Source organism: Arvicanthis niloticus, chromosome 12 (assembly GCF_011762505.2).
Source record: "Arvicanthis niloticus isolate mArvNil1 chromosome 12, mArvNil1.pat.X, whole genome shotgun sequence".
In the NCBI taxonomy this organism is placed as follows: Eukaryota; Metazoa; Chordata; class Mammalia; order Rodentia; family Muridae; genus Arvicanthis; species Arvicanthis niloticus.
Genome location: NC_047669.1, coordinates 49080546 through 49152634, shown reverse-complemented (window position 1 = coordinate 49152634; position 72089 = coordinate 49080546). Strand labels below are relative to the sequence as shown.

General features: G+C 37.8%; 2 protein-coding genes across 3 annotated transcripts; one reads left to right on the top strand and one right to left on the bottom strand.

The window, feature by feature from the left end:
* Positions 1 to 23537: 23537 nt before the first annotated feature.
* Chmp2b (charged multivesicular body protein 2B) lies at positions 23538 to 47586 on the top strand. Its single transcript, XM_034515661.2, has 6 exons — positions 23538 to 23839; positions 34769 to 34860; positions 38772 to 38966; positions 40509 to 40611; positions 45677 to 45783; positions 45943 to 47586. Exons 1-6 carry the CDS (start codon positions 23806 to 23808, stop codon positions 46051 to 46053), a joined length of 642 nt encoding a protein of 213 aa, XP_034371552.1. The 5' UTR covers positions 23538 to 23805; the 3' UTR covers positions 46054 to 47586.
* A 4769-nt stretch (positions 47587 to 52355) lies between these two features.
* Pou1f1 (POU class 1 homeobox 1) lies at positions 52356 to 67279 on the bottom strand. 2 transcript variants are annotated; one of them, XM_034515521.2, is made up of 6 exons: positions 67085 to 67279; positions 64243 to 64392; positions 56335 to 56559; positions 54245 to 54409; positions 53525 to 53585; positions 52356 to 52593 (listed from the first exon to the last, which is right to left on the bottom strand). In XM_034515521.2, exons 1-6 carry the CDS (start codon positions 67218 to 67220, stop codon positions 52383 to 52385), a joined length of 948 nt encoding a protein of 315 aa, XP_034371412.1. In that variant the 5' UTR covers positions 67221 to 67279; the 3' UTR covers positions 52356 to 52382. The 2 variants fall into 2 exon arrangements, with proteins under 2 accessions (XP_034371412.1, XP_034371411.1); XM_034515520.2 differs by having other exon boundaries at positions 64243 to 64314.
* Positions 67280 to 72089: the final 4810 nt, after the last annotated feature.

Below are 72089 nucleotides of genomic sequence, written 5' to 3'. Positions count from 1 at the left end.
TCAGAGAAGATCAATAGTACACCTAACTATTCAAAGTTAATATAACTAGTCATTTTAATTTGCTTCATTTTTGAGGTCAATAGGCATTATGTTTCATTTTTATAAAATATTCCCATGTTAATGACTCTAAGATCTATGGTTTCGGGGATTGTCCTTAGGCACAAGAAGCTAAGGTTGAAAGCAGTTAAGGGTGCTTAAATTCCTTTACAAGCCTATTATAAGCCAATATTCAATCAAAACGATTATTGCTAGCCATTAAAAAATCCACTAAGTATCAAGGGTAATAACTCTTGCATGTTATTACTCGGAATTCCTACAAAAGCAAGAGGCTTTTGTGTAGCTGTTTGCAAGGACTGCTTAATTCATTTGACATCCTTGGGAAAGAAAAAAAAAATCTGCTGTTCAACCAGAAAAAAAAATGTAGTTTTTGTCCCCATTATCTCTGAACAAGAAGTGTCGGGGAGCTTCGGGCTAGAATTAGCATGAACTAGGCTATTATAGTTGTAAGAGCATTTAGGCAGCCTTCCCTCCTGACTTCAGGGCGATAATATATACAGCCCCGTGTAATCTGTCTCCTTAGCTGCTTTCTTTGCTGCTCCCCTCCCACTCCCCTTCTTTACTAATATCCATGCCTTATTGTAAATCATTTTATGTAAACAGCAGTATTTTTCTACCAAAGTGACATCATCGGTTAAAGTTTTACCTTTGGCAAAGTCAAAATTAAAAAAAAAAAAAAAATCACTATGTAGATGGAACCTTTTAAAGAAATCCAAACATGGCATTCAAACCTAAGAAGGCTCCATGATTTCTGCCCTAAAAGGTAAGCTAGCTGACGTCCTTTACACTAACAAAGGTGTTTTCACATATTGTTAATCTGCATAGATAAGGAATGCAAATATAATTTCCATCTTGGTTCATCTGTGAGGTCTTTGTTAAGCAGTGTTAATCAGAGGTGAAAAGTCTATCTGATAATTCCAAAATTCAGTTAATATCTTCCTACTATTAAATGGTAATATTTTATTCTTTAAAATTTCCATACATTTATGCAATGTATATTGATCAAATCTATCCATGAATAGCTTTCCTTAACTCCTCTAGTTGCCCCTATCCTGTTTCTCCCCATCAGTAGGTTTTCCTTTTTGGTTTTTTGTTGTTGTTGTTGGGGTTTTTTTGTTTGGTTGGTTTTGTTTTTGTTTTTCAACACAGGGTTTCTCTGTGTAGCCCTGGCTTCCCTGGAACTCACTCTGTAGACCAGGCTGGCCTCGAACTCAGAAATCTGCCTGCCTCTGCCTCCCAAATTCTGGAATTGAAGGCTTGCGCCACCACTGCCCAGCTCTCTTTTTGTTTTGTTGGGTTTTATTTTGCATTTTGTTAATACTAATTCCTAAATCCAGTTACTTTGATCCATATGCATATAGGTTTGTAGTTATCCACTAGGACATGAGCTACCTACAAGTGGCCACACCTCAAAGGAGAGAGACCTTTCCTCCCTCAGTAACCACCAACTGCCATTACCTCCTCAGATGGGGATTCTTCCCCTTCTGTAATTGATGTGATCTTGTGCAAATCTTAAACAGAGAAACATAAGGCAGTGAGTTCATGTATGCAATCCACATGGTGTATCCAGAAGTCGCCATTTCATAGCTCTGTTCCCCATCAGCCTTCTCATGTGTTTTTCTTCACACTGTTCTTAAAAGTTCCCTGAACTTTGCTTGATAGAATGTTTATATAGACTACATATGCATAGCTGAGCACTCAGTGTTTTCAATTCTCAGCACTTGATTGGTTATGGGTCTTTGTATTAACTACAACCCACTACAAAAACAAGTTTTCCTCACCCGAGTTAAAAGCAACAAAACACTATAGATATAAACATTTATAATTCCGTTTGACAACAGCATCATTTAACAAAATAACAATAATTGTTTTCCTGCCTTACACCTGTAATTTTCCTTGTCATGGGCTTTTGACCAGGTTTATACCATGAGGTATGAAATCCTTTCTGTGGAGCAGACTTCATATCCTATTACAAAGACCTAGATTACCCTGAAAATGGCCACGCCATTCTACCAATGGGCACATCTTATCAGCAAGTTAGTATTGACTTCAGTGCTGGGTAAGACCATTGATGCCTTTTACCCTCTATCTGACTCCATATCTCCTTCAGGCAGTATGTAATATAGTCAGCAGGAATAGAGTTCCCTGGTCAGTTTGAGATTGATTTCTCTATGTCTTTCATCCAACATAAATTGTATCTTCAGCAACAGTATCTTCCCTGACTAATTATGATGACCAACCAAGTGTAGGGTCAAAAGGCACATTTAAACCTTAAAACCTAAAATGCAGAGTTTGTGTGAAAAAAAAAAGTTTGTTGGGGTTTTGTTCTTAAGCTTCCCTACGTTTTCAATATTTTTTCCTCAAATTGATATCCCCTTAAGGTTAAAAATGCAAAGCAATGCAAAAATGCAATGTATTCAAGTTACTCAATATTCACTCAACATTGTTTTCAAATGTAGGCATCCCAAAATAAAAAAAAAAATCATCGTGAAGTATGAAACAGTGTGACTAAAACTTTTTGATGGCAACTCCTTTATGTTAGGATTTTTCAATGTCAGCTCTGTTAGATTTTAGACTGGTGGAGTTTTATTTTTGGAGAAAGTATGGGCTCATGAATTGGAAGACGTTTGTCACCGTTCTTGATGTGATGTCTACTCATTAGATTTTATTAGTCTATCTACCCTACACTACGCACACACACATACACACACATGAAAGAGAGAGAGAGAGAGAGAGAGAGAGAGAGAGAGAGAGAGAGAGAACAACCAAAAGGGCATGAGGATAAGCAAACATAACCTTCTACTAATCTATAACAGTTAATGAAATTGTCAGTGAATCTTTAACATTTAAAAAGAAAAATCTCACTGAAATCTCAGTAGTAAATTTTGGTTTATGTCAACTAGTTGTGATGAGGCTCCCACGTTTCTCCTATATTTCCCTATACATTCTGGAAAACAAAATGCTAAGAAAAATACATGACAACCTAGAGTCCAGTTATATTACAAATTTCTAAGTACTGCTGTCATTGTTTGCTTTCTCAGCTGCATCAGGATACCAAGCTTCACAAGAAAAACTAACTTTTCATAAATCTGGAGACAGAAGTTCAAGATGGGGTGTCAGTCAGGTCAGACATGATGAGGGCACTTTATCCAGCCTTGCTTTTCCCTCACATGACCACTTCTTCATTAGTAAACAGAGTGTGCTCTCTAATGTCTCCCCTAAATAGTACTGATCCCATAATGAGGGCCATGACCTGATCACCCCATCTATCTCAGAAAAGGTCCTTTACACTGCTTTTGGAGCCAGAACATAGAATGTTGAAGAAAACAAAGTAATAGCAAGGATGAAAGAGAGAAGCCACTCCTTTCAGTCCCTGTCAATGCCAACAGTGCTGATGAGGCATTGTATAAACCAAGGTAGACTCATTTTGGTGATTCATCAAGTAGTACACTAGAATTCGTGTATTTAAAAGACATTATTATTGGTTTTGCTAATTTTATGTATATGGGTGTGTGGTGGTTTGAATATGCTTGGCTCAGGGAGTAGCACTATTAGGAGGTATGGCCTTTGTTGGAGGAAGTGTGTCATTGTGGGAACGGGCAATGGGACCTTCCTTCTAACCATATGGGAGCCAGTCTTCTAACATCCTTCAGATGAAGATGTAGAACTCTCAGCTCCTCCTGTACAATGCCTGCCTGCTGCCATGTTCCTGCCTTGATAATAATTGACTGAACCTCTGAACACGTAAAGCCACCCCGATTAAATATTGACCTTATGGGAGTTGCCTTGGTCATGGTGTCTCTTCACATCAGTAAAACCCTAACTAAGACAGTGTGTTTTGCCTGCATGCATATCTGTGAATGCAATGGTGCCTGCAGATTCCAGAAGATGGTAGTAAATCCCCTGGAACATGATTTAGAATTTTTAGCTGGCATATGCATGCTAGAAATGGAATCTAGATCCTCTGGAAGAGCAGCCAATGCACTGAGCTACTGAGCCATCTCTCCATTCTGGATGTGTTCCTTTTTATGTATCTTATAATGTTATAGAAATGCATGGAAAGTTGTTTTGAATTACATAAATATCATACAAACATATACTCCCCTTGTAATAAAGGTGTATAAGACAGCCTCACCCCTCAAACAAGTCAAAGTCTAAAGAGTCTGAGCAGTAAACAGATTGTGTAATGCGATGTGATTAAGTGATAGATTTTATACATGAGCAGAGTCTTCCATGAACACAGATAAGGAAGTAATTAACTGTATCTGAAGAAATCAGGATTGACTTATGACAAGCAGCATATGAACTATGTTTAAAAGAATGGAAAGGCCTGTCCTTTTTAAAGCTAGGCTGGGTCCAGAAGGGACACATAATTTACACAATTATTTTTAAAAAATAGTTCTATATTTCCTTGATTTGATAAAAAAAAAAAGTGGGATCTAGGATCCTATTAAATAAGAAAGTTCTTGCCATATTACCCAGAACTTTTGTTTCTATGAACACATAGATCTATGTCTAGACACCAACCCTTGGTGCCTTTGTTACTGTTGGGTCTGAACTTTTTTTTTTTCTTTAACCCATATGCTAGCTAAAGATTAAGAACAAGAAGACTTCAGAAGATGTGAAATAAACTGCCATATGACTACTAATATAGATTAAATCTTCCTAAACATTTTCCACTCTCAATCCCATTCAACTAGATCCAAGAATACAATTGTATGAAACAGGTATAAAAATTGAACATTTACTGATAATAAATCATAAAATAATTTCATTTAGAGCAACTCTTTGGTACCATTTATTTAAAAACTTGTATAGCAAATATAGATCTTATTTCTTTTGTTTTAATCTTGCCTCTTCCTTTTCTTACTTAACTCATGACCCAACTTTTTGAAAGAATACTTCTATTAATATTCCGAATTTTTACTTATTCCTTTTTGCTAGTATATTCAGTACTAGAATCCTGGTATGCACACTTATATACTACATAATATAGAAGGCCATGTCTCTAAACAGGTATGTCACTTTTTGGTCTGAACTTCTTATTCTTCAAATTGTGAGTATTACACAATAAATGCTATAAAATTAAAAAATGCTCGACAAGGCCTGACAGCTTAGAGCTCCTAAATAATGCTTGCCATGATTCTTACTCCAGTGTATAATATTCTTATGTGTTTTTTACCATTGTTCAAACCACTATAATCTGCTTCTGCTCAGAACTTCTTCTCCACAGTCCTCATCGTTCTTATTAAGACTGCCAGTGCTCTAACTGTCAAATCCAGTAAGATACATTTAAAGCATCAAACCTATTTTAATAGTAGTATTTGATGATGTCAGACACTTTTGCCACTGGTAAAACTTCTTTATTTTTCAACATGTACCTCTCAGATCTTCTCTCGGTTTCCTCTTGAAGTGTGTTCTTTGTTGAATTCTTCTTGCTGGGTCTTATCAAGGCTTCCACTTGATTCCAGGATTTGCTCCTCTGGCATGTTTCTTATGACACTTTACTTCAACAAAGCTAATGACTCATGCTCCATGTCTTCCCTGAGCCCAGACTATATTTTCTATTGCATACCTGGAGGGATTCACAGGTGTCTCATATACATATCAAAGATAAAATGTCTACAGCAGGACTCATTTGTATTCTTCCCAAATAATCTTCTTCCTACAAATTTTACCCCAATCATCTCTATCTATGATAATCTGCAATGCTAATGTTAACCTGCCCTAACTCAATTCAGATATCCAATATTCATCTCTTATTTACTAGTAGTTTATTTTCCAAAATGATGACTTTTAAAAAAATATGAAGTTACCACAAAACGAGTGTGCTTTATGTTCATTGCATTGTACATTTGCCAAAGACAAATACTACGTATGTTTTCCCATACTTATAAATGTGCTTCAAATGCTTGAGAAAACTCTTTAGTTATTGTTACTAGAACATCTTCCTCTTCATTGCCAACAAGATCCTTAGGATCTGGTTCCACCTGATCACTCAGCTTGCCTTTGTTTCTTGCTCTCTGGCTCTCTCGATTTCACAGTTTGCTGTACGTGCCAGGTCAATTCATTGCCACATTGTATGCATTTCTCTTGATGGACAAACTTTGCTCTTTTCTTTATCTGCTGAACTCATATTCATGGGCAATCCCATCCCTCCCTCTCAGTTTTAACTATTATGCAATTTGTACAATACATTCTTTTTCACACCCCTAGTGTTTGGAATATATTTCATTTACTCCATGTATGACTTGATATTGATCATCAATATGACTTTCTAGAATCATTAAGAATAAATTTGTTGGCATGCCAGTAAGGTGGGTTTCAGTTATATTAATAGAGGTGGCAAGATAATCCTAAAAATGGGCAATGCCACGCAATGTTCAGGACTGGATAAAAAGAAGAAACCAACCCAAGAGCCAACCAGCGTTCATGTTTTTCAGATTCCTGAAAGGAGATGTGATCGGCTGCCTCAGATTCACACAGCCATGAATTCCCTGAATGATGGTGCATGATGCCCTGAACTGTGAGTCAAAATAAACCGTCCTTCTTTAAATGCTTTTGTGGGGTATTCTCTTACAAGCACAAGAAAAGTAACCAATATGCTCAAAATGACTGTTTCCTTACCCATCAGTGTCCTTTGTGCTACTGTGTCTTGTGCTATTGATGTCAAATTATTTCTTGTGCACTCCTTATGTTCTCCACATTCTTTAAATAGTTGAAATTAAATTTTGGAACAATTTTAGACTCATAAAAAAAGTTTCAAAATTGTTATAAATAATTCCTTTATACCCTCATTCAATTTCACTTCTAAACCCTGACTTCCATTCTGCAGGTTTTAATACCTAACACCTCTTTGGTCTCATCAGATGGTTATTTGATCAATTATCATATCAAGTGATGGTGTTCCTTTAACAATGTCTCATCTCATGCTTGCCCGTCTTTGAGTGGTCTTAAAAGGTGACTTGGTTGAAAGTTCTGAGATTAATTGTGTTCACTTATATTGGCAGGAACAACTGCCCAGATTTTTAAAAGCTATTTTTTATAAGTAGCCAATGGATAGTCACTAAGTGAAATAGAAATTTCAAATATAGAACATTATACTAAGGAAGACCGCTTCAATATCTACTAGAGGGAATATATGGTAACTGGGTTGTCAGCTCAGCCATTATCTGTGTGACTGTGTGTGTGTGTGTGTGTGTGTGTGTGTGTGTGTGTACATGCTTTCATGTGTTTTTAATGTATGCACATGCACTCACACAAATAGAGAGTAATACTTTAGAGAAAAAGTCAGTGTAAATTTTTCAGCCTAAGAGTTATGTTTACCCATTGTAGTCATGGACAAACTTAGAATTGCCATTCCTCATCAATGTTCATGATAATCATCTTTATATTGTGTATGTTTTTGGCAGAATAATTGGTAAGTAGTCCAATAATTCTACGATTAATAAGCACAATCTATTTTGGGGGCTGGTAGGTCTTTTTTTCCTCAGTTGAACTGTATGTTGCCAAATGTACAAATGCTATGGGGAAACATATCAGCATGGCTTCCAATTGCTTTGAAGATAATATTGTATTATAATTCAACTAGTTATAGCAGTTTATCATTGTTCTTAAATCTCACTAGTCTCTCCTGAGCTAGATTCTAATATTCATCTCCTGAAGCATTCCTTTGTTTATGATACCCACATTTTAACCAGCAGCTCACTAGTAAATACATGAGTATCGTATATGTGTATTGTTATCACTGAAGCTTTGTTTGTTGTATAAATTATTGACTCATGCTTTATTCCTCCTCTGATGAGTATTTTATTTATTAATATCAAATTCATCCCCCACTGCTGTTTATATGGTTTTTTGAGTGCAAAATAACTTACTCTATCAATGCTGAACCACAAGTAATCTTTTAGATGACATTTTCAGAAGTGCATATAACTCGTGACAATATGAATACACATGACAGGAATAGCAATTACATCAAGATTTAGGTAGTGGTGTTTGTGCGTTGCCATCAACTAATGAAATGTTAGAAAGAACTGCAGCACATAGGCAGCAAAATGTTGTTACTTCCTCGGGAATTCAACATCATAACCATTCTAAACTTATCTGTTTTTATTATGAGTTGCAATTTCACCTCTTCCTTTCCAGTGGGTGACTTTACTTTATCTAATATTCACAGAATTAAAGAGGTACAGCTTAGCAACAGAACTGCTAGCCTACCTAGTTTTCTTTTAATATAAGACTGGATGTTTATGAAAGAATGGTTTCCTTTGTTTGCCTCTCCAAGGCAAAGATAGTCCTTTTCCTTTCAAAGGATGTACCTCATTTTCTTGCTAGTTGACTGACAAATGTGTATGTATAAAAAAATATCACCCAGGTAACTGTGGTATAGGGAAGCTTCAGATCAGTTTGATAAATGGTGCTGCTACTGTCTCTCACTGCTACATATCCACAGAGAGGTTTCATGTTGCTATAAATATATCTATTGTAATACATACAGTTCCTGTTCCTTTTATTCATTTCCTTTAAAGGAACCCATAATAATAAATTGTTTGACTTTTAGATTTGCACTAAACAGATATTGCCAACTGTAATGGGTAAGTTGAAATCTGAAATCAACAGTGTCAATTTGCTTGAATGTAAGTTATATGGTTGACCATGATCTCTCATGGTCAGAAGAATGAGAGAGATGGAAAAATCAAGGGAGAAGGGTTAGAATAAAATGAAGATAGGGAAGAAAGAAGAGAAACAAGATGCATGAATGATAAAAACAAAAAGAGTAAGCACATTTCTGAACTCCCATTCAAAGCTAACAGGATTTAGATTAGATTGAACCCTAAATAAAGCCGGACACAATTCTCCTTTTCTCTGTAAACTATGCATGTTTGTATCCTCTAAATAAGGGAGTATTTTTGCAGCTAGGCACCCTAAAGTTGTGAGACGTGATAGAAATGTCGGATTTCAAATGTCTCCTATTTTAGCTCCTTTCAGTTTCTTGTCAGTTTGGAGGTGTATTCTGCCCCTTGCTGCCGGCCCATCTTTCTGAGCCTCACTCGCTCTTGAACTCAACTTCTTCTGACCTTATGCCCCCACATGAATGAAACTGCATTTCTGAATGTCACAAATGATAATCACAGGATAGAATGGCTTTCTCTGCTCTGTACTTTTCACCCACTGTGCACGATTTTAACAGTTTTGACTACTCATCCTTGAAATTCTCTTTCCTCTTGACTTTCTTACCATTAAATGAATGCGTTTAAACCAATGGCTTGTGTTGTTTGTTTTATCTTTCCTCTAAGGAGCTCAAACTTTATGAAAGGAAGAGGCTAAAGGGTATTGTTTTATTTTTAAGTGGTCATTTCATGAGCAAAAGCATTGTGGGAGTGTGAAAAATAACTTTCAGCTCTGCATTTTCAAACTCCAATTTTCTTCACGAAATGAAAAGGGTTAAGACAAAAAGATGTGTATAAGCCAGTAGATGACAAGAAATACTTCTTCTAGCATAAAAGAAGAAAGTGAGTGTGTATTTTTCTTTGCTTTTTTAAGTCAGGTGGTTACTAGCCTCTAGTAATACTATGTAAGAGTCACCAACTTGATTGATTTTTTGTCTCACTATGATATTTTTCTCATGTCAATTACTAATCAAAAGTACTTAAGCTCCATGTGTCGTCTGAACTCATTTGGTCCCACTAAACAATATCCATGTGCACACATTGACATACATTGAACAAATGAATTTGATTTCCTTAGAAATTGAATTTATAAGGTACAAGGCTTCTTGTGCTAGTTAACAAATGTAAACACCAAGAGAGAGAAAGAAATTCCTTGAGCTCTCTATTCTCAACTCTTTGAGTAAAGTGTGTCCTTCAGTCAGTCCTTCACTTAAAATTCTCAGTCACCATTAAATACCACATAAACATAAAGCAAAAATCAACCGTAGCTGGGCCCTGCAGAAGTCACACATCATAGCATCAGGGCACACTTTTCTTTTTTGTTGCCCCTCACAGATACAGGAATATAGCTACATTAAGTCACCTGAATGTGTAGTAATGTAAATATTGTTATAAAATATTTCTTTTTGCAGTTTCAAAAGGATCCTCATCAAATTTCAATCCATGTGTGGTGTGTCTTTTAACCCTTTGTTGTCTTAGCTCTGAGAATATTTATACATTCCGAGTTACTTTTTATTACCTACTATTTATAACTCACCTGTGAGTTAGCAAAATATGATTATTCATACTGTACAGATGGTGAGACTAAGGTATAATGCCATCTAAAAGCTAATAGCAGAGCCAGAAACAGAATTTACAATTCCCCAAACCTCACGTTGAGCAGTGCTTTCTGATATCTCTGTCCTCTCCTTAATGTTTGTAAGCAAAAATGCTTGAATATAATTTTAATATCAACTCAAAATGCTAGCTACTTTTTTGGGGGTAGTTCTAAGTCTTTGACACTAATGTAAATATATGACGAATTTTAAAAATTAAATAATTACTATCCATAGTATTCATTGTCTCTACCTTGGAAAGATGTTTCAGGTTTTCAAGATTGGATGCAGATAAAATGTAAATTAATTTTATGCCAGCTGCATTTAGAAGAAATTGTTATTGTCATTTCTGTAGAGTGGGTCAGAAATACAAAATTTGGTTGATTTTAGAACGTGTTGTCATCTAAGTTTGCATTCATTTTAGTCTTTCTTTGTTTGATTTTTAAATTTTGGTCATGCTTATTAAAACAAACAGTTATCTATGGAAGAAAAATGCCTTTGGAAATGGACATAGGCTGAAGCATCTCATTCTGTGTGCTGTGTTTGGAAACTTCCCAGCTTAGTCAACCAGAGTAAATGACTTTTTATGCTAAGAAAGATGATAATTCAAATTAAACTTACAAATGGCATGACAGATGCAAGAAATGTATTTGGATTGGTACACTCTCATTGATGCTCATGGAACAGTTTATACTTCACTGTTCATAAGGAGGTGTTGTCTTTACAAACTAGGTACAGAAGGAAACATACTGACCCAATCAGGTATGCATTTTCCTCATTATTCTTCACTCCGGGCCAACCCTGGAGTAGTTAGATAGTTGAACACAAAGGACAAACTGCAGACGTCTTTCCACAATAGAGAAATCACAATAAGTTATTGCTATATATAATGTATAGAATATGCAAAGTGTCGATTTCCCTAAAGAGGTTTCAAAGTTTAGTTTAGCATCCATGTCACTCTGGCATCTTTTTCTTGTTGGTTAATGAAGCGCAGGGACAAACGGAATTCATATGATTCCCATCTGTCATCGCCACGGCAGTGATGAAGCCCAAAATGAAATTCTACCCTCCATTCAATTCCTGTAGTTTCATATTAGTTAGGTGATCAAGCAAAACCAGGGGACTCTTCTGTTTTCACACGGGGAAACTAGGGTCAAGTGACTTGCCCTGAGTCATACAGCGAAACATCACAAGAACAGGCAATAGAAGCAGAGCCCTGGACTGCCCAGCTACCACCAGGACCTCTGAGCCACTCACCTTCCAGGCAATTGCCTTCTCCTATCTTACACCTCCCCACTCTCCTTTTTGTAAAATCATTCTTACTTTTTTTTTCTTTTCAGGCAGAACCTCCCTATACCTTTTTTTCTTCTTTTATTCCTATTAGACGCTCATGCAGAGATTCTATTCTCCACTCCGTGTTCCTCATAATTATCTTACAAGGAAACCAGAATTTAGATTTAAAGCACTCATTAACATGCTGATTAGAAATTTCTCTCAAAGATTCAGAAGGATGGCAGGGACCCCCCAGAGATCATCTGATGCTGCCCCTGACTTCAAGCATGTCTCACCTAAGCAGTTTCACACAGATGGAACACTGTATTTATGACCCCAGATGAAAGAGTTCCTAACATCCCTTGATAACACAACCCTGGGCTTAGTCTGCTTTTCTACGTAATGGATCATGTACAAGACACAGAAAAAGAACGCACTGCCCTTTTTAAAGTCAGCTACTACTACACAGCTAAAGTTAACCTTATTGTGTAAGTCAGTTGTAAAACTTGGTTTTAGGCTAACAGTTTAGCTCTTTAAAAAGACCGAGCCCCCCCCCCCCCGTTGTTAAGCATTCTTTTGAAATAATAATTGTAATTTTTTTATTTTGAAACCATATATTAGGCTATACAAAATCTTCTCAAACTTTTCATTGATAAACTTCATTAACTTTTTATTTACTTTTTTTCTTCTTCAATGAGGGATAGGTCCAATAGAAATATAAGTCCTTTCTCCCAATCCCTACCATACTATTTGAATAAGATTATCTCACAAAGAGTTTGAGGAGCTATGACAATTAAGGCATCTGAGAATATGTGTTATATAGACAATTAGATCAATGTTGCAGATAGAACTAGGTTTGTTGATAGATATATGTTAAAATCGGGAGGTTAATCCTTAAGGACATGCCTCATGGCTAGCAGTAGATGGTGAGGACAAAATGAACTCAATGCATTTCGGAGGGTTCATTGTCTCATAATGCTTTGTCTGGACATTACCTACTTTCCTCCTTCTTCCTCCCTTTTCTTTTTACCTGTAGACCTCTTGCATATATACTACGTCTTCTGATGTTTTGTTTTAGAGGATTTCTATGTGCGTGAATGTGTGTATTTCTACATCTATGTATTTCGGGGTATTGTTGTTGTTTGTTTGTTTCCCTTTGGGCTCTTTTCTCCTTGTAGTTTGCTCTATTCTATTTTGGTTCGTTTTTATTTTATATGACTTAATTATTATTTGAATTGTAATGAGAGAGAGAGACAGAGAGAGAGAGAGAGAGAGAGAGAGAGACAGAGACAGAGAGAGAGACAGAGAGAGAGACAGAGAGAGAGAGAGAATGAATACCAGTGTGGATTTGGATGGGTAGGGAGTGGGGGAGAATCTGGGAGAAGTTGGAGGAGGTAAGAGAATAATCAGAATACACTGTATTAAAAAAAAAGTCTATTTTCATTAAAACAACATATCCTGACCATCTGAGTCTTCCTGGTGCAATCTATAGAGTGCTTAAACATAGAAGTATAGAAGTTTCAAAGTCAGAGAGGCATTTGACGATGCTTCCCTTCTGGCCTTGGAGCTAAAGATCTGAAAAGCCAAAGAATGCAGGTAACTTTGTAACTGGGAGATTTTTTTCACAGTTCTAACTTGTCAGACTCCCTAAGAACGAGACTGAAGCCCAGTGACTGGAACCACACATTGATAGACACTGCCTAGATCTGCATATCCTTGGCCATCTGTTTAAATTTTAGGGCCCCAAAGACCAACTTGGGTTCACTGGATCTTTTACTTCATCTCCCTGATAAATTTTTGCTCTCCCGTTTTAGCTTGTCTCTTTTAATTGTCTGATTGAGAAAGGGTGGCCAGATTTGATTATGGTCACAGACTTGTGAGTATCAAGTTTGACAACTGCTTCTCAATGTTAGAAAAATCAAGTAATGATTTACACCGGAACTTCTATAAGGAGTATTCCCGAATGGAACCTTGCTTTTTACCTCAATATGCCCCATTTCATACTTCTGACCTCTCTTCCTACAAAATAATTAGATCTGGAGTCACTAAGTCACAGATTTTGTGGAAATTTTGGAGATTCTTGTGTTCTTGACAAAAAAAAATCTGAAATTTCTCAAGCAGCTTTAAATGGAAGAATAATTAACATGAACTCCTAGTTTCAGAGACTGTAGCACACAGCTGCCTGGTCGCATGGCTCTGGGCCTGTGGTATAACAAAAAACATCAGGGTAGGCCAGTATGATAGTGTGAACAGCCACTTATCTCACAGGATCAGTGAGTGCCGAGACAAAAAATGGCCCAGGACATGATGTAAACTCCAGTTGTTGCCCTGTGTCATGGAGATTGTGAAGCTTTGGATCTGTGGTACTGGTCCCTTCATGCACTCCAGCAGTTCTAGATGGGGTAGATATTAGGATGGACTAAGCCCTGGGGCTGGACTTGATGGTTGATGAGCTGCTCAGCCTGCTACAGCTCCTGCATCCACACCACCAGGGCAGGTTCTGGCTGGTTCACCTAATGCCACAGATGGCAAGGGGCAGAGCCAGCTTTCCAGTTCTCGTGCCCTTTGAGCTGGTTCACCGGTGCCCATGGCAGCAGGGCCAGCTCTACCGTTCTGTTCAGGCAAAGTGAAAGAAGGCCCCACTGTCCTGAGTCACAGTTCTCTAGCTCTTGTGGCCTCTGGGCCAGTTCTCCTACGTGCCACAAGTGGCAAGGGGCAGGGTGCGGGGAAGAGGGCTTGTCTACCATGAGTAGGCATAGAGGAGCAAGAAGTCCTCTTCCCTGAACTCTGCCCCTTGCCATCAGGGTTAGCTCTACACTGTTGCCCAGACGAGGTGTAGGGCCAGTTCTCCTGAGTGCTGCAGCAGATGAGGTACACAGATAGCTGTCTCTTTTGCTGCAGGTGGCCAGGGTCAGGGAGCCGAAGGTTGCATCTTTCCCTCACCCACGTACTCACTGTACAACAGACAAGAGTCAGGACCAGCTCTCACACTCATGCTTTTGGGGTTAGCTTACTTGCAGCTCCTGCTATGAGGGCTAGCTCTACTGTGCTTCCTGGGGGGACTAGAGGGGTTCTGTCACCCAAATACTTCAGCTGGTAAGAGGCGGGGCCAGTTCTCCAGGTGATGCACAAAGCGGGCCAGAGTTGCACAGCCCTCATAGAGACAGAACTCCAGGCAGCAGCCCAGACCAGGGATGTCTCTTTGTCCTTTGGCTGAGACAGATCTCCATTGTTTCAGGGCCAAGGACACAGACATGGCCCTATGTGGCAGCACAGGCTGGGACCTCACCATTGTATTATGTGGCATTTCTGGCTACTCACATCAGGCTGGTCCTCACTGCCCTCCAGTCTCTAGTTCTGCCTTTCTTCATCATGCATGAAATCTTCTGCTTTTCTTTTTCTTCCATATCTCCACCACTTACTTCCTCATCTTAGTTGCTCCCTGGGCCTCTGAGTGTCTGAGGTTATTCAGGAGAGCTATGACTCACTCGTGCCATGTGGCACTAGCCAGGAATCGTCTTGGGCATGGTCTTCCTGCCTGGGACTACCAGAGATGATCTCAGGGTGCTCTGCCCATCCAAGACCTGTGTTAGTGGACTAGGGGTCATCTCAGGCTTGCTCCCTGAGATGGGATCATAGGATCACATCGCACGGGATTGCTAGGTGTCAGGCTGGGGATCCAGGAGGACCCTTTTCAAAGGTAGACTCAGATAGAAAGTAATCCACAAAGTATTACCACTAAATTTCTAGAAAATTGAATGATCAGGTCGTTATTAACAGATGATAAGCTTAAATTTTGAATTTAGAAATCATGTCCAGATGTTCGTTTTTGTACTGTGAACATGATAAATCTGTCTTCCAAAGTTATTTGAAATATTTACATTAAGCACCTTTGAACTTTTGAAACGTGTTCCTGTACATAAAAGAAGGAAACTTAAGGGAAGGTATTTTAGATATTGAGAAATATTTAGATATGCAATAAATTGATTATATTTTCAGTTTTGGAAAGATACCCAAATAAAACTTATACTGATAAATTCACTTATATGTCATATTTTATAATTCAATTCTGGATGCATCTCCCAATGATTTAACTGGCCTTTAAACTAACACCTTTTTGAACAGAATTCTTGTCTACTTTATTTTCAAGTCCCTCGGAATGCATAACTAGTTCAACACAGTTCATATCATAGTTTATCCATAAAGATATATTACAAGACTTGATAAAACAATGAAGAGAGAAATGATTTATATGTAATTTGAGTAAAAAAAATTAAAACAGCATTTATTTGTGCAGGAAATGTACTGCCTTTGGTTTAGTAAATTATTCAGCAAGCTCTAACACAGAGATTGTCTCTTAATTCCTCCTCATTGAAAACAGAAAGTGAGATAGCAATTACACTTTTATTTTATTGAAGAACTAGCCCCATTACCCCCATGTTTATGTGCGTTTCTATTTCACGTGGTTGCAATTCTGTATTCTAGAGCCTTTCCTGAACTGAAGAGCAACGACATACATATGCTGCTGTGCCGGGGGGCACAAATTCTGTTTTGATTTACTCATGTGCAACTCCTATTAACACCAGGATATTCAGGGCAAAGTTTAGTGTATTTTTCAGGAAGGATCATGTTGTTACATATACCAAGTAACACATGAATTCTTTTAGACTATAAAACCAATGATGTGCAGCCACACACATTTAGGGTGCTCATTTAGCTAGCTTCTCATTGACTAAGCGTCTCAATAGCCTGACTCATTCTTTATGGTATATAATATTTTTAGAGGAAGGATGCAACAAAGAGAGAAGTGAACGTAAATTTCTGGAGCTATTGAAAGTGTGGGCACAGAACTTATGGGATGAAATCATCTAAATTTAAAAATACTAAGACCACGCATCCTTTCACTTGTAACGTGTGAGAACACTAGATATGTTTAAGATTGTCTTATTTATGTGTTGTTCTAACGCCTCACTTTGTATTTGGAGAAGCAGAGAGGAAACCATACTAAGAAGAGGTGGGGAAAGTGAAGCACACTGTAGTTTTGTGTTTCTTTTCTTTCTTCTTCCTGTCTCTGTCTCTCCCCTATCTCTCCCTCTCTCCCTCTCTCCCCCACCTCCCTCTCTTCTCTCTCTCTCTCTCTCTCTCTCTCTCTCTCTCTCTCTCTCTCTCTCTCTCTCTCTCTCTCTCTCTGTTTATGTCCCTTAGCAATTCCTGGGTCTGATAAGACTTTTTCTTTGAACCCAACAAAACTAAAATTCAGAACTAAAAAGACCTATAATTCTTGCAAAATTAACAGTGTCAAAAACAATAAAAACAATAGGAATAGATTTTTTTTTATTATTTACAAAAAAAAAAAAAAAGACTTGGGAAGGAAGAAGCTGGCAGTAGTTTGGTGGTTTGAATGAGAATCCTAGCCTATTGGCTCACATATTTGATCACTTGTTCCCTGGTTGGTGGTGCTGTTTAGGGGGTGTGTAGCCTTGGCGGAGAATGTCTGTATGTCATAGAGGAAGAAAGTTTAAAGACTCAGCAATTCTAGTGTTTCCTCTTTGCTTCATTCTTGTCGTTTGAAAATGTGACCTCTCAGTTTCCTGCTCTTATCCCTCTGGAATCACAAGTGAAATTAAACTATTTCTTCTGTAAGTTGCCTTTGTCATGGTGTCTCACAGAGCAATAGGAAAGCATATCACAAGCCTTCGACTTATGCTTTCGGTTACAGACCAGTGAATTTTCAGAGAACAGAGATTACTCTTGAGGAAACATGAAAAAGTTAGGGATTAAACTCAACTCACTCTTCATGGCTACTAGAACTGATAGAACTTGAATATCTCATAATTGTAGTGTACCTTATAGCAGTGGAACTGTATGTTTCACTGAAGATTGTAATAAATAAGTACACTGAAAAGCAAAAAGTAAATTAAAATCACATTCAGCATGAATGAATATATAATATCTAAAATCATTTATAAATGTTTATAAGTTAATCAACAAAAATGAATGTATGTCTCTAAGTGATGCACAAAACAAAATAAAAATATTCAGTAAAAGTTTTACTCAATGAAAAATTGATAAATGAATTTTAAAAGGCTATGAGATCACATTTACTGAAATCTCAGAGTGTGAAATAAGAATTATATTGTAAGAAAAAAAGAAATAATAAGAAAAAAAATATCTGATGCATGGAACAAGAAAAATGACAGATTTCATCATACTGAAGTCACACTCAAACAATAATTTTCCACTCCAGTGACATATCATAAAGAAAAACAATCATTAGGTCATTAGGGCAACTTGGCTTATTAGATTTTAGATATATAATGAATAATAACTGAATTTTAATCATTAGGATTATGGTTTATATGTATGTTTTATATATGTTATATTATAATATTATGTAATATATAATATAACATAGCTTTATTTATACAGTATATATTATATACTATAAGACATATTATATTATAGATAATTTTATATATTATACTATCATAGGTAATATATATATATTGTTTTTGTTAGTCACAGTTCTCTAGAGGAAGAGAAACAATAGAATTAGTACATATTATAAAATAAATTTACTGTATGGGCATATATTTCATGTTATAAAATGGTCCAACAATGGCTGTCTGCAGCTTGAAATACTGGGATCCTAGTAGCTATTTAGTGTGTGAGAATGGATGCCTTAGTGGGAAGAGTGCTGAGGTTTTTCAGTCCACATTGCAATGCCAGAAAATCTGGATTCTGATGTCAGTACATGGTGATAAAGTAGCACCTGCCACAGAGTAGATGCCAGCACTAGCAGGCAGCAAAGGCAGTCAGGCAAAATAGTAGGCTTGCTATTCCTTTGAACATTTTTTTTTTAAACCTGGCTGTCAAAGGAGACTGCTACTCATAAGTGTCTGGAGGCGTTATGTCTTAGTTGATCCCAAATCCAATCAAGTTAATCGCCAAGAGAAACTATTATAAGTCCACTTGTTCCTCCAGCTCTTTTGTTCTTTCTGCTCCCACTTTTGCAATGTTCACAAGCCTTGGAGGAGTGATACAGATGTGCTGTTAGTGGCTTAGCATCCAGGAGTCCCTTATTCTCAGAACTTTAAACAGTGTTGAATCTCTGCCACTAGTGCAAAATAAAGAATTTTCTCTGATCAACACCGACAGCAGCACTAATCCACAGGTATAAATGTGAATATTGAGATGTAAATATTTGGTAGTTCATTAACTTAGAAAACAACAGAAGTAACTACCCCTCTTGGATCTATGGCTTTGGCCACAGGCTTTTATACCGTGTCCAGAGTATAAGACCTGAAAGTGCTCCTGTGTAATGGGCCCCAAATCCAACTGGAGAGCTCTTGGTAATCCCAGTAACAGTGATGGCTACAATTACATCAGAAGGCACATCTTTCTTGGCAGACAGGTTGTGCAACCCTATGAAATGCTGAAGAGACAGAGGAAGAATTATGACTCTGTGGTTAGCCATACCTTTAAATTTGCTTATACTGGTTTCCATGTCAAACTGCACTTTGTAAATGCTTTCTGTGGAATACTTCGGTCTTTTTCACTATAGACCTAAGTGCACTAAATAGTTGTGCACCACAGCCCGCATGCTCTCCTGTTTTGAAATTTCCTCCACCAAACAAATTCCTCTACATTTACCTTTAAATTCAACCTTATTCACGTTCCCAGGACATGCAGAATACAGATTCTTTGTCAGAAAAATCCCATGAATGACCCAGGCAGATTCTGTTAGTCTTTGTTCCGCTCTGAAAGCTCAAGAGCTAAGGTTCCACTGTCTATATTTCCCTCAGCAATCTTGTCCTCCATGCTCCCATAAGAATGACTCATTAAGCTCTATTTATGTTATTCAAGAGCTTTTCTAGCCATTCTTCCAATTCTTCCACATTCTTCTCTCAGATGGGCTACAAGGCTGGTGTATCTTTTGATAAGGTTTATCACAGCAAGGGCTCCCTCCTTTGGTAACAGTTTTCTGGGGTTTCTTACCCTCAACTCAGCTGTAACAACAACAACAAAAATACCCAACCAAATAATTAAAGAAATGTAGAATTTGTTTTTGCTTACAGTTCAAGGAGAATCCTATGATGTTTGAGAAGGCGTGGCAGAAGGAAAGGGAGGCTGCTGTCCACACTGCATTTTCAGTGAGGCAGAAGAGGGTAACGAATGTTGTATTCAGCTTCTCTTTCATTCTCATCAGCTCCAGGACCCCTATCCCCGGAATGGTCCTACCCACAAATAAGGTTAGTTTTTCTATCTCTATTAACTTAATCTGTATAATCTCTCAAGGAGAATGCCAAGCATCTAATCTAATCAGATTATCTTTTGCAGGTGTCCCTGAAGCCTAAAGTAATTTACATTATCCTTTGCAGGTATGCCCAGAAATTTTAGCCTAAGCAATGCAATTCTAGCTCTAGTGTACAGTCAAAATTAATCATTATGTCGTCTTCTTCTTCCTCCTCCTCCTTCTCCTCCTCTTCTTCTTTTTCTTCTCCTTCTTCTTCTCCTCCTTCTCTTTCTTCTCCTTCTTCTCCTCCTCCTCCTCCTTCTTCTCCTTCCTTTCTTCCTTCCTTCCTTCCTTCCTCCTCCTCCTCTTCCTCATTCTCTTCCTCCTCTTCCTTTTCCTCTTCTTCTTTGAAAAGAAATACCATGATCTGATTCACATTGAAATCAGCATTATTCTACCATTCTGAAACCAACAGAGGCAGTAAGGCTGGAAGAAAGCAAATAAGAGATGTGTCTAGGAAGCAGAACAGAAGTCTGGAGATAGCTCTCTTGGTAGAGTGGTTTTATAATATGAATTAAGTCCTGGGGTAAATATCCATACCACATAAAACCTCTATATGTCCAAAATCCCACCACTCAAAAACTGAAGCACAGGATCAGAAGTTAGAGACTACCTAGCCAGTTCAAGGCTAGCCCATGCCACTTAAGATCCTGTCTCAAAATGAACAAATGAAAACGAAGCAAGCAGAACAAAAATGAAGGCTACCAAATATAACCATTCAAACTGGTGGAAAGTTGTGTCTTATTGGCCTCACTGTATTCAAAGTAAAGGAAACACGATGTGATATTATCTGTAATATATGAAAGAAGATATTCACCTAAGCTGAATTTTACTATGTCATATTCTAAAGACATTTTAGTTAATATTCTGATGAGGGATTTATTATTTAAAGGAAACCAGTTTATAACTATCGATTTCTCCAACACAGCAGTGGCAAGGAACTGAGTGTAGTATATAAATTTATTCCACTTCACTACAGGTGTGGTTTTATGACCTCTATGCTGAGTCAAAAGCTGACCTCATTCCAAGTGAGTAAGATAAAAACTAGCAAGGAAACAAGATAAAGGGCACAGGCCAAGTATTTGTTCTTCTTCCTGGGATTTCCGAGACATGTAGCAAGTGATGAACTATATAGTTTTCACTGTTTAAGCAACTTGAAGGAACAATGTTGGGTCATAAGGAAAACATAATAGGATATTAAGTTACTGTTTCTTAAAGAAATTTAAAGAACACTATTAAAAGTCTACTACATACTATGTTTAAATATTTGTCTTGTTGATTTAACAGATTGTATACAGCAACAGTTACTTAAAATAAATAAAAATCTTGTTTCAGTTTAAAGCTTGTTCAGTGTCCCAAACCTCCGCTGTGTTTAAATAGACCTTACTCTTTAGATAAGGAGTCATATGCACCCTATGTCTGGGTTGAATTTGAGTTTGGCCATCAACTAAACAGAATGAACGCCAGCCAGACTCAGACATACCAACTGGATATCAGCCTGTTTCAAACTAGGGGAGCAGCAAGCCATTAGAGTGCTGAGCTTCAGTGGTACATATTTCTATTTTATCTTTATTGTAATGAGTAAGCCCCTGTCTTTAACTCCCGCTGTGCACTTTTGGAGGGTCTTCCATATGGTTGCTGCTAAGTACTTGGCATTTTCCCAACTGTTACAATTGGGTCAGTGGGGGGGGATCGCTTAGGAGTAATAAAACAAGAGTGACTGCAGCAGGGAGGAGGGAGAGTCCCATGCACTGGCAGCTTATTGCCTCTCATGCATGCAAGCATGGCTCTATGGCATTCATTACTTTGGGCAGCCAGGGCAAGGTTTTGTTTGTTTGTTTGTTTTTTGTTTTTTTACTTTTGGTTTTTGTGTTTTTTTTCTCTATGATTTTTCCATGAGAAAAAGCCAAGCCCTGGGGTATAGTACCTGTCTCCCCCATTATAATTCCAGTCTTGTTTACTTCTAAAAATGACTAAATAACTTGAGGAAGATAATTGTACCTTGCTTACTCTTGCTGTTCCCCCAAAATTTTCTAAACAAACTCTTGGCTAAATTTTACTAACAGTGGCTGTAGCAGCAGGGTTATCAGTGTCCATATCGGTTTTGATATCTTATGAGGTTAAAAAATTAAAAAAGCAGAAGGCAAATCTGATGATCCCTAAAGCTTAAACATTCTTGAAATATATTTTTTATGATCCTGAAATAAATAACAGTAACGTTTTAGGGCGACATAGTCGTACCTATGAAGTCATATCTATGAAAAAAATGTTTTTACCACTCCATTCCTAGTATTAGGTACTAATAACTGAACCAGGGCCAGACATAGAAACCTAAGTTCTATCATTGTTTAACAGCTTCAGGTTCAGCAATTTGGCTTTCTTTGTTTTCGTAGTAGTGTTTAGTGATGGGGGTTTGTCTGTGTAGCCTTTACAGTTCTGGAACTCTCTATGTAGATCAGTCTGGCCTGGAACTCACAGAGATCCGCCTTCCTTTGCCTTCAAAGTGCTGGGATTAAATGCTACCTCTGCCTGACACTGTATTGTTTTTTTGTTGTTTGGGTCTTTCTTTCTTTCTTTCTTTCTTTCTTTCTTTCTTTCTTTCTTTCTTTCTTTCTTTCTTTCTTTCTTTCTTTCTTTCTTTCTCGAGACAGGGTTTCTCTGTGTAGCCCTGGCTGTCCTGGAACTCATTCTGTAGACCAGGCTGGCCTCGAACTCAGAAATCCACCTACCTCTACCTCCCAAGTGCCGGGATTAAAGGCGTGCGCCACCACTGACCGGCTCTGTGTTGTTTTTTAATCCCATGAAAGGCAGTGCTGCTAAACAGGAGATTCGCAGAGAAATTTGTTCAAAACACAATTATGATTGTAAATACAAATAATACATTAATCAGGGAGATGTATACATATTCGCACACGGTTATGATTTCCATATTTATTTTTATATAGTCAAGAACTTAAATCGTTGTCCTCTTCTTTTAACATGCTATGGACTTTTGGTATCAAATATCAACCAAGTGTTATTTGATAGATTCACTGTGTAGCCAATTTTTGGTGTGTGACTGCATGTCTTTTCTTGAGCATTTATATGGCATCTAGAAAGAGTTGGCGACATTTAAGCAAGAACACAAATATCAGTAGCCTTTTTTGTTAATAGTTAGGAGCAATAAACAATAGTGTATCATTAGAAACTTGCTTGTCAGTCCTTTCCTGGTCAATCTCTGGACCCCAGATCCCCAGGGACAGATGCGGGTTGGTGGAGGCACCAGAAACCGATCCCGCAGTAGGAGGGCAGGAGTCAGGTAGCATCAGGGCAGTATGGGAAGATCTCCTGGGACCAGTCTAGCAGAGCATCCCCTAAGGCCCTGCACTGTTGGCTTGGGAAGTCCTACTGACTTCAGTCAATCAGTCACAGTTCCGCAGTCCCCCACTCGTCCCCAGGATCCCTAATTCAAACAACCTGGAACAACAAAGAAAGCATGGGTCAGGTTTCACTTGTGCCCAAGGTCAGCACAGAAACCTACCGAGCACCGTAAGGGCTCACACGCCGCCCGCCCGGCCAACCTAGGTCTCCACCGGTCTCGTCCGGGAGCGGGGAAGAGCGGGCAGCCTTTGAAGTAAGGGCACCGCTGCGGCTTCAGACGCGCAGTGCGCAGGCGTGCTCGCAGAATGCGCAGGCGCCGCCTAGAAGTGACTTCTCCAAAAAGTGGCTTAGTTCCCGGTCACCTGAGCACCCAGGACGCGTTCTCGGGAGCCTCCCGGAGCCACGCCCGCTGCAGGTCGCGCTTGGAGACCCTGTCCTCCTCCTCCCGCTGCTGCGAGCCTCCCCCGGGATCCGTCCTTCTGCCGGTCCTGTTCCCAGAACCTGGTCGGACCGAACCGGGCCGAGCTGGGCCGCCCGGGCGCGGCCGCTGACCATGGCGTCCCTCTTCAAGAAGAAGACCGTGGACGGTGAGTTCAGGGCCAGGCTCAACCTCCCGGGGTCTCTAGGGAGCTTCGGCCTTGGCTCGGGTGCTGTCCCTCAAGGTGGACCCGGGTCTGCGGCCCCACAGGTGACCATGACCGCGTCACTCAGGCTCCACAGCCTCACCTGGCCGGTTCGCCCTCCTGATTGCACTCACCCCACCCTAGTTTTTCTCCCTCCCAGCCCCCCAAAGGGAGAGGATTTCTGAGCTCCCTATGGGAGCTGAGCAGTGCTGGCTCTCGGGTGTCTTTAGACTTGGCGAGTTGTTGAATTTCATGTTGGTTTTTCCTGCTTGTTGGTTTCTTCTTCCGTGAACACATCCCACACTTCCTGATATCAGAAAGGAATGTGTGTTTACTAGGGGACAAGCCAGGAGGACACAGCAGGTCCATTTAGGAAATGAACTTGGGGCCAGGCTGGCCATATCTTTCCAAACGCCTCAGCGTTACACATAAGACTCCAACAGAAAAACATAAGTCCAAGGGAAGGGTCCGGGTACAGTTTTCATAGTGCAGATTTTTTTCTTTATGGTTATCTTTTGCCAACGAAAGTGAGGGTTGGGTAATTTTCATAGAAGTTCGCCTTTTTAATTGTTTCAGGTGGCTCAGTGCCATCTTGTGATGAGGGAAAAAGTGGATGTATTGGAATGTTCAAGTTGAGTGGTATTCACAGGCAGTGGGGTAGTGTGTATGCTATGCGTGGCTGTCCCAGGTATTACATTCCTACCAAGTCATCTAAAAATTGCTTTTCATTGCATGTCGAGTTCAGGTTGCTGTTGCTTCAGCCAAATAATCACTCCTTTGTAAGGGTCTAACCCAACCACAGAAAGAGAACTGGTAGCTAGGCTGTGATTGGTACAAACCCAGACCTCAGCCCGGAGTTGGGGTAACTCCTTCATTTCTTTGTGTTCACTGTTCCAGTGCCAGATTGGGGGGGTGGGGGGTGGGGGGAAACAAAGACACCATCTCTACCCTGCTACATGGCCTTTCATTTCAACACAGGATGCCATTTTTATCTCTAATTTATAAAACAGCATAATGCAGTTTTGCTTCTTCTGAGTGACTGACTGGTTTTTGTTTGTTTGTGTTTTCTTTTTTCACTATGTTGACTTTTTACTAATTGAGAAGCACCATTTTCAGCCTCTGGAATAGCTACTAACTTGCTATGTGGTATAACACAATTACATGAAGTGGGTGTTTCCTGAGATTTCCTGAAAATATTGTTTAATCATTAACATGACACTTTGGATTGTGGTGTGTGTGTGTGTTTCTGTACTAGCATTGTGATATTGTATTCTACTCCCTATTGGGGTAGGAAACAGTCATCTTGCTGCTTAAGTTTTATATTGTAATAAAATATTGTAATAAAATATGTATTAAAATATACATATTCACCAAAATTTTATATAGTGATAATGAGAATTTACTAAGCACAGAAAAAGCAAGTCTCTTTCTCACCCTGTTGCCACAATTTGAAAGCATTTTTAACAGTAAAATCCAATATTCTAGTTTTAATTGCTTAATGCTTGTAAAACATTTTCAAAGACAAACCTTGGCTTTGTGCTTTCTGCTGCTTTTAGCCACCCAGTGACTTATCCTTGAAGTTTAGGGGAGAGAAAAAGAGACAATGAGGGTGTGCAGGGAGGTGTGTGACTGCATGTCCATTTGCAGTTGGGTTGGTCCTAATAATAAGATTTTTCTTTCTGAATAGAAGTGTTTAGAGGGAAAAAAAAGTCTTAAGGACTTTTGCTAGGTACTCTACCACTAAATTAAAAAATCGTGTGTGTGACATTTCTGAATGTAAATTTAGACCCCAGGTAAATTTACTCCATCTACCAATTTGCAGACTTGACATTTTCCTAGATTATCATATTAATTCAGATCATTTACTGATGTCTTAATTGTGGATTACGTTAGAGCTTTACTGATGTTTGTTTTCCTTGTTGAAGGAAAGGGCTCTTGTTTTATATAAAAGGTGACAGCACTCCTCTCAGTAATGAGCTGGAATGTAATGAAATTTAATGTATTTTTATGCATTTCTCTCAGTTCCTGGGGCATGTTATTGATCATAAGATCTTTTACTGTATGCTGACTTTTTATCTGTTCTAGCAGTAATGAAATTCTGATATATAAGTAGGTAACTGCTTATGGATCTGGGGAATTATTGAATCTTTTTGTCTCTGGGTTGGCTGGAAGAATTATATACTATATCATCAAAGACTACTGCACATGTAAATTAAAAAGGGAAACAACATTACAACACATTACTATTCAGAGTTATGTTTAATTCATTTTGACACAGAGATGAACAGGTCTCTTCAGTGTATACTTTGTTACAGAAATTAATGAGAGGTATATCTCAAAGCCACTGGTGAGAAGGATTCCTTCCCATTTGAAAGTACAATTGAGCACTTGATTTCCCCTTTCTGAGTTGTATTATATGGACATGTACTTTTTATGATTTGCGGGTTATTTTCTTCTATGTGGCAAATAGTGACCTATTTATTGAAGAGAATTATGAACCTGTCCAGCCAGCATTCCATTAGGACTTATCATAACTGGGTTTGAGCAAGGGAAGTGCTGGGCACAGGGGTGGAGCTAGGAATAGAGTGAATGGGTGAAGTAGGCAGTGGCTTTGACCCCAGACCTGGAAAAACAGTAGCATTCTGGTGTGGTTTGGCTGGGTTTGGTTTGGTTTACATTGGCTTGGTTTGGTTGCTTGAGAAAGGGTCTGACAGTGTAGCCCAGCTTGACCTCATGACCCTGCTACCTCAGCTTCCCAAGTAGGGGAATGACAGGCGTTTGTCACTATGCCTGGCTAAAATAGGCATACTTATGTTGCTGAAACACTGAAATTTTTTTTTTTACCAGTTTTCAATAAAGACAAATTTTAGGTCTTCCTGTAAACCAGTACTGAGCTAGCCATTATGTATGCTGTGTTTAGTCAATTCTCTTGAAGCCTGTGATAGCACATTGCTATCATCACCTTTGGATTGACCTCGAAACTGAGTGCAGAAGGCCTAAGTAAGTGACTCAAGATCAGAAATGTACTGAGTAGCAGAAGTAAGAGCACACTAAGTATAGCCATGGCTATGTTTTTCTTAGAGGTCAGTCACATGAGATACACAATTTATTCTGGTAATCTCCTTAATTTGGTGTAGTTGTCAATTGTTTTCCACCTTTACCTATAAACCTGATTGTTCTCTTTGAATTAGTAGTGAAAGATTAGTTTTCATATTAGAAAAAACAACATATGTATATGTATGTGTATATAGGTGTGTGTGTGGATAGATAGATAGATAGATAGATATAAAATTTTGTGTGTGTATGTGTGCGCGTGCACAAGCTATGTGTTTGTAGGTACCTGCAGAGACCTGAAGAGGGCATTGGATGCTCTGGAGCTGGATTTATAGGCACTGTGCAATATGGGTGCTGGGAACTGAACGTGGGTCTTCTACTGTGGGGCCATCTTTCCAGCTCCAGAGCTTTTACCTTTCCTCTAGGCAGGGTTTTTGTGTTTGGTGTTTTCATTTTCAAAGCTATCCCTCAAACATTAGGGTATCCTGGATCTGTCTTGGGCCACCATGTACCTCTTGCATCATCTACTATTGACTGCCGTTAGAATTTGCATGCCATCATACCTAGATGTTGTTTCTCTGTTTTTCTTTAAGACCAGTATATCTACTACCTTGCTGAATGTCTGGATATAGTTTTCTCTAGCAGCAAAAGTCAGAGATCCGGAAGGGAACTTAATTCTGTCTTAAAGTCCACTCCTTCCCTGGCTGCCACTTCCTGTGTGATTGGTGCTTAGGTCACCTCCTCCTTTCACCTTATTACTGAGTCACTAATTGTCACATCTTCCCCTGTCGCCCCCTAAGCACTTAATGCATTCCTGTGTGCCTGCAGCTCCCTGTTCTAATCCTGACCCTGCTTGCTTTGCAATCAGCAGTCAACCTTCTGCTTTAATTTCTTGCACCTTCTCAGCCCTTTACATCCTTTATCTGCAAAGTTGACTGTGTGATTGTTTTATGGTAGTTTAAATCTGACTCTGCTGCTCCTCAGAGTATAATTTTTCAATGAATCCATGGTACCCAATAGTAAGATCTTTCAATAATGCCTGCCTTTCCTCCTCTGCCATGCTGCATTTTTGGCACATCTCAGAGGTCTTCTTCAGTTATGTTCTGCTGTCCATCAGCATACTGAAAAATTAGTCATCAGGATTCCTCTGAACCCAGAATTCTCTTTTCCTTCCCCTTCAGATTGGTCCTTCTTCAGGTCTTCCGTGATGCCTCCCCAAACTGCAGAAGTACCACATCACTTCTGTTCCTACAGCATTACATCTGCATCCCTACCACCCTTCACTGGAACTAATACTCTTCTATGCTACCAATTTGAAGAATGCTCTACAGGGATGGAGCAGTGCATCCTGGCTCTTGTCTTCTTCATTCTTGGATCATCTATACATGCTTGTTATTTATAGCTGGTGCATTTTTGAGTAAATTGGAATAAAAATGTGAAGAGGGTTCCTGTAATCCCACATTTATGAACCCTTAAGAAAGAAAGCACCATCTATAGTAACTAAATCCCTTTCAGAAAAAGTGTCTTCTCCCCAACTCCCAGGAGAAAAGACAATAGGATTATGGTATTTACAGAATTGAGATCTTGTATAGAATATTGAGTGTCTCCTTGGGGATTATTATCCTGAATATTTTATACTGAACATTTTATACTCTGTTTACCCTACATTCTTGACATACCAAAGAAAAAACAACTAATTGAATGTGGGATTCAAGGGCACACTGTGCTTGTCATACTGTTTTTCTTGACTGGTTTTAGACAGACATCATTGAGTACTGCCCTTTGATGTTTCCTATGCCCCCTAACAGGAGTGCTCTGCATTTTCAGAGCAGATAACTTTAGGGAAGTTGTCTTCCCCCTTATTTCTCTTTCCTACCCACTTTATGACAAGAACAAATGAGACTACATTTGCTGCCATATGCCCATTCAAGAAGCTTTCCTTAGCTTTTCAGGAGGTTGAGATTTTAAGACTTTGCTTGAGTGAACTTCTCAGCCTTTGATGACCTTTGACACCAATGGGAAATGGAATGACAGTGTGCTTCCTGTACTGCCATGGAGCTCTCTCTTTCGTTTTTGTCTTTAGTATTCTACCTCTTCCTTTCAAGACTTTCACTTAAACCTAGTCCTGTTTTTTTTTTTTTTTTGTAAATTAATTTATGAATAACAATAGGTTTTATTGTGATATGTGTATGCATGCCTATAATATGTTTGGATCATAGTCATCCTCATTCTCCCAATTTATCATCCCTGCAACTTTACCTCAGTTGTTTTTCTCCTGTGGCACAGTAAGCTTTTGACACCATCATCTTCTCCTGTCCCAAATCTTATGGTCATTTTTTATTTTGCTGGATTATGTATTAGAATGTCAGTAAGTAGACTTAAGACTCCCCAAGCTGTTTCTTTATATTGTTTCGGAGCCTGAGAAATCAGTTTGATTTGATCGCATATGGAATTCTGGTTCTTCCCCACTTCTCTCTTCTGCCTGATTCAGTGTTTAGATCCTTCTATGGAGTGACTTTGATGTTTCTTTTTCTTTGCTTTCAGTTTTTCTCCCACTTTCTCAAAATCCCTTCTTCTCATTGATTCTAGAAGGCTGGATATCTGGATATCTAGGGCCCATTTTCACTGTTTTGCTTGATGAACTCTCCATTCGGGATTTTCTTCTCTTCACAGGTATTACTGGGGTTCGGACAGCTCTGGTACCACTGCGGTGGTGTCCGCTCTTATCCCTGATGCTGGCTGCTGTACTTCACAGGGAAGGTCTAACATAGTGTCTTTCAGTAAAACAGAGGAGAGGGGTATTTCATGTTTTTTTTTTTTTTTTTAAGATTTATTTTATTATTTTATGTGTATGAGTATTTTACCTCCATGTATGTCTCTGTACCGTATACGTGCTTGGTGCCCATAGAGGTCAAAAGAGGGCTTTAGATTCCTTGTGACTAGAGTTACAGACAGTTGTAGTGCTAGGAATGAAACCCGCATCCTCAACAAGAGCAACAAGGGCTGGTAATCACTGAGCCGGCTTTCCAGCCTAGATAGTTTAAGTTTGGTCTCAGCTCATGTGATGGCTAATTAGGATAACTAGTAAGCAGTAAAATTGCTGAAATAAAGTGATTTCTCTCAAATAAATGAATTTAAAAGTATAAAAGCCTGTTTTCAGACTGAAGTCTCCATGACATTTCAGTTGTGCCCAGCATGTGGTGTGGTAGAGCAGCATGGCTGCCTCGGGACCAGGTGGACTCTGATAGGCTTGAGAGGCTCTGACAGTAATCCTGAGCTGCTCGCAGGCCTAAAGACACTGGTCTGCCGCTCCCTCCAAAAGATACTTCAAACTCTGTTGGAAACCAGTTCATGCGATTCTATTAATAGTTTATTATCACTTTTTGGTTTTATCCTTAAATGTGCAAATTATATGCAAATGATGAACATGCTGCAAGTGCGTTATACATCAAGTTAGGGCTTGACTTCAAATCTCAGTAGAAATGTATAGTTTGAGACTCTTATTTTAAGTTTATACCTTTTAGACTTATTTTTCTAAACATATAAACTCAACCGATTTGCATCCTAAGAAGGTAGAAAGACCTTTTTAGCTTATATCTTTCAAAGTCTGAAAACTTAAGGCTATGATCTTGCCAGCCAGGTAATAATACCAGTATTTCATGAGGAGGAGATCCTGACAAGCTTACAACCGTCATTTAATACCCAACACGGAGCTGACCTGGGTGGTTGTTAAGGGTCATGGAGGAAATAGGCTAGAGAGGGTTAGGTTGCATGCTGTATCACCTACACAGATTTTGGAAAGTTTCAGTTTGCAAATGCCAGCCGTTGTGAAGTACATCACGGCTGCCTTCCAAAGTGGCTGAAGGGGTGATTCTTAAGGACTCCAGGGCACACCCTATTGCCTATGAAGCAAGGGGTATATGGGAATGAAACATTATTTTTTATATGTCAACAGGGACCAGCATTAATTTCTACCATTGTCTTGGCAAATGTTCAAAATAGCCTTCTGCTGGACTATCTGGATGCTTGTATTCAGAAGACAATATTCAGAAAGTCAGAATTGGGAAGGAATCAGGTTATTTCAACTGGCCCTGAGAAAATAGATAGAGGGGCTAATAGTTATCAAATTTTAATCTTGGGGAATGGAAATATTTCAAGGGGGCTTACAGATGAACAACAGTCAGAAGGGTGGCAGCATGCTGAGTGGTTTCTTTTTCAGCCAGAGTGAGGATCTACTTTTTTGCTCTCTGAATCTTAGTACAAGCAGGAATAGTACAAGCAACTTTGATTTCTAGTATTTTGTTTAAATAGACATACTGCTTTTCTGTGTTTAAAACTTCATTGAAGCACATGATTAGAGCATAAGGAGGGTTTATAGGCCCACAGTATCTGAAAGTTACTACATGCTGGGTTCTGCAGAACTCTAAAAGATAATAATTTTATGTATTATAACCATGTAGGTGGTTTTCTTTAGAAATGAGAATGCCAGAAAAAGATTAGGGGTACAGTCTTTGCAAGAGGCAGAGAGGAGTAACCTAGCGAAGACCCAGGAAGGGCAGTAAGATTGCTTCCAAGGAGCAGCTACTGTTCCATGACCCAAACTAAGAGATGGCTCGTTATTTCAAAGATCCAAGTTTGCACTGTACAAAGATATCTGTTATAGCTTAGATTTTACTAATGTTTCATTGTATCCTTCCTCATAACCAATAGATTTTATTTATTTAAGGTAACAATTTAAATATGCTTGATCGTTTTATCCCTTCATATCTCATGATATTTATGCTATAAGCTCACTCCTAGGTATAATATATTGAGATGGTATTGTGACAATACATACATATACACATACAACTATTTGTGCCTTAACTGCTTAAGCCTGAGGAATTTCTGAAATAAACAGGGCATTGAGGTTAATTTAATAGGTACTAGCCTTTTACAAAGGACTACATCCTGAGACAGGATTCTGCAACTTCCTCTTGCAGAGCTGGATAGCAGTTGGAAACTGTTCACAGGGCTAAACTGAAAAATCTAAGGAAGGAAGGCAAGGCTATTTACATGGGTCCTGCATTGGACAGGGGTGAGTTAGGGGAAGTTCAGGGATAGTACATTTTGTAAGAAGTAATTGTTACCTTTGAAGAAGGTGGAGCCACAAGCAGGATACATGCTACCTAGAGGTTAATGATAGGATATCATGTTCTAACACACAGAGCAGGGGAGTAAAATGCATGTCTTACAAGCATGACCATCCCCTGGGACCTCAAAGCCAAACATGGTGGCAACACTTGTAATGACAGTGCTGGGGATGAGCATGTCAGGCAGATAGACTTGTAGCTGTTTAGTTCTTTCAGGGAGAAAACTGAAATCAAAAGACAAGGTGTGTGGCTCCTGAGAAAGAGCATACACACACACACACACACACACACACACACACAGCACAGCACACAGCACACATAAACACACATGCACACACGTGCACACATATGCACACACATACATGTACACACGCACACATGGATGGGAAGCAGTTGTCCCTACTGTTGCTGCTTCACTTACCCCATCTTTCCCTCTCTCATCTTCTGCCTCTGAAATTAAGCTTGACACTTCTCAGGATGTTTATCTTATCGTATGGATTCTCTGATCTTAAAGACCTTGGAGCTAAGGATGGAATCAGCTCTACTAAGAAGTAAATCAAGTGAAAAATAAAGTTGACCTTTAAAACATCAGAAGTATCTCAACCTTTCATGTTATTTATTCTGAATTATCCAAAAGACCAAGCCATTAAATGTGAATTTCATGTAGGATTGCTTAAGGACAATGGCGGGGTAATTTGTTTGTTTTATAGACTGTTCCTGTTCCCTCATATGAAAAGACATTTTACTGCCTTTTCCTACTTATCATAATATGTTTTAAAGTGTTATGATTATGTTTTAGTATGTAACATTAGATGCTCTCAGTTTATAGCTTAGAACAGTTTAAATATTACTAGATCTATTAACAACTGTGAGGCTGTGGAATATGCAGTAGTTAATTTTCTTTATTTTTTTCTTTTATGATATACTGTGTCAGCTAATGTATGCATAGTTACATAAAATTAACATAAAATTGAATTATCTTTTATTAAACTGTTTGGTTTCATTATAATATGTTTTTTTTTTCTTATTCAAGATGACCTTATGTAGCCTGAGCTCTTTCTTAGACAGAAACTGAGTGTCTAACTCAGTATTTCAGTGTGGATACTAATTATCCAGCCTTAGAACATAAGCATGATATACAGACTCACCCAGAGACTGTTCCCCTGCAGCTGGATTCATGTGTCCCAGGCCTTCTTTCTGACTAGATGTTCACAGCTTGTCCTGAAATACTGATGCTAGGAGAGCTCTCAGAACTCCGAAAGGGTCTTCCTGTTTACTGTGATTATTTTATTATGAAGTTTATCACATAAGGAAAAGGACATGAGGACACTCTAGGTAGAGTAAGAGACATAGAGTTTCTAGGACTGCTCTGGGTACTTCAATTACTTATTGATCACTTGTACATATTGTTTTAAGAAATAATCTATTTAAGTCTTTTGTTCAGTTTTTACCTGTTTATTTGCTACTGAGTTTTAGAGCTTCATTTTTATTATTAATTTTATTGGTTATTTTATTTTCATTTCAAATGTGATTCCCCTTCCCAGTTTCCCCTCCACAACCCTCCCATCCCTCATCTTCTCTCTCTGTCTCTAAGAGTGTGCTCCTAACCCACTCACCCACTCCTACCTTACCGCACTAGCATTCCCCTACCTTGGGTCATCGAGCCTCCACAGGACCAAAGGACTCCCCTCCCAGTGATGCCAGATATGGCCATTCTCTGCTACATAAGCAGCTGAAGCCATGGGTCCCCTCATGTGTACTCTTTGGTTGGTGGTTTAATCCCTGAGAGCTTTGGGGGTCTGGTTGGCCAATATTGTTGTTCTACCTATGGAGTTATAAACCCCTTCAGCTCCTTCAGTCCTTTCCCTAATGTCTCCTTTGGGGTCCCTGCACTCAGTCTGATGTTTGGCTGCATGCATCTGCATCTCTATTGGTCAGGCTCTGACAGAGCCTCTCAGGGGACAGCTATACAAGGCTCCTGTCAGTAAGCACTTCTTGGCATCAGCCCTAATGTCTGGGTTTGGTGTCTGCAGATGGGATGGATCCCTAGGTGGGGCAGTCTTGGATGGCCTTTCCTTCAGTTTCTGCTCCACTTTTTGTCCCTGTATTTCCTTTTGACAGGAAGAATACTGGTGTATGCTGGATATCAGTCCTCTGTCATATATATAGTTTGAGAATATTCTGTCTAAGAATTTGTAAGTTTTCCATTTTAAGTTATAGTTAAAATCTGCTTCGGCATCATTGGAAAATCTGTAGTTTCAGATTGATAAGACTTAACTGTATAAAAAAGGATCAATAAAATATCTACCATGTGCTTTTTTCCAAAATCCATTTCTGATATCCATATAGTGCTGACGGGAGAGGTGCAAAGGGTACCCTTGTGTGTTGGGGTTGTGGAGGTGGTTACCTTACCACATGCAACTGTATAACAATTCTCTAAGATACATTTTTTATTTGTATAAAATTTATAGTGGGTAAATTTCAAAAGCACTGCATATTTGTACAAATCTTTCTATTCTTTATATAATCTATAGTTATAATAGATGTTTTAATATTTGATTAGTTTATAGCATGTTAAATTGAAAGAAAAATTAACATCTAATAAATCATAGATTCCTTTTGTGTTACATTCTTTGTCTAGTATCTTAAGTTGTATTGAGGAAAGTTTTGAAGCCATAATTTCAAGGTCCTTTTGTGCTTCTCATAGATGTCATAAAGGAGCAGAATCGAGAACTGCGGGGCACACAGAGGGCGATCGTCAGGGACCGGGCAGCCTTAGAGAAACAGGAGAAACAGCTGGTGAGTAGAACGTTGAGGTTCAGCAAAACTAGAAGATTTGTTAGTAATTAGTGATGAATAATTAGCTAACTCAAGAAAGCAATTTATGAGAGGTAAGTGATTTACTTGAATAAGAAACAGCATTCAATCTCTTCCTGAATTTTCTCTTTTGTTATTGTGTTATTTGTTATCTTTTATCAAAATTCTGTTTCTGTTGATACAGAATCAAATTATTCCATTTTGTAAAACTTACGAATAATCTAGAAATAAATATTTCTTAAAACAGATGTTCCTTTTGATATTAAAATGAAAAATAGTCATGTAAAATGAAAGAGAGTAATAAATAATATCATAGCTTCTAGGTGGCCTTTAAAGATGATTGTTCCACGACAGTTTATTTTTAATTAGGTGACTATGACTCATCTTAAAATGTTCTTTATGCTGTATTTTTGAATGCATGTTATCCGTAATCTTAGAGCAACTTCAATGAGCAGTAAGAGACAAGCGATAAATTCTACATATTTAGAGTATGTTATTGATACTAGATGTAAGTATATTCTCTGAAACTGTTACTCTAGGTAAGTAATAAACACTGCTATCATTCCTCAGTGAAATACCCTCTGACATCCACTGTCTCTATTTTTTTTCATTGAGAATAATTTTGACATCCCCTAGGTTAGTGTATATTTCTAAACTTGTATAAAGACAAAATCTTAGATTCCTTTCTAGTTTCTTTCACTTACAGTTATTTTGAGGTTAATCATTCCTGCTGCATGTATGATGGATGCACATGTTTCCTAATTTATCTGCTTACTACCCAAGTACACAAATGGGGGTTTCCAGAGTTTCCATTAAGTGAAGTTACTATGTATATTTAAATCAAGTTTTGTACATTTTCATTTCTTCTGGTTAATTACTAGAAGTGAGATACATATTTAACCTTATATAAGAAAGTGTGAAACAGTTTGCAAAGTTTCTGTAATTTTTTCTCTTTGTACTGGCAATGGATGGGAATTGCAGCTGTTGCACATAGCTGGAGTGTAGGTCTTAATTTGAACCGTTCTCTGGTGGGTTAGTAGATGTGACCTTAAATTGTATCTCCCTAATCCTTAGTGATGCCGAGCTTCTGTGCAGGTACAGCCTACCACCTGCTTCGAGGCCATAAAAGGGTGGGATTACGTTGTAGGTAGAGTTGTAAGCAGTTGTGATTCTCCTTGCACACGTGAGTTCTAGGAACCAAGAGGGTGCTGGGAACTAAGCACAAGCAACTGCTCATAACCTCTGAGCCATCTCTCCTCCCTCACCAGTGTTTTCATTATTTTATCTTAATAGCTATGTGTGCCTGAGTACAAATACCTCATTAAGAGCATGCTTTGCAGATGTGCTCTGCAGGTTCTTGACCTTGTCTTCCATTTTTTAAATGTCTTTTGATACAGAAAAGTTATTTAGTATGATGTAAATAATTACACTTTTCTTCTGTGGCTAACACTCTTAATGTATTAAGAGATATTTGTCTAGAATAATTCACTATCATTTTCTATTATGTTTTCTTTCAGAGCACTTAAAAAAGTAACAACGGCATTTTTTTCTTGCGTTTGGTTCTGGGAGAGCCTGTCTCTGTGGTACTAGATGGAAGGGAGCACTTCATGGGCATGGATCTGTAACCTGTGTAGCGCCTTCCCTTGCCTTCTCTGTAGCAAGTCAGATTTCAAGAGTGGGCTCTTCCTGGACTCTGTGCTGCACCCATAGGTCTATTCTCAAGCCCAGCACAGCGGTGCTGTAGTAACTGTGGTTTCATAGCTGGACGTCAAGTTAGAAAGACATCTTCATTCGCCCTGCCATGTCCTTTTACTCAGAATTCTGTAGGGCAGTGGTTCTCGACCTTCCTAATGCTGCAACCCATTAATACAGTTCCTCATTTGTGGTGACCCCAACCATAACATTTTTCTCATTGCTAACTTATAACTGTAATTTTGTTGTTTTTAGGAATTATAACATAAATATTTTTGGAGCTAGAGGTTTGCCAAGGGTCACCACCCAGGTTGAGAACTGCTGCTTTAGGGTACTGAAGTACTTCACATTTCCACTGGAAACACTAGAACAATCCTGTCACTTCTACAGAAATGACTAGATTTTGATTGGAGTTAAATTAAATGTGTGGATTATTTGGAAGAATTAACATTTTAATAGTAAGTCTTACTGTCCATGAGTGATTTTACACATCTACTTCTTTAGATCTCTGAAATTATTTATTTTTTATTTACATTTTTTTAACTTGCAAGTATATAGGCCTTATATTTTCTTGGATGCTATCATTAAGAAAAGAATACATTTCTGATTACTTTTGCCTAAGATACATATAGATGTGCCACTTTTTTATATATATCTGAATTCTCAGCTCATTTATTCCTGTAGCCTTTTTTACATGCCATGAAATTTCTACATCCGTGGATTATAACATCACCAATGAGGGAGGCTTTAGGTCTTCATTTCCTGTCTTTCAACCTTTTTATAATATATGTTTTATAAATTGTTTAAGAATTTCATACTAGCCAGGCAGTGGTGGTGCACGCCTTTAATCCTAGCACTTGGGAGGCAGAGGCAGGCGGATTTCCGAGTTCAAGGCCAGCCTAGTCTACAGAGTGAGTTCCAGGACAGCCAGGGCTACACAGAGAAACCCTGTCTCGAAAAACCAAAACAAAACAAAACAACAAACAAACAAAAAACAACAACAACAAAAGAATTTCATACTATGTGGTTTGATTGTATTCATCCTACACTCCTCTTACTAACTCATTTTAGATTGACTCTGCCTCAACGTCATGTCTTCTTTTCCCCTCAATAACTACAGGTTACACCCTGTCCATTTATTAATGAAATGTCGTATCCCCCACCTCTGTCCCACCAGGAAATGAATCTGCTTTTTCTTTGTCCAGTGTTCTACACTATAGACACTGTCCACCCACTGATCCCTGGTTCTCAGATCAGCTGTTGCAGCACTTGCAGACAGTTACGCCATGTTTTACTTTAGCAATGGGACTGTTCAAAAGATGCTGCTGGGAATTTTGCTGTTGCAAAGGAAAGCTATACATTTTTTTCCTTAAAGGGAGCCAAAAGTTTATCTTATGTATATATAGAAAAAATTAAACATAGTACAGTAATGGTTTAGCCTTGCAGCTTCAGCCATCGTTGGGATCTTGACACATCACTATGGATGAGAGAAAACAACTGTGCTTGGAACGATTCTAGCAGCCTGTTTAAGAGAACGGTTGATGTCTCTCTTGGGCACGTTGTCTATTTGACTGTTCCTCCTTTCAGTCTTGTCAGCTGTGATTAACATATTGTGTGACACACTTAACCACATATGTACAGTCTTAGGAGTGACCTGATAGTTTTAGTCCTGGTATTATGAGAAGATCCTCTTTACTTCAGGCAATAGCTCTTGTTCTTAAATTTATTTGCTCTGGCATTAGTGTAGCCATTCCAGATATATTTGGTAAACATATAACCTGTTTTCTACTTTTCACACCTTTCTCTTGTGCTTAGGTTTGGTTTCTGGAGATAGTGTATAGTTACATTGGCTTTTATACATTCTAACAGATTCCTGTTAATTTGGGTATAAGGTGGACTGTTTCAATGCAGCCATCTGCGTTATTAATTTTACTACCTCAGTCTTCAGTTTCTTTGTTATACTGACTGTTTTTCTTACCTATTTTTGGATTTTCATTTTATATTTTCATCTGGGCTATATCCATGTACTGTTTTGTAGACTCTATTTTCAAGACTGAGTGTAGCAGTGCCTCCTATGTGAACATGTGGCTGAGTCTCTCGAGTTATGCTCAGTGATGTTATGACTGCTAAATATGTTCTTCCAGAGACTCTCTGATGACTGCCCCTTGATTTTATTTCCTTATCTTTTTTCCTCTTCTTAGGAGTTAGAAATTAAGAAGATGGCCAAGATTGGTAACAAGGAAGCTTGCAGAGTTTTAGCTAAACAGCTTGTCCATCTACGGAAACAGAAGACAAGAACATTTGCTGTAAGCTCAAAAGTCACATCTATGTCCACACAAACAAAAGTGATGAATTCCCAGATGAAGATGGCGGGCGCCATGTCTACCACAGCAAAGGTAACTGGGAAACTTGGTGTCTGTTTTTCAAGGATATGTAAATATCGATTTTCAAATCAGATTTTAAAGCACTTTCTGGTACATTCGTGGTATAAAAATCTTAGGTATTAATTAAGTGAGTTATAATACTAGGCAACCCAAATAATTGCATCTAGCTTAGTGATTGGGATATTAAAAAGTATAGACATTCTTGTTTTTCCAAGGTCACATGTAGCTTCAGAGTTTATATGGAATGTACATAGAATCATGTTTTCAGTCTTTTCTTTTCAATAAATTGTCAGAGAAGTTGGTGATTTCTTTTTTCCTATTATTTCTGACTATATTCGAATAACAATTTACTCTTGATTTATTTGTAAATAATGTTCAGAACCACACATATCAATACTTTAAATTGAAACTTTCTCAGTCCCAAAACTGAAGAACTTATATATTTAATTGTGTGTATGTGTATATTCAAATTATATGTGTATATACACACTATATGTGTGTGTGTGTGTATACATACATACGGTATGTATATACAGTATGTATATACATATATACATACATACACACTATATAAGTATATATATATGTATATATACACATACATACACATACTATATGTGTGTATGTATACAATCAATGCTTTAACTGTTGCTGTTTCAAGGTCTCTGAGGATTTCAGTTATTGATGAAAGTACACAAAAGCAAGTATTTTGATCTCCTCTATGGTCTTACAGACAGACAAAACTAAATGTCTGACTAATTTGGGAACAAGGTCATATGAAGATCACATACCTAGACAATTAACTTTACACAAGTGTTGAGGCAAACAATTACCCTGCTCTTTTGTGTAAATGATAGGCTCAGAAATGAAATCTAATGTGCTTTTGTCTTATATGTGTATCTGAATTGGAATTCTTAATTAAGTGTCTTAGGAATGTATTATTTAGTCAGCAAGTATTTATTTTTTTATGTACTCAAGTAGTCAAGCCAGTATTCAAGTAGCTAAGTAAGTACTCACATAACTAAGCCAGGACTTAACCTGAATGGAGTTTTAAGAGTCTCTTTGAGAGGCAGCTCACAGGAGATGTAGTGTGAACAGGACTCTAAAATTTTGCCTACACTCAAATAATATTTCAGGAAATTGTGTGGCCTTGTGCAAGCTATTGAGCCATCTATGACTCTGTTTTCCATATGTAGTAGGAGGGGAAGGAAGGAACCAGCACATGAAATGCTTGTGTTTCAATTGTCATTTAACTTTAATTTCAGAATATGCAAATTGCTTAGAACAGAGGAACACTCATAAGGGACTAGTGTATGTAACAGTTCTGTGCCAGGGTCAGTACATACATTTAAAGGGATAAAAGGTCAATGTGCCAAGGGAGCCGTAGGGGAATGAGTTAAATGGATTTCAATTCTTAAGCCCCATAGACAAGTTTTTGAATTAGACTTAAAACACTAGGTCAGTGGAAAATGTCTGATGTGCTGCCTTTAGGTTTACTGTGTAGTGTAGCTTTCATAATGAGGTTGCTAACATAGCCCTTTTCATTTCTTAAAGACGATGCAAGCAGTCAACAAGAAAATGGATCCACAGAAGACACTACAAACAATGCAGAATTTCCAGAAGGAGAACATGAAAATGGAAATGACTGAAGAAATGAGTAAGTTTAAGAAATGTGGAGTGTTCTCTTTGAATTAACCGAGTTCGTGTCCCAGCAGTCCCATGTCACAGCCGCACAGACCATGAAGACAGAAGAGACACCACTGGGAACTACATTCATGTCATGACTCAGAATTCTCAGTGTTTTAACCAAAGGGAACATACAGAGTATGTTCTGCCAATAACACACAGAGCCAGTGGCAACATGCACAGGGCTCATACAGGTCCAAGCCAGATGGGGCCCCAGTACTGAGAAGGGAAAGTGGACATGCTCTCCCATGACCAGCTGAGAAGATGTATGCAGCTGACATCCACCTTCAGAGGAAAGGATAGTTTTCTCCAATGGAGTCTCTGCTTGTACAAACTACACTTAAGGACAGGACACAGCCTGACTGCAGAAGGAATTCAAAACAACTCAGTGCTAAGAGTGGAGGGGTTTGTCTCAGAATGCTTTGTCTGGGCTTGTTTGGGTTGTTTTGGGTTACTTTGTTTATTTTTTGTTTTTTTACTAATCATTTGCTTATTTATAATAGCTTCCAATTTGTGTTTTTATGTGTTTCATGTATGTGTGAGTGAGTATGTGTGAATGTGTTTGTGTATGTGCATGATTCTCTGTGGTTCTCAAGCTTTTTCCTTCCCCCCTCTTGTTTCTTAGTTTGTTGTGATCTATTTGTTGGTTTGTTTTTTTTTTTTTTTATCGTCCTGTTTGTTTTGGTTTTGTTTTTTTCTTTTTTCTTCAAAGAGAGAGAAAGATGAAGTGGAGTTGGATGGACTGATGGAGATCTGGCAAAGATGAGGGAGGGGAAACCATGTACCATAATTTTATTACTTAATGGCCTCAACAGTTCTTAATTTTACTGGATAGTATAAAACAGTGGTTTTAAAAGTCTCAGTGTGGTGTCACACTGGATACCTGTTCCTGTAGAGGAAAGGCAATGTGCCTCCTGCTTATGCTTTTATGTCACAAAATATCATTAAACTTTCTAAACATACTGTGGTAGAAAAATGGTGGCTCAAAGGCCTCTGCCCAGCCTCTGTCAATGACGCTGCTGTACATGAGTGCCCTGTCTTCCTGGGTTTGTGACAGTGAGAGCACACGCAGTCAGAGGCCTTCTTTATTTTCAAAATCATGATAGTATAACATAGACATGCACTTTCCCTTAGAAATAGTTTCAGTATCAGGCTGAGAATGTGTCTCAATTGCAATGATTGCCTAATATTCCTAAGGCCCTGGTTTGCTACATAGCAATAGAAGAAAACAAATAGTTTTACGATATCGCCTGTTATCAATACACCTTTATTAAACGTTTTATTTTCTTCAATAGGGTTAGTTTCAGATTTTTAATTTATTTAACAATCTCTCTTTAAAACTGAGTGTGTTTGCTAGGCAATGGTGGGCACACCTTTAATCGCAAGACTTAGGAGGCAGAGTCAGGTGGATCTCTAAGTTTAGGGACGACAGTCTACAGATCAAGTTCCAGGACAGCCAGGGCTACACAGAGAACCCCTGTTTTGGAAAAAACAAAAACTGAGTTTGTTTTACTTTCTTGATTGTTAATATCTGAGGCCCCAAACGTGTTTCCAGCCAAACAACCCCAATATTTATTTTACCAGTGATGAACAAGTGGCCCCAACATACTGAAACATTTTGTGTGTCAGTATTCTGCTTCATGATATTTGTTTTTTCTGGCTGTTTGCCACCTGTGAGGCTCAGCCGGTTCAGCTCAGCTCACCTGCTACCATTTCAGTGTAGCATCTGGTCTAGCAAACAGTACCTTTTAAACTCACTAGACTGCCACATGGGCTAATAGTCTCTTGTTCCATATGAGGGTGTCATCTTGGTGGTCTCCCATGGGTGTCATCATTGATAGAACAGTTATTTACTTCCGTTTTTTACCATAGAAAACACAAAAAGGATCTTTGAAACATTATCTGAAAAATTTTCCAATGACAAGAGAATTGTTATCTATATAATGGTCATTATCTAATATGCTGAGATGATTTCCAGTTATGGTATAGTTACTATCCAGCTAGAAGAGTTAAACTTAAATTTCTGTTAACCTATAATCAATAAGTTCTCATTTAATCAGGCAGCTGTCATGTCTGTCATAGTTATTGCATTTGTATTTGGCTACTTTTTAATCTAGAGTAGCACTAGTTAAAAAATAACCTATAGAGTGTACATTAACAGTATTGTCATTACGTAAAAGTCAGTGTAAGCAAACATACTTTTTCTTATTGAAAATCAATTTATGTTTTTTTCCATAATATATCCTGCTTATGGTTTTCTCTCTGTCTAATCCTGCTATTTCTTCTCCTTCACTTTTCCCATCTAGATTCACTCTTTCTGTCTCTCACTAGAAAACAAAAGGGCTTCTAAGGGATAATATATAATACATAAGATAATATATGATATATGATATATGATATATGGTACATGGTATATGATATATAATACATAATACATAATATATAATATATAATATAATATGTGAAACAAAAACTAACATGTCAGACTAGGACAAAAGAAACAGAAGGAAAAGAGTTCAAGAGAAAGGAAACAAAGACCCACTTGTTTGCATACTCAGGAATCCCCAAAATTCCCACAAAACTGGAAGCCATAGCATATACACAAAGGACCTGTAGAATTAAAAATAAATATTCTCTGTGTGTGTGTGTGTGTGTGTGTGTGTGTGTGTGTGTGTGTGTAAAAGATGACTTTAAAAAAAAAAATAACAAAAGCCCTGACATGACCTCATAAGACAAGGAACCTCCAACAGTGCCATTGAGTTCATTTTCTGTTGGCCATCCACTGCTGGACACGCAGCCTGCCCTTAGGAGTAGTTTGTTCCCCAGTGAGACTCCCTGGGAAAAAACTAACTTTTGATTTGCAGTTGTTTTCAATTAGAGTCTGCTTCTGGGTTAGGTACAGGTGCCTATGTCTCCTCCTTTTAACTCTAGGGCCTGTCTAGTGCAGACAGTGCAGGCCCTATGTGCATGCTGCCCTTGCTTCTGCCATCTGACACATGTGCTGACCCTGCTGATTCAGAGGGCCTTGTTTTCTGTGTCCTCCATCCCATCTTGCTCTTACACTCTTTCCACCTTCGCTTCTGCAGGGTTCCTGAGCCCTGAGGGGAGGGGTTGATAGAGATGTCCCAGTTAGGCCTAGTGCTCCAAGTTCCCTCACTCTCTACTTACCTGCCTGTGGGTCTCTGTATTTGTTACCATCTGTCTCTAATGATGCCTGAGCAAAGCTCTTAGGAGTATAGCAGAGTGTCACTGGGAGTCAGTTTATTGTTACATTCATTTAATAAAACAGTAGTCTTTGGGTTGATTCTTGATTCCTGGGAGGTCTTTTCTCATATTCTTAGTCAGCCAAGCATTGTTGAGTATAGATTCCATCTTGTGGACTGGGCCTTAAGTCAGGTCAGATATAGGTTAGTTACTCCCAATACTTTGTGTGCCATGTTACTCAAACTTGTTCACAGTCAAGCTTTGGAACACAGCCTGTCAGAAGTGCTTATGTCCTTGTCATGTTTCCTTATTGGCTTCTGAGGAGCTATCTTCTCTCCCTCCCTCACCTCCTCTGCAGTACTTCTTCCTTTAGGCCTCCGCAGACCTGCCTGGCCTCTCACCTGTCTGGTTGCTATTACCATTCTGGTTACTCACTGCTGAGTGAATACTCTAGAAGTTTACTTCTGGAACATCCTATCACATTCTTGGAGCAGGTTCTTGTTGACCACAGAGTAACCAACCAAACAAACAAACAAAAATGTTAAGCAAGTTTTTAGTAAAGACTTGCTAGGCCAGTATGAATCCTGAGCCGAGATAGACAAAATGACTTGCTCTCAGAGCTACTCAATACTAGATGCAAGAATTGAGATCTTAGTTTGGATTTTATTTATGTCTTAATGTGTATTTTATAGTCTTTGATATTTTACATTATCATAACCTTTTAGCCATTTATAAATTTACATCTTAGTACTTAACAAAGAAAATTTTCAATCTTATGCCAGTCTCCAGCTCTGTAACCAATGGCTGGACTACAGAAAGCAAGTGTGCAATTGCTGAAATCTGCAATTTCAGATATTAGATAAGATGTCTCATGATGTTGCTTGTGATTTTATATTAACAGGAACACTGAAGTTCTAAAATTTTTGTACTTTGGCCTTTTCCCAGAAAGGAAAGAGATGATAATACCATTAGTAAACTTGCAGGGCTAAACTTGATATTATTCTTACAGTCAATCTATTAAATATTCAGTCATATATTTTATTAAAATATTCTACTTATATCTTGAATGTTAACATAAGAAATAATGCAAATATGATAAAAGGGCAGAAGAGTAGTTATCACCTAGATACTAATAGACAGTTTGAGCACATTTTTTCTTAATTACATTTAATAGCTCAGGGGATACTATTTGTAGAATCATATTTAAAAACTATAAGCCTCTAAGTGTAACTGTCACATGCGTTTTGTTTATTCAAGATCTAGTTTTATAAATCATTTCCTTCCTCCCTTCCTTCCTTCTTTTCTTCCTTCTTTCCTTTCTTTCTTCTTTCCTTTCTTCCTTCCTTTTTTCTTCCTTTTTTCTTCCTTTTTTCTTCCTTCCTTGCTTCTTTCCTTCCTCCCTTCCTTCCTTCTTTTCTTCCTTCCTTCCTTTCTTCCTGCCTTCCTTCTTTTCTTCCTTTCTTTCCTTCCTTCCTCCCTCCTTCCTTCTTTTCTTTTCTTCTTTTCTTTTCTTCTCTTTTTTTTCTTTTATTCAGGTGCTGAAGCCTGAACCCAGAGCCCAGCGCACAGTAATCACAGTTTCACTGAGCTTTGTTTTATTGTAGGATTGTATATTTTAAATGGCATGGTGCCGGTGCTTTGGCTCAGGAGTGTGTGTCAGTATAAATCACTGACAGGTGAAACTGGAGTTTTGTAGATTGTGGTTTCTCCTAAATTTGTTTTGTAAACATTAAAAATATGTAGGTATAGTTTGATTATATTGCAGAAATATAAATCTAACTTGTACCTCAGTTGAAAGTAAATACTTTGCTCACTTTCTTTTCCCCCGCAAGTCAATGACACCCTTGATGACATCTTTGATGGATCTGACGATGAAGAAGAAAGCCAGGACATCGTGAATCAAGTTCTTGATGAAATCGGAATTGAAATCTCGGGAAAGGTAAGAATAGCTTCTTTTCATAATGAAAATAGCATCGGTCCCATTTGTCGGTTGTTTTGCTTGGTTCCTTAGCTATCTGCATGGTTTTCTGTGTGCATCCTCTGTCCTCATCCAAATGTTTGCTAATTTGTTTTTCTCCCATTTTCCTCTGTAATGTAGATGGCCAAAGCTCCATCGGCTGCGAGAAGCTTGCCATCTGCCTCCACTTCAAAGGCTACAATTTCTGATGAAGAGATTGAACGTCAACTCAAAGCTTTAGGGGTAGATTAGATCAAAAAGCCATACATACTGTTCTCACTTTGGTCTAAAGTGAGTCCAGTGTAGATTCCTTTTACAAAACACATCTATTTTGCAAAAATGCAGACCATGAGTGAACAGTTATTTCCTGACCCATGGCTATTTTGAATCCTTTGCCAAAGAATGCCAGTGATGCAAAAACAATGGGAACAGTTTGGATTTTGACTAGAGCCACCACGGTCTGAGATGTGTGCAAGCTGAGTTCTTTTCTGCATGGCATAGGGAGATGGTGTCACTACTTAGTGTCGGGTTGTGTTCTAAATGGTTTTACACTGAAATCAGAATTCATGTTAAGGGCATCAACTTAAAGAGACTTGTAAAAATATTAAAGGTATATCATTAATTCTGTATCTGTTGCTTGTCCTTTGTAGATAGTTATGTTAGGACCACAGGCAATGCAGCTGCCAAATGAGTTTTAAACCATCTAAAAGAAGAGTGCTACTTAAACATCTGTCTTAGAAACCGTCATGAGCTTTTACTTGTCTTCCATTTTCCCCCTTTGGGAGAGCATTCTAGTTGGTAAGTTTATTACCTTTCAAAATGTGCTTGGCACCTGCCTTAAATAGCACAAACATATTGTGCACATCTTTAAATTAATTTAGCTGGCAAAAAAACAATTACATTTTAAAATAAAATTGAGACTGAGAACAGTTACCCAATCTGTCTTATAAAGCTTACAAAAGTGAATTGTATATAGTTAGCAAAATGAAGAAAGAAGACACTGAATTAATAACATTTTACAGTAATGAAACTTTGGTCTTTCTTCCAAGAACTGAGATTTTCTTTGTATGAATTATACCTTAGTCTGTGTTGGAACTTTGAATTGTATTAATATACGCATTAAACCCTCTAAACCGAAGCCATTCTTCTAAAGGAAGGGCTGCTCCTATGACAGTACTTGATCTAGATTTCTAAAGTAAAAATGTTTTTGTTTTGTTGTGTTTTTGGTAAATAAACTGCAGCTTTGTCAGAAACGAGAGCCTAACGCGCATCTTTGTCCCAGCGGTATGTAAAGGGGAGATAGCTGTGCTGGGGGGGGGGGGGGGCACACTTAGAAGGAGAATGTCAGTTAGGTTTATTTTGAAGAAGGATGCTGTAAAATAGGGATTCTGACACATCGCAACACAGAAACTGTAGAGATCCTGATCTAAAACCTGGCTAATCCGGATGGGACCCCTGGACTTCGGTTAGCAAAGGCAGTAAGTACATACCACAGCTATGTATGAGGGAGGCATCATAAGTGCAGGGAGCAGAGGCACTGCCGTCTGTTCTAGAATCCGTAACCATTCTGTGTTCAGCACTGACAGTCTAAAGTGCACTGTTCACATTACTCTTGAATGGGAATGGGTCTAAACATTGTACTGTATCATGGGATATTACACCCAAACATGTTTTGGATAAACATTATAATGTTGTCTAAGTTACTTTTTTGTTTACATGTGAGAGTTTTGAGTTTTAATATTATTTTGTCTTTTTAAAAAAATTCAATAAAGATTATTGCTCTTATCTATTTTTTTCTTAAATCTTTTGTGTTGTTTTAACTGTTAAGATTAAAAATTTTGTATATATCTAATCGTTTAAACAGTAATTTTTGTTAGTTTTCTGTAAGGAAGTTTAGATAACTGTGCTACATAAAAATTTTAAAATGACAGAAAATGTCTCCTTTAAGAACTGAAAGTTGGAGGAGGAGGGCAACCCCATAGGAAGACCAGCAGTCTTAACTAACCTGGACCCCTGAGATCTCTCACACTGAGCCACCAACCAAGCAGCATTCACTAGCTGGTCCAAGAACCCCAACACATATACAGCAGAGGTCTGCCTGGTCTGGCTTCGGTGAGAGAAGATGCACCTTGAGGACCCAGGGAGTGAAGAGATCTGGTGAGGTGGGGGGTGGGGTGGAGAGGGGACATCCTCTTGGAGATGGGGATGGGGTGGGGAGTGGTGGAGGGGGAGTGGAGGAGGGAGGAGGTATGGGATGAGGAACAGTCAGCAGACTGGGAGAGTGATAAAAACTGGACTGTAAACAATGACTAAAGAATAAAAAAATTAAAAAATAATAACTGAAAGTTGTTACAGAATCAGTGTTTGCCAGTGGGACAAAGCCAACAAGCAATAGTTGCGAGTGAAATAGACCTCATCATTCTTTTCTTGCAGTCTCGAACTAAACATTTCAGAGTTAGGGTTTCAGGAACACAAATATTAAGTAATTGCTTCTACTTTAGTCAAATACAGCTACACAGGACTTTGGACACAACATTAGGAGTAAAATTTTTTGACTTACTACATTTATAAATGTTTTGGAAGGCACATTACAGTCATAGTAAACCTGTCAGTACCTTCATTCTCTTTTATTAAAAGAGTTCAGTTTAGACCCTTAAAGTATAGGAAATTAGTAATTTTTATTGGGTGGACATAACAGAAATAATCATCTTTAGAGGTTAAACCTTTATTTGGTAATTGGATTTCTGTAATATTTATAGCCAAACAACATGTGCTTGCCCGTGGACAGAAAGCCGACTAATACAGCAGTGTCTCTGTGAAAGGAGGTCTATTCTGGGTTAGGGATGGGGATTTCATTGAGAGTACCAGCGTAATGTCATCTAGTGTGGACATGCAAATATACATGATGACACTTGACATTAGACAGCATAAAATGACTCCACGGGAGCAGGTGTTACAGACTGTACTTGATCCTTGGAGGGAGTACCAGGTAGGCTGAAGCTGGACTAAAGCAGCCCAAGACTGGATTGTATAAAAGGGGAAGAAAGTCTGGAAGTCTGTGGCTTTATGATATTTGACTTTCACGGTAATGTATAATATTTTATGATTCTGCTTTGAATTCCCTTAGAAACAGCCTTCGATCAGATGCATGCTCTCCCCACCCCCCCACCCCTCAGCACAATGTCCATATTTCCGGCCTGATTTCTGTACACCTAATTTAAGACTGCTCTGACTTAAGATACTCCTTTGTTTAGGAAGGCTTGTCCAGGTCTGAATAAAGACCTATGATTTTCTTCTTATTACAAAAGGATTAACTTTCCAATTTTGTCTTCGTAGAAGCTGAATCCAAAAGGTGACTTCGAATAGTTCTTATAACCTTTTAAAGAAGGTAAGGAAGCCTAAGAGTTATGAAGCCTTGATACACACCTATTATCTTTCAGGAACCTGAAGACACACACTTCCATCTCCTAAACTGAAAATACTTCATGAAAAAGTTCTTTCCAGGACCTTGAAGACACACACTTCTATCTCCTAAACTCTGAACATACTTTGTTGTGGCCCGAGCTGCCTCACGTTTGGGGGCCAGAATGTCTCAGACTGTTCTGCCAATGTTGGGACCGCACTGCCAAAAGCCTTGGGGGCTAAACTGTTAGAGACTGCACTGCCCCAAGCTGCTCCAGTCTGGGGGTCAGGGTTCAGCAAGAGAGAGAGTGAGGACGGATGCAAAGAATGGAGACCAGGCAGAGTGTGATTCAATCCTGTTTATTCTCCAGTCTCTCTTTCCTAGTCCAAATTCCAAGTCTTGAGTTCCTAGTCCCTAGTTCCTAGTCCCTAGTGCCTCCAAGTTCCAAGTTACTTCTTCCAAGTGCTAAGTGCCTAATGTCTAATAACTAACTTCTTCCGAGTTCTCTAGTCCAAGTGTCTTCTACCTCATTGCCTAATTCCTACTCCAAGTTGTACTCTAAGTTGTACTCTCTAACCTAATTCCTAGTTCCAAGTTGTACTGAACTCTTCTGTCTGCCTCTTGCCTTTTATATGTCTCACGTCTAAGCCACACCTCTAAGTCACGCCTTTAAGTCATGCTCTTAGGCCTTGTCTCTAAATCTGATCTCTAAGTCATGCCCTTAAGTCTTGGCTCTAAATCACAGCTTTAAGTCTCACACACCCAAGGGAAGATCCTGGGTATTTAAAGCAAGATGTTATCAGAGTGTGCTCAGCTGTTGTAGGCTACTGTAATCAAATCTTTTGTCAGGGTATATGGCTCAAGATGGCTGCAAGGATGATAGCCGCCTTCTGTCGGCTCCCCACAATACTTCATACACACACAGAAATCTTCCTATCATTAGTGATGAAAGGTACATTGTATGAATGGTTTTCAGCCTCTTCTACTAGGTAATGTTGAATGTCAGTATAAGCAACGAACATATCTTTCCATTTTAATGATTTCCCCACTGGATTCCTGAAGGCATAGACTGTGTAGCCCACAGGACATAAAATAGAAAGTCTGTGTAGCTTAAGTCTGCTTTTGATATTTATAACCCAGAGTCTGAGTAGTGACAGTAAATTGTCACTGCTAATTTATCATTTCCTACTTGCAGTTTAGGGCACCATATGACACGAAGCCTCTCTGTTTTAAAGGTTAAAATCTAATAAAATATTAAATATAGCTAGAAAGTAGTCTCAAAATGCATTGATGCAAATGAGTCTACTAATGTTGTCTACACATGAAAAGATAGCATTATAGACACATAGTTATGCTTAATCATATGCAGCTGTCACACCACCCGATCCGTATTTGAAATATTAAAAAAAAAAAAAAAACGCAACTGGTCTAAGTTTATATTGCATTGAATTTTGCCTCTATTACTGGTTTCAAAATGCAATGTGAATTTTTGTGTATGAATGAGTGCATATATGTATGTGATGATACTACCATAGTGTGTTTTAAGCAGTTTAAAAAGTAATAATTATCCAGAGATGCTTGCATATGAAAGACAATCATTTGAAGTTCTTGAATTGTATCCAACATATATTAGATGTTGCGCCTGTGCCTCGGTTTGGAGATTTTGTTTAGCAAGTATCTGTTACTAAACTGAGGTTAGCCTTTGGGCCTGGCTTTATTTTGAGATACAGTCTCACTGGGTTGAGTTAACTTTGTAGTCAGGCAAACTTTGAGTTTATGATCCAGGATGATCTTGAGAGCAGCAGGGATGACAAGCTTGCTGTCATCAGGCCCAGCTTCCATGCTGTTTGACAATATAAAAAAATAAGACACTGGATAGTGTGATTTATTTAGTTAATATTCTTAACTGGTAAATTCTATCTAATCTTAACTCACAATATACAGAATACATTAGATGAATATTGCCAGTGATTGACATTCAAAAGTACCAAGGTTGCTATTTTAGATTTGCATCACTTTATAGGTTGTTTTTACTTAGAAATTGCAAAGCAGTTCATTTTTAGAGATTCAATAAGTATCTTCCATATTTCCAACTTTTATTAATAAATCAAAATGTGACCAGTCATACCAACAGTGACACATTGCTAAGGAACCTCAGATGAGTTTCTACAATGAGACTTCAAACACGAGTTCCATTTTTCAACTTGGCTGGCGCCCTTTATATTTGTAGCTGTTGTCCGCTATGCCAGCCATCCCTTTAGCATAATTTATGCATACTTACTGCAAGCGTATGCTCTCTCAGTCACTGGAAACATAACAGCAGGTAAGCTGTGTAGCCTTGTCCTGTTGTAGCTCACACACACATAGATTCATGATAGAGGTTAGGGGTCCCGAAAGCGTAGTTTGGGTTTTTGAATTTCAGTTTCATTCAGGATCGAACCCACTACTTACAGCAGAGCATCAGAAAGCTAATGTGCATGAAAGAATACAGACCAGACATCACCTAAATGTTCCTATGAATCTTTTGAAAAACACTTCTCTGGGAAGAAATCCTAAGTGTTCATTTCAGATATCAATAGATTCTGACTGAAGATTATTTCTGAAGGCAATTAATAAAATTCTTAGTTACCTCTAGTCACCTCTGGACCTTCAAATCTTACTCAAAAAAAAAAAAAATTATAGTGCCAGTGGTATGCTGAATATAAACCAATATGCTTTCCTTTTGTTTATAGATATATTTTTATTTTCTGTGTATGATTGTTGTGTACCACTTGCATGCCTGGTGCGGATGGAGGTTAAAAATTAAAAAGCAATAAATTGGATTACAAAAGGAAATTTTAAACTAAAATATTCACATACATTCTGGATTCTCTCCTAGTTACCCCACTTCTGTGTGTGTTAGGTGCAGGGGCAGAATTGGAAGGAGTATTGTGAAGAAGTTTACTGGTAGTGTTTTAGGATTAAAATGAATGCTATGAATTCTGAAAACAATTTTTAAAAATGTCTTATTTTAAATCGTTGGATCAAAAAAGAAAAGAAAAGAAAAAAGTGAAAAAAAACTTCAGGAGTTACTGATTCAATCTAGTTTTTGAAGTTAAACCCAGTGAGTAACTTCTGATTTTTCTTGAAATCAGAAAGGAATGGAATGACTACCACACGTGGCTCTCACGCGCAAGTCTTATCTGCACTCAAGATGCTCCTTGGAAATGGAGAACAGGCTTTGATTGAGACTCGTTTTCACCCGTTTTTCTCTCTGCCTTCGGTTGCAAAACCATACTCTTACTACTTCTTTCTCAAGATTCAGCTCCTCAGCCATCCGCATGATCTCCTGAGAGGACGGCTTGCTGTGCTCTCCAAAGTGTCTCTCCAAAGCATCCTTAGCTGCAATACTGGGGAGAGGGGTGTGGAGCATGACGGAAGGAATTGGGATAAAGTTATATTTCTTTCAATGAAGTTCTTGGAAGAATAAGATGACGTTTAACTTTCTAAATATTACCATGAAGAAATAACTTATAGGTTCTAAAAGCACGAGTGAAAATCAAATGTCTATGTATAGGACAAAGACATGTCTTATTCTAGGTAACCTTACCAAAATCATACGCACAAACTAGGGAACCCAGTTTCTCCCTGTTCCACTTTATGCCACAAGGGGGCACCAAGTTCTTGACAAAGAAAAGACACTGTGGACCTTTCTGCACACAATTCCTTCTGCCTGCTCATCACGTGCCTCTGCCATCCCCATTATTAACAATATAGGAAATGGGTAACTGACAACTACCTTATATGAAACGTTTTACTGTTTGCTCCCAGAACCAAAATATTACTAAAAATTGTGCTTCATGCTTGAAATGAAAGAGGTCACGGGAGACCTTGAGACCGAGACACACTGATGACTTGATGACTCTTTGTTTTTTTGTTTTGTTTTGTTTTTTTGTTTTTTTTTGTTTGTTTTTTTTGTTTGTTTTTTTGTTTTGTTTTGTTTTTTTTTTTGTTTTTTTTTTTTTTTTTTTTTTTTTTTGTAGTTACTGCACTAGCACAGCAAGCACTTGTATCTCCAAGGACAGCAGTGAATTATTTGGTTTCCGTTTTTAACCAAAATGTCTGCCCAGAGAGTGAATCTAACACTACATATTCTCCCACATATTTGACCATCAAATGTTTAAAAACACCATCTTCATTTCTCATAAATTTGGTTTTTAAAAACTTTTTTCAATTACTTACATTCACCTTATAATTACATTGCTCTTATATTATTCTTAAATACTGACACAGTGTGAACGTGATTTTTTTCTCGAGTAATGTATGCTCACAGAGCAGTACCTGATAGTGGTCCTCCGTTTCCTCTTCCTTTCGTTGGCTCCCGCTTTTTCGTTGTACAAAGCTGTAACGTAGAAAGGAGAGAATAATAGGTAGTAATTTCAAACTTTCGTTCTTTGGTTTCAATTTTCCAAATGATATCATACAAATTATAATTATTATGCCGTTCTGTCTCAAATGTTTTTAAAGTAGGTCATTTTGTGTTACGTTCCACAGCGCGGAAAGAATTAAAGCAACATCAATGTAAGTGCCATAAAGGTGATTTTTGTACAAATCCTACCATCACCTCCTGTTAGAATACTCATTGTAAAATTGTCCCAGTCTTATTCTTTGTGTGTGTGTGTGTGTGTGTGTGTGTGTGTGTGTGCTTACCTAGGATTTTTTTGTTTGCTAGCCTTTATTTAACAGGCTTGTGTGAACACTAATAACTGGTTGTAAAAGCCATTAATCTAGCTTTAGATAAACATAAGCATAAATTGATCTAGGATATCATAAAGGCCTTGTTATCTAGAGAGCGTCCTCATGTCGCTTGTGCTTTCCTCTGTGAATTTACTTCTACACTTGCATGACATTGTACTTCTCCCCTATGCATCAAGATATTTATTTTTCATTTCAAAGAGATTAAAAAGCCTTCAAACTCCCTGCCTCAGTGTGCATTCTGCCAACCCTAGAGGTTGGTTGTGACTACACCACAGCACAGGCTGTGGAGATTTGCTTCAGTACCTCCAACCTGCTCAGCTTCCTCCAGCCACTTGGATAAAATTGCTTTTAGTTTGCAAGCATTTTTGAAACTGAGCTGCAAGTTTTCAAATCGACAGATGGTTGTTTGACTGAATTCTGAGCCATGGACTGCAGCCAGAGCTTCTCCCACGTTCGTCTGGGTGTATCCTGTGAAAGGGTAAGAGACAGAGTTAGCTCCAGCTTCACCAGGAAGATCAGTGTGTGTGTGTGTGTGTGTGTGTGTGTGTGTGTGTGTGTGTAGCGGAGGGGGGCTCCATTAATAGACACACACTGGGTCTTTGTGAGTTACTCTTTAAAATTCTATCCTTTGACAATTTACAATTATTTAGATGTAGAATAGAATTACAAGGTACATAAAAATGTACCTTCTAGTTAATAAATTACTTTTAAAGTAAAAGGCACTCGTGCACATGATAATAATAGCACTGAACAGATACATGAACATGTCATAACACTTTATAATGAAATTATAAATTCTTTAGTGTTTATGATTATCAAATATGATACATGCTCAAAATGTTTGACCCATCAATTATAGTATGAAAAATGTACAGTGATAGATCAAACATAGTTTTAAATAAGAATGAAAATCTCAACAATACATTGTTACACCAAATAAAACTAAGACTGAGGCTTACTTCACCTTAAAACACGTCATTCACAAAAGCTATCTATGGTTCCCCATTTTATACATAACTCCAAACACATTTACTGTATTATTTCATAATACATCTATGTCCCAACAAAAGCTCCTTATCAATTGCCACAAACATCTCTAGACTATAAAGTATAGTAAGCCATCAACACACAATTTTAAACATCCATAGCAACATAAACATGACTGAAAATAAGTATGATAATGATGTCTCCTGCTGTTTTTAATGTGTCATCAGTACATATTATTTCAGGGCCTAAAGCTATATACCTATATGTATAATATGATGGTGTATAATATGCATCAGTAAATGTCACTATAAATTACCTATGGCTCATTCCACAAGTTCAGAGGATTGAGCTATCATTCCAATCCATTAAAAATGCATTTTTTCATGAATTTGAACTACAATTAATTGTTGTGGTTATTCAATTTTTAAAATACTTTTCAATAGGAAATAAACAATGATTTCAAATAGGCAGTTCAGAGAAAAGGAGACACAAATGATTACCGAACAGGAACAGGTAACAATAATTTAAAATGAAATTTAACATTTTCAGTAAAATCACACTGCAGTGTCACTGTCTTTTCTGATTCAAAATATCCCCGTGATTAAGCGCACATTGATCCTTCAGTTTACTTGTTTACTCTTATTTCAGTCTCATCATTTGCCCTGTGCTGGAAACAGAGGAGGTATTTGTGGTGGTAAAATCCAGTAGAGATGGGTTTGACAGCATCTATTAAAATACATCAGTGTTTACTCAACGATTTGCCACCAACGTTTTCTATTCACGTGTTTCATATAGATGCAGAAATGCATTTATAGAGTTACTAAATGTGGCATCGTTTTTACTACTAAGGCATTAAAAGGATGAAAAGACCTAGTTAAATAAACTAGTGTATTTACAAGTATAAGGTGGTAGTTAATAGATACACCCCAAGTGAACTCTTGAAAAAAGCTCTCCAAAACAGGTATGCACAAAAGAATGTATGCACTTGCTTATAGAGCTGTGAGCTATCTCTAGAAAGATACCTGAGAACCTAACACTGGTTAAGAACAAGCAGTCATTTATAGTATTTCATCATTTCTGATCATATGAACTAAGTATCTCTTCAAAAAGTCAAATAGACTTTTAAATAAAAGGAGCACTTTAAAGGTAATCCTGAGGTAGGCTACATTTTAGGAAGTAACATTAACTTAAAAATCAATGCTTTTATTTTGTTAAGAATTTACAAGGAATTAACGAGTTTTGCTGTTTGTTTTAGTTTTCCCAACTGGACGAGGTTAAATGCACTGGAGAGACAGAGAATAAGAAATGACTTGGGCTTTCAAGCAGAGTATAAAATATTTCACAGTAACTAGAGTAAGGGTTTGCAAATGAAGTTGTTGGACCTGTCACGGTTAACAAAGGCGTACCTAACTTAATTCTTCTCACTTTAAACTCGTTGGCAAATTGCTCCAGTTCTCGGATTTCTGGCGAGTCCATGTCTATTGGCTCTTCCACCAATTTGCTTTTCCGCCTGAGTTCTTGCTTAAATTCAGAGGCTGTGGGGTCCTCTGCCAGCAGAGGCTGATGCAGGGGAGGAAATCCATGACTCAAGGTGTGGTCTGGAAACTTGTAAAGACAAGGGGTTAAACTGCCTGTGGATAAAGAGAGAGGAAAGGATTGTTATTAATTATGTCTGTCTCTATACAAACAACACTGTGTTAGATCCCTTTGTTCTGAGTTTGCATTTGAAGGCAGGACATTGTACTTCCCAGGCTGCCCATGAGCTTGGTAATTTTGATACCTCATTCTCCCAGATGCTCCGATTACTTGTGATGCCACACTGATTCAGTCTTAACTTTTCCAAGTTACCTTATGCTCAGTCTCCTAAAGTAGAAGCCAGAGTAGGTAGAATGAGATTACCTTCCACCTGAACAAAACCAAAGTTAATGTCAAAGGAGGAGAAAATCTTAAATAACTGAGTGTAAGATTCCATCTCTTGTAAAAAGATAGAGTCTGATACCTGACTCTAACCAGACAGCCTGCACTGATCTCTGTCGTCTTAACTTAACAAGTACTTTTAGCAAGGCAATACATATTTGGACTGTTTGCTATACAGATAATTTTTTATAACTGGGAAATTAATCTTACAGTATTAAAAATAGTATTTGATTGATAGTAAATGCTTAAGTTCAAATAGAAAATGAGCCTGGTTCTTAAACATAATAAAGACAGATAAAACTTCTTTTTAAGCCAATTTAATGAGTCAGAGAAACAAAGGTAAGTTTAGAAGCTCTTCTAAAATCTTGTGATAAGCTTTTTGAAAAAGTTGACGATATGATGAAATCACTTTCTCTTTTCATAATGAGGTAAAGAAAAGCAAACATAAAATACAACAGCGGGGATAATTCTAGACCTGAAAGAAAATTATCTATAGAGTTTGCAGTATTGCCTTAACTTCATTGCAGTATGTCATAGTACATAGGAATATGCTGAAAACTTTACAAATTTCAGTGTTCACTTGTGAATTAGATTCTACCTCAGCTCAGGATCTTAATGTCAGGAGGGCACAACAGAAAATTTCCCTTATATTTTGTTTCACCTTTTCTTCATTGACAAATTACTATGTATTTATTGGATATTTCAATTCTGTTCATAAATATCATGTATCACAAAAATATAAGTAATTGATCAGTCTCATGAGTATAAATAAATACTTAAAAACAAGTTTCATAGATTACAAACAATACTTATTATCAGAAACATATTAAAACATATCAATAACCCACAACTTCACCCATAAATTAAAGCAATTAGTAACAATATATGTAATTCTTCCAACAATATATATATATTTAATAATAAATCATAGTGTAAATCAGCAAGTTATTAGCTTATTTATATAAGAAATAGTAAAAATTATCTCTATCCAATAGAATACATTATTTTTTTCTAATGAAAATTAAACATGTAAATTCTAAGAGATTAAATGAAATAAACTCATATACAGGTTGCTAAAGGGTTAAGAGGAACTATTTTTTCTCTTTAGATTTATTTAATTTTTGTGTATGTAGGCTTGCTCACATGTATGTATGTTTACTACATGAATACCTGCCTGTGGAGGTCAGCAGAGAGCATCGGATCCCCTGGAACTGGGGTCAGAGATGGTTGTGAACCACCTTGAGAGTTCTGTGAACCACTCCTGGGTCTTTTACAAGAAGAGCAAATGCTATTAACCACTGAACCATTCCTCTACCCCAAGAGAGAAACTATTATTCTTGCTAAAAATATATTCTGCTGCCGGGCAGTGGTGGCGCATGCCTTTAATTCCAGCACTTGGGAGGCAGAGGCAGGCAGATTTCTGAGTTTGAGGCCAGCCTGGTCTACCGAGTGAGTTCCAGGACAGCAAAGGCTATACAGAGAAACTCTGTCTCAAACAAACAAACAAACAAACAAACAAATATGTATGTATATATAATATATATTATATATATATATATATATATATTCCGCTTTTAGAAATACAAATTATTCAGTAAAATAGATTTCTGAATATCTTTTAATAAGAAATGATACTCCATGATCTGAAGGTGAAGCACCCTGGCCATTATTTTCAATTCTTCATGCCTATCACGGTCATGAGGTACTATAAGTTCTCCATAGGACATGTCTGTCCATTTCATCCTAGTTTCTATATAAACCTAAATGAGTCAGGAAGAAAAAGATGTGTATCTCCCCCACTGGTTACAATTTAGGAAGTCTCTAATAAAGCAACTAGTAACTTTTCTTCAGATTAGAAGCTGTCTTAAGTACACAGAAGCCACAAGAACTGAGTTTTACTAACTTGGAACAAATGCTACTTTATCCTCCAATCTTCTGTACTCAGGTAAATCAAACAACTTTCTTTTGAAGATTTTCTAAATTTAAACATATTTGGCTGCCTCTGAACAAACCCTTTGGGTCAAAGCTATTATGATTTAGAAAGCATGCAAGCAGCGTGTCACACGAGGACAATTCAAGAGTAGTTTACTTATTACAAAATTTCTCAGAAAGCAACATCTAGAAATAGCATTTGAATGGAGTCCATGTAAAAAGAGCAAGAAATACCAAGTTCCTAGGTTTAGTAACCACAATAAGATTGAAAAATATAATAGGTGAAACATGGAATTTTTTAAATTACATAAAGTATTCATCATTAGTATATCCTTAGGGTCATCATTTTTATAGAACTAGTCTTTCTTAGCGACTCATCGTAGCATTTACCAATACAGTTCAGACAGAATTTGGTTTCTACTCTCTGTGGAGCATGGGGAATGATGGGACGGTATAAATAACACACTCTTTCAAATCCTTTCCAGCCCAGATTACTGAAGAAGACAGTAAGCCTGCGCAGCAGAAATCTCAATAATATTTCTCAAAACTCTGCTAAAGCAATACGGTAGTTAGCCTGAACAAGGACATATGTGCAAAGCTTGGCAATGCCGGAGCCCTCTCCACACTCCCTTAGGTTTTCACGACGCATGCTGAGTCACCTCTGAGCCTGATGCATGCTGGTTCGACCTCTCTGAGCTGTTCTGTATGTCTTCATGTGTGGTGCACATGGCAGAAGACAGATGAATCTTTCAGATCAAGCATAGGGAACAGAGAAAGAAGTTGCTCTAAAACATTCTGACTCAGCCCTTCACACCACAGAGCAAGTTGCTCTCCTGCGTGTGGCTAGCTGACAACATCTCAGGTTAAGGACCTGCAACCTTCAAAGAACAAACTATGAAAGCAGAAGCATGCAGCAATGCATGTCTGCACTGTAACTGTAACAACTATTTAAATATTTCCACTTTTTTTGACATGCATGTGACAAGCTAATCATATGTTCAGAATTTATCTTTGTTCCTCTCTTTGAAGACTGAGCAAACTGTGTAAGAGACAACTTGTCCATTGTCTGTGTCACAAAATAAATTTAACTGGCACACCGCCGTGCCCACGTGTTTGCACACAACCCAGAACCACTGTCTCCACAAGTACAGTGGGGTTGCTGAAGCAGAGAATCTGAGGGTGCTTATAATCCAGCTCCTTGTAGAAGTGGGCTCTGAATTACCTGGAAGGCAAAGGCACCACAGTGCCGGTAGAAGGCCTTTCCAGAGGAAGAGCCAGCCGTCTTCAGAACGACCCTTCCTGGACAACCCTATCATCTCGAGACAGCAGAAAAGAAGAACAGGAAGAGTGCCAGAGAAGAGAGGAGAGGGAGAAAGGAGAGATCTTTTTTAAAGTTAAAGGAAAAAACAAAAAGAATGAATGAAGAGATTTTTATGATTTTGTTTCACTCCCAAACAGATTTCTTTTTCTTTATTTTTCCTCTCAAAATGTACTTTTAAAACAAGGGCTTGCCTTCGTTTCTAAGGAGGCTTAGCTGCATGCCTCTGTGTCACATGCCCATGCTGGTTCCTTGCTCTTTGTCGTGAAGCTGGTGTGCTTAGTTTCCATGAGATGGCGGACAGAACAGCTTCCACGCATGCTCCCTAAACTCCAGACTGCTTTAGACACTGAGAACGGAAGCTACCCCAAAGAACCAGGAGTCCGAATGTTGAGCATTATTTTATTTATTTCATTTCATTTCATTTTTGCTAGCAGTTTGCTTCATTTTGTATTTTCAAGCAGAGATTAGGAAAAACATTCATAATTTCCTCCTGTGATTTGTACTGAAGACTGATGGCATTATATCTAAATACTCAGGAGTAGAGAGGAAGAAGTCAATGGCCACACAGCTATCCGAGGAGAGCAAAAGAAGAACGTTGAGCCGATACAAACCTACTGCACCTGGAACCTGGTAGAGCAGTCTCATTAGTTAATGGTGCAGCTTTTTGCTGTTTCCAGCCCAGCCAGTAATTCCCTTTTAGCTTACTGGTGCCTAGACTGTGATACAGGGAATTCATCTCAGGATTTAAATCTTCCACAACAACCTGGAAAAAAAAATCTCTATATCTTGTCCCTTCCAGTGGGCTATTTTAACAAAATCCTAAAATGAATGCATCATATAATATAATAGCCATAGTAAAACTATTCCACGCCCTTTGAAACAGCAATTTTGGCCGCTTCCTCTCACAGACTGTAAGACACCAAATCTGCCCATAAGTTGCTTTTGTGGATTTTGAGAGAGTGGCTAACATTTCCACACCCAAATGATACTGCTAGGTTTCTATTGTCTTTTTTTTAATGCCTTTTCTTTCTCATTTTTGAATGGCTGTATTTTATGACTCAATTTGTGCAGCTTCCCTGGGAATGAAAGCAGAAGAAATTCAGATTGTCTAAGATTTAATCTGCCACGAAGTGCATGCTAATACCGAACACATGTCAAGAACCAGACATGCTGACAAATTATAAAGCATATAATATTTTAATGACATCCCTCTCAGAAATATTCAAATACAGTCAGTCTCTCTGCACCATGGTGAGATTTTATTTTAGTGACAAAATATAATTTAATTTGAAAGCTACAATGATACCTCTAAATCTTGGTATGACACTTGCGTTTATGATGTCGATAAACCAGACTTTGGATCTGATAGAGTCTTTCTCAAGTCCTTTTCATTTGACTATTTAAGGTGGAGGTGGAGTGGGGGGGGGGAGAGAATGGAAAGGGTGTGCAGAGTGCTGTCAGCCACCTCTTAATGGGACACTGGCCTGTTGCCCCCAGTGCTAATGTGGGCTTCCTTATAGGACTCTGAGGGTAGCTATAAACTCTCTAGATAACCATGGACCACATTGATTGAGTACAAGGGAGATGGTACCCAAAGGAATTAGGGCAAGACATCATTAGCCACTGCTCTTTAGCTGGTATGTATGTTTGTGACTGTGAGTCTGTGTGGGTATGTATGTATATGTGGGTGTTCATGTTTGTGTATGTGTGTGAGTGCATTTTATGTGCATGTGTATATGTGTGTGTGTACATGTAAGTATGTGGGGTGGTAGGTAGTTGGTTGGTTTGATTTTTATGCTAACTCAAGTCAAAGCAAATGCTACCTCTCTGAGGAAATATAGAAACTGAAGGTGTGCAGGGATTCCTGGCAATCACTGTGACAGAACTTCCCTCCAGCAGAGAGTGGCCTGTGACCACATGCTTGTTACCTCTTATTTAGATCCTCGAGGTTCCGTGAAGGCTAAAGCAAGCATCCGACTTCCACCTCTGAAAGCTATTTGAACATATTTTACTCATTCATAGCAAATATTGATGATCAGTGCGGAAGTTGTTCTTTTTGTTTAGAAATACCGATTAATTAAATTATACATAAGGGATGAATTTGAAAGGGACAAAGCCTTGGCTTTAGATATTTCCTATGTTAAAAATGTAAACCCAGGTTGGAGAGACAGATCAGCGGTTCAGAGTGCTGCCTGCTCTTCCCGAGAACCAGACAGCCTCTTCCATATTCCCAGCATCCACAGGATGGCTTACAACTGTCTATAACTCTAGTCCCAGGGGAGCTGGGACCTTCCTGGCCTTTGTGAGCAACGCATGCAAATGATGCACAGACATACATGAAAACAAAGAACTATACAAATAAAATAAAAAAGAATATTTTTAAAAAAAATATTTATAGGCAATCATTAAGAACACCAGTCCTTAATGTTGATTAATAGGGAGGTGGTGGAGAGTTTAAAAAGAGGGAAAGAATATGAACAAAATTTATTATGTGAAAACATTTTCATTAATTAATTTATTTATTTACTTTATACCCCAATATCAGCCCCCATCCCCTCCCAGAACTTCTCCTCCCCACGTGCCCACACCCCTTCTCCTCTGAGAATGGTTGATAGGAAAATATTTTAAATAATATATTTTTTAAAGAAAGAATACTAGCCTTCATTTTAACAACATACATAACAATAGTTAAGGGCTGGAGAGATGGCCCAGCGGTTAAGAGCACTGACTGCTCTTCCAGCAGTCCTGAGTTCAATTCCCAGCAACCACACGGTGGCTCACAACCATCTGTAATGGGATCCGATGCCCTCTTCTAGTATGTCTGAAGATAGCTACAGTATACACACAAACATAAAATTTAAAAAAAAAAATAGTTAAGATGCTGGTTTACTGAGAATGGTGTTTGACAAAAAAGTAGGAAATGTTTTATTTCAAAATACTAATGTTTTACTGAGAAATTATAGATTAATGAATTAAATTATCTGTTCCATTTTATTCCAAAGTTCTAAGCATAACTCTATGTTTCTCTGTGTGTAATTCTTTACTTGCAGGACAAAAAACGAGTCGATTTCAAAAGATTTCTTTTGTACTAGACTCTTTTATCCAAAATTTCTCCTATCTGTCTCTTGATTTTCTTTCCATCCCATCTTTGATCTTGGTCTTGCCTTCTCCCTGATAAAAGTTATTTTGCCGCTGTAATAACAAATACAGATTACTAGTTTCCTTAAGAACAAACACATAAAAATCTGTGAACAGCAATCCATCTTCGTTTAACTCAGTAAAATACTTTTAGTAGCCATGCCCTGACATTAAGTAGTGAATTTGGACATGAGTGGAACTCATAGGACAGGTGTTCCCAATCAGGGGAAGCCAGTCTATGGATGTATTTGTACAGACAACACCAGTGCATTAAAATTATGCTTGAAAGAGGTGTAGCACACTTCTCCTGAAATGTGTGTCACATCACCTACCTCAATCAAGCCTCAGAAGCAAACCCAGAAAGACGGCCAAATTCTGAAATACACATTGCTAGTGTCTCTGAATGTTGGCTAAGTCTTTCATTTGTATCTTATAGTTATCTTTATGGAACAAATGCACAGAAAACATTAGAGTGACAAAGACAATGTTCTATAAACTGGTGACTGATGGAATAGCCACCAGACACACGAGAGTATCGGCCACTGGGAATCAAAGCTGATTTAGCAGAGAAACTGAAGTTTAAGTTCTAATTTTAATTAACTTTCCTTTAAATGTAAATAACCACATGGGTCTACTAGCCAGTAGAATATTGCTGCAGGAAATCCCGCAAAGGCAGTAACAACTGGCAACTGGCAATTTAACACAATTAAAATTGAAAAATGAAAGAAAAAGAACAAACAATAACAAAACCATACAAAGCTTGTGCAAAGGTCAGAAAGACAGGAGTGCAGAACTGTGTAGAATAGGACCATCTGGGACACCCTGGAGTTTCTGAGAGCCTCATGCTTTATTGGAAATCAAGTGGAGACACTCCTGAAAGTGGCCGATTACCACCAACTTTCAAGCCAAAAGATCAGAATTTTGTGTCTTCCCTCCGTTCCCTTTGGCGAGGAAACCCAACACTGTTTTCCCCAATTATACCACATACAAAGATAATTTTTCTTACCTGCCATCACTCCATAGGTGGATGGCTGGTTTCCATAATGACAGGAAGGCACAGAATAGTGAAGTCCTGTCGCTGTATTTCCCATCGTTGTCATCGAAAAATACGTGTGGAAACATTTAGGAGTTTGGATCAAAGACAAAATAGACGGGACTGGTAAGAAAATGTATGAGGATTCAAGACACATTCTACTCATATCCAAATTACACATTTACACTATTTTTAAATTGTATGCCAACATGTACTTTTTTTTGTCACTGTGAGTTTTTGAATAAGCAAATAAAATTAGTTGAGGGTTGTCTTAAGTGTAGAGAACCTAAGTCATCAAACTAGACTCTAGACTGTGGCGTGATCTGTGTTGTGACTACAAGTACCTCATGAAGACAGGTGAGAGAATGGTGGACCCCAGCTCTTTGGGATTTGTCAAGTTCTTGTGGATTCCATTCAGTGTAGATATTATACTACAGTCATTGAAAAGTTGTCTGAACATCACAGATGTGATATGTATCACAATATAATCTGGAGCGTGTCTCTGGGAGAGTGAATATCTAAATTGACTCTTGAATTGTCATAGCAGATAAACTTGCTCATTTTCTTTACAAATTTCTTTTACTAAAGAGATAGTGGCAAATATCTTATTGTTTAGATACAACTCTAAAAATACTGCTGTTTTCAGGGTTTCATGAGGACCCCGTGATAATGTCTAGTGCAATTACGTTGATATTGACTTGTAGGTGTTCTGTATGCACGCAATTGGTAGAACAATATTAATGATAGAGTCAATCCAAAAACAATTTCCTTTATTTCTGAATCTTATAATCTCCTTAATAATTCCTAAAATTAGTGTGATTTAGAAATAAGATACGAACTATAAAACATATAAAAAGCTTTAAATATAAATCAACATTTTAACAAGGTTTTTCACCCAAACAGCTACCAAAAAAGTTTCAGTGTATACTTGCTTACTCATTTTTCTCTTCTACCCTAGATAGAATAATATGATAATATAATATAGGATATTATAATATAACAATATTATAAATATGTCATTATAATAAGAATAACAAATGTTTTTGAATAAATAACATAAGAGAATATGATTAGGAGTATTTGAGAATATTAACAAATGGTGTAGTGGTTAATGATGTTTATTCATGGAATAAATATATTTTGTCTGAATATATAGATAACAATTATTTGTAAATATCTGCATAAATTTCCAGTTTGTAACTGATACTGAAAGACATGACATAATTTTACCATGTAATGTTTACACAGAACAATTTTGGTATTCATTTTAAAAATTCAATAAATCTTAACCACATTTAATACCCAAGGGCTTTCATTAACAGAACTATTTATAATTCTTTACTTAATCAGATATGTAAATAGCTATGATTTTATAGAAAGATATAAATTACTTAAAAATAATTTAAAGGAGCTTTTATAGATTATTTTGTAGTTATAAAATTAATAAAAATTACTTGATATTTGATTTTAGGAAGTTCAATAAAATATAGGCTAATTTATTAAATTCATTGTTAAGTATTTTTGAGTAAATCAATAAAACTTAAAGCTAGCTATGTCATTGTTTTGATCTTAAGTTTTACTTTGCTACTGATCACTTATTTTTATATCCAATTAAAGAAACAAAATATCATTTTTCTAATTCTCAGATTTATAAAATATATTATTTTAACTGTATGGTTGTACTGTAATTATTTATATTATACATGATCATTTATAGAATAATTATAGAATTAAATTACTTTGTTATTGTCTTTTCCATCTAATATGTTTCAGTATACCCCCAAAATTACCTTTTAAATTAAACCATGCTAACCTTTAGTGGATAAGTGATGTTACCCGAGTCCAAGTATCTAACCTTCTAATTATTTAAGATCCAGCCAAGGATGGGTAATAAATTTTCACATATGAAACTGCCTAATTATCATAAAAAGTTGTTTAATTGTTTTACATTATAATATTAACTAAGTATACAAATGTATTTTCTACAAATATAAAACTTCATTTCTACATGTGATGCAAAACACTTGAAACAAATGAAAAGGGAATACAGATTGGTTTTTTTGTAGAAGAAATTTAGTCCAAGTCTCTGGCCATCTGTAAATTGACTCGAGACCAATTGTTATTGCATAAAGTACAAATGTATTTGCAACACGCATGTATTTGCTTGTGCCTACACAATGTGTTTTGATCTCCAGTTTAATTTTCATTCTTGGAATGTTAAATAAAGACAAATTTAAAAAGTTATTCCTAGAGCTCAACCTTGAAAAAGTTTAACTCTCTCAGCTCTAGATATGCTATTGCTTTGCTTGCTACAGTTAATACTATGCATTTATTAAAAGGTAATTTCAATAAAGCATTTAATTATTTTATTCATTAAAGCTCTCTTTGGGGTTGGAAATTTTTCAGTTAATTTTTATAAGGTTTTTGGTTGTTTACAGAAAGGAACAAATATATTTCAAAGATGAAATACATTTTAATATAAGTAGTAGTACTGAGTTAACTTTAAACTATTTTAGAATATTTCATTTTGATCTCTATCCATAAACATTTCTAATATCATTTTCAGAGTGGAAAATTTGCTCACTATATGCTTATGCAGAAAATAGTTCTTCTGAGTTGTAAAGTAAAACCAATAAAGAGATAAGTGATTTCCATAATTAATTTTTTATAATTCTTAGGTAACGGGACTTCTACAACATCCTTAATATTTAACTAAAGCAAACTAAAAGAGGGAAATGGAACAAAGAGATTATTCACTAACAAGATTCATCGCATCCATTCTGAAAGCTGTAGGCCCAGCCATGGAGGTCAGTACCTGTGGACATCACGTTGGTGGCGTGGTTGGAGGCTGGGAGACACTCGGCGGCACTGTGGTGCATTCTCAGAGCAGAAGAAGCGTCAGAATTCAGAGGTATAAAGGTATCAGCCGAAGTGAAAGTTTGGCAACTCATTCCCACAAGAAAGTAGAAAACTAAGACCCGCTGCTTGCCAGTTCACTTTTATTATATTACTGTATCAAAGGGCTGATTCACTTCTCCCACTTGCATATATACATCAGGACAGCTCTGAGGCACGCGGAGGGTGCCGGCTAGTATTTATACGGTGAGGAAATCCATTTATACATGTTAATAGTTTTTTTTTCCCAGGAGTATTGCTTTGTCAACCCGAACTGTCTTTCTTACTCAAATACTATCTGTGCGCAAAGAGAAACCTGGTTGTGACGTGCAGAGTGGGGAGAAGGCAAAAACAGAAACTTTGTTTGACATCTTCAATAAATGAGATCTTTGAGCAAGAATCAAGAACTTTGAAAAAGCGCTTCTCAAAGTAATGAAGTGGCAATAAAAAATAGGTGTCTTTCTGTTTCTAGTATAAAAAAAGTTTTAGGTATGAGATGTTTTCCATTTTGCTAACTTCTTAAATAATATTCAAAGTAGGATGATGTTAGGGAAATGCATACTAGATAATTTTAAGAAATGACATACTTAGAAGCCTATGAGGTGGCTCAGTGGTCAAGGTGCTGTCCACTCAGCTTGATGATGTGAGTTCTGTACCTGGAACCCATGTAAAGGTCAAAGGAGAGAACTAACTCTACAAAGTTGTCCTCTGCCCTCAACATACATACATGCAATGGCATATGAGCCCACACATACACATTATGCACGTGCACACACAGGCACACACACACACAAATGGAACCAGTTTTTAAAGCAATGCAATGTTTAAGTTGACACTTAGGAAAGCATAGGAGGTGAAATATGACAACACATATGCTGTAAGTTGAGTTTAAATTCCACTGAACATGTTTTTGAAATAAACAGTAGAACTATTTTAAGTCTTCCTGACATATGCAATGGGAAGGTTTTTAATAATACCTACTAATATACATTATTAAAACATAGAAGACAAGCATGAGCGACATCATCTATCCCTTTATTTCCATTTACTCATCAAGAACTAGCAGTTATTCCCAGCTACTGACAGAAATCAGTGACGTTTTCTATAGTTACATGTAGATCTCCCATCTCTGTAACGGACATGCCATGTACCCTCGATAAGGTAGTCTGAGGCACAGGCTAGGCTTTGGGAAATTCTGCTAAAGATGTTGAAGTAACTATGTTCATATTGAATACAAATTTCACACAGAGATACATTGACATTTTATGAGATGGAAAGTATAAACACACACAATGCCCACATAAACATCAGCCTAAAAATATTTTAATTCCGATGATTTCTATATATGAATAGTATGTTGTATTTTCGTCATTTTGGCAGACATACAAAGGGTACGATTTTTATGAAGAATGTCTACAATGGGGTTTCAGTCCATGGTCATATGGCTCTGTTACTTGGACTAGAGTTGACTCTGTTGCTTGGAGTATAAAGTTAAAGAGAATGTCACTGGGGCCAGAGCATGTGATGGGGCAGTGTACACTCTCACCACAACAGGAAGTAGAGGGACAGATATGAAAGGCCAACCTACAAGAAGCCCTTCAAAAGCAGACCCCAAAAGGCCTGCTTCTTCCAACCCAACCCCACTTGCTAAAGTGTTCATCAACTCCATAAACAATGCCCTAGTTGAAGACCCAGCCTAGGGGATTATTTCATACCTAAGTCACAGCAGTGAATGAACTTGGCATTATAGAAAGAGTGTAAATAAGGCTAATATAGAAAATAAAAGTTCTAGCAAGTATTGACAGTACTGAAAAGAGAGCTATACTACATCAGCATCTGAATATTTTGAGAGAACTCAGAATTGATTGCCTCACAGTAAATTTATTATTATTGACATGACTACATCTTTAAATATCTTGGACACTTTGATTAGTAACCAAGAGATATCTTGAAAAAAATTTATTAATGTGACTCAATATTAAATGTTATCTAAAAAATAGTGTCTTTAGATGACATATTTCTCATTATAGATTTGAAGTACAATTAGTCTTTTCTAAGAGAAGAAAGCTCTTGGTAATCAAAATCATTTATTTCATTCTTCCAGAATTTGAGCAATATATTTTTCAGATGTGAAAAAAGCAAGTACAGTTGAATGTGCTTACAGAGGGACTACACTAAAGAAATTAAAAATGATTTTTGAGGGGAAATTATATATCAAAAAGATTATACTAAATGATATCACAGTGAGCAGGACTTAAAAAAATCAACCTTAATCATTTTAACGTCATTTTACATAGTCATGAAAATGTATCTGTAAGCTGGCCAACTTAAATAAAGAAGTACCATAAACTCTGCCTATCAAGCAATATAAACTTTCTTAATTATGATGTATACATTTACAAAATTGCAATATTAGTCATAGTTCATAAGTAAAATACTTTAAAACATAATATATCTTAAAAAAACATAATATATCATAAAATATCTTAAAATTTAGCCAAGCTAGGAAACAGGTGTCTCTTATTACAATCTCTCATTAACTTAATAAGCTCTTCAAGACTATGACCCCACCCCCAACATTCTTTCATTGCCTATAGTTCTTTTTGTAAGTCGATGCCTCTGCAGGTTTCCCTCTTCCGGGTTATCATGTATATTTGATGTCATCATTGTTCAGATAATGGTTACGAAGCCATGTTGGTGAGACTTCATGGGTGTAGCTTCTCTAACATTTCTAGGATCCAAAATGTCAGGACAAACTTACTGTTTCTGTGATTGACAATTTTAATATCTCCACAATATTGTGTATGTTTGTGTGGTGTGTGTGTGTGTGTGTCTGTGTCTGTGTCTGTGTTTGAACATTTCAAGACTAGGTCTTTCAGTGAACCTAGAACTCACAGATTAGCTAAAATGGCTTTCCAGCAAGTTTCTGAGATCTCTCTGTCTCTGCCCCCACTCCTTAGTTCTGGAGATACAAGGGCATAATGCCATTCCTGGCTTTTACCACCAAGTCATCTCCGACTCAAGTTGACTTCTATCAAAACTGTTAAAATATCACCATTTTCTTTCTTATGCTTTTCTCTTTGAATTGCTTTCTGAATTTTATTTTATAAACAATAATGCAATCAATGTATCTGCTTGAAATATTTTTCCTGGTACACTTTTATTATATTATTATGATTATTGAGCATGTCCATTTACCTGTTACAGCAAACTCCTGAAAAGTGGGATTATTTCATTTAAGTTGATGAACACTTGTTTGTTTGTTTGTTTTTTTCAAAAAAAAAAATCAGCCAAAATTTCAAATAATGACATAATTCTGATTCCAACCATCATACAGAGGTTAATTTAAAAAGAAAGTCAGGGCCAGGCAGTGGTGGTGCACGCCTTTAATTCCAGCACGTGGGAGGCAGAGGCAGGAGGATTTCTGAGTTCGAGGCCAGCCTGGTCTACAGAGTGAGTTCCATGACAGCCAAGGCTATACAGAGAAACCCTGTCTCGAAAAACAAAAAAACAATAAAACAAAAACCAAAACAAAAAATAAAATAAAAAGAAAGTCAGGATGGTGGAAAGCTTTAACAGGGAGATGGGAAGCTATAAGCATCTCTCAGAATCCCCTACTCTCTCTGTCCCTCATTGTTGTAATATTCAACAGAACATCCTAGGTTGATTAGCCAGCTTGTGTCCTGTGTTTTCACTTAGGCAAAGAGAACCACCTAGTAGCTGATGAGTTTTCATGTATTAAGAGTGTCCTTGCCTTCCGGTCTGGGCCAGAATACTGAGCAGATCTTGGGTGGCAGCTCTGCCCCCAACATCCAAGAACCCAGAGGAAGCAGGGATCCCAGGTGCTCGAACTCAGGCAGTATCTTAGGTAAGCAGACAGCAGGGCCCGCCCTAAACAGGGAGTAACTGGGAACCAAAAGGACCCAGGAAGTCACTGCCGGCCTGGAACACTGGTTCCTTCCAGTCTGGGCCAGAGCACTGAGCAGATCTTGGGTGGCAGCTCTGTCCCCAACCTCCAAGAACCCAGAGGAAGCAGGGATCCCAGGCGCTTTAACTTGGACAGTGTCTTAGAAACTAGTTCTCAGATCTGAGGCCTAGATCAGACCTCTGCCAGGTCTGCTGTTGTGTGGACCCCGGATTCCACCTGAGACATACTGGAAGTTCCACTCAATCCAGATCCACAGAGGAACAAATGAACTCAGAGCTTCAGACAACATATCCTGAGATATTCTAGAGGAGACACTGCACCCAGAACAGCAGACACCTAGCTGGACTAATACCTTGGAGGCACCATATCCTGAGGCATCCTAGAGGTACCACTGTAATCAGTGCAGCTGGAAAAGATCACAGAGACATCTGGACCCCTAGGAGATCAGACACAAGCTAGATAACTAGAAAGACAGGCTTCAGTCAGAGACAGCAAGTACAGGCAGCACTAGAGTTAACCAGATGGCAAAAGGCAAGAGCAAGAATGTAAGCAACAGAAACCAAAGTTACATGGCATCATCAGAACCCAGCTCCCCCATCAGAGCAAGCCCTGAACACCCCATCACACCAGAAAAGCAGGAATTAGAATTAAAATCACTTCTCATGATGATGATAGAGGGCTTTAAGAAAGACATAAATAACACTCTCAAAGAACTTAAGGAGAGCACTGGTAGACAGATAGAAACCCTTAAAGAGGAAACACAAAAATCCCTTAAGGAATTTCAAGAAAATGCAACCAAACGAGAAAAGGAATTAAACAGAACCATGCAGGATCTAAAAATGGAAGTAGAAACAATAAAGAAATCACAAAGGGACAATACCCTGGAGATAGAAAACCTAAAAAAAAGATCAGGAGTCATAGACACAAGTATCACCAACAGAATACAAGAGATGGAAGAGAGAATCTCATGTGCAGAGGATACCATGGAAAACATTGA

Bases quoted from the DNA above. Each gene is read 5' to 3' on its own strand.
- Chmp2b (XM_034515661.2), top strand. From the start codon at position 23,806: ATGGCGTCCCTCTTCAAGAAGAAGACCGTGGACG. The intron at 23,840-34,768 runs GTGAGTTCAGGG...TGCTTCTCATAG, and splicing joins CAAGAAGAAGACCGTGGACG to ATGTCATAAAGGAGCAGAAT. The intron at 38,967-40,508 runs GTAACTGGGAAA...CATTTCTTAAAG, and splicing joins CCATGTCTACCACAGCAAAG to ACGATGCAAGCAGTCAACAA.
- Pou1f1 (XM_034515521.2), bottom strand. From the start codon at position 67,220: ATGAGTTGCCAAACTTTCACTTCGGCTGATACCTTTATACCTCTGAAT. The intron at 56,560-64,242 runs GTAAGAAAAATT...CTTTATCCACAG, and splicing joins CACCTATGGAGTGATGGCAG to GCAGTTTAACCCCTTGTCTT. The intron at 53,586-54,244 runs GTACTGAAGCAA...TCTACGTTACAG, and splicing joins GGAAGCTGAGCAGGTTGGAG to CTTTGTACAACGAAAAAGCG.